Source organism: Pogoniulus pusillus, chromosome 7, assembly GCF_015220805.1.
Source record: "Pogoniulus pusillus isolate bPogPus1 chromosome 7, bPogPus1.pri, whole genome shotgun sequence".
NCBI lineage: Eukaryota > Metazoa > Chordata > Aves > Piciformes > Lybiidae > Pogoniulus > Pogoniulus pusillus.
Window position 1 is genome coordinate 32,421 of NC_087270.1, and position 72,089 is coordinate 104,509.

A 72,089-nucleotide genomic window follows, 5' to 3' on the forward strand; every position below is an offset into this window, starting at 1 on the left:
TTACAGTATATACAACTATATACAGAAATATACAAGGTAAAATGTGATACAGAAGCACAACTCTCCTCCCAGAAACCTGAGTCCCCAGGAGGGACTCTCAACCACCGCCGCACCTTCTCCCTGCCCCTCTCAACCTTACCCCAGTCCTGAAGAAGAATAGAGGTTCAGCCAAGAGGTTATGAAGCAAAGGTGGGTTAGTCCAAATGGAAGGTGAGGTTAGGGAGATGCAGTTCAGTCAGAAGCCCAAGGCAGAGAGTGTTATCTAATATTTTCGTTTCTTCTTCAGCAAGACTCTGAGGGGCGTAGACATCACCATTGTTTCCCTTTCACAGCCTATGGTCTAGTTCTTCTCACCAAGACATTCTAGCTTGCTTCAAACTAGCACAGAAGGTTTTTGATTTACTAGATGTGGAGACTGAATCTCTATCGGTCGCATCTGCCCTATGGCCTCAGCACCCTGGGAGAAGGCACAGAGAGAGAGAGCAGTCTGCAGAATCACAGACTGCATCGGGTTGGAAGGAACCCTCCAAGTTCATCTTGTCCAACACCCCTGCAGAGAGCAGCTGGGAGCAAGGGTTCTGCAAAGGGTGGGTGATGTTGGGGAGCACGTGCATGTTAAGTGTGCACTCAAACACGTGTGGTGGGGACACATGTCATTAAGGAAATGCGAGTGCAAGGTGCAGGATGTGGAGGCTGTGAGTGGCAGAACCGCCACAGCCTCATTAAACTCTCATGTCCAAATTCAATGTCAGATGTGCATTTCAGGTCTGTGTTTTCAGGCCCATTATGCAGCAGTCAGGAAGAAGTAGGTGGGTGGGGGTGCTGAGGGAACGCAGCAGACAAAAAAAGCCCCAATGCCTGCTGAGTGACAAAAAGCCCAGTGGGCTGAGGAGGAGCTGGTGACAGAAGTGTATGCAAGGCAGTGATGGGCTGGCAGTTTTGCTCTGGAGGGTGAGCAGCCTTTGCTCTTTTCTGGAGCATAGCACAGCAGTTTGCCCTTTCATGACTCATTTTCTAGTCAGGGAAACTGAGACATGGGGAAAGAACGTGAACAATTCACCTAGCAAATCCCTTCTGGGGATAAGGCATAAGGCATAGCACAGGGCTGCCAAACCTGCTGCTAGGTTCAAACTGCAAGGTGCGCAGCACTGCTGCACAGCTGTCCTGCTGCTGAAGGTCATCTCAGTCCAAGAGTCCCCTCTTTGTAAGCTCTGAAGCACAGCAAGCCACCCCTCCCTTCCTCCAGAGAGGGATGCAGCCTGCCCACCCCTCTGTAGTAGGGACAGCAATGCTGAGAGGCAGCTGGGCAAGCTGAAACTTCATTTTCAAGTTTAATGAGCATTATTTCCCACTCCTGCTGGCAAGCACTTTCCAAACACCCAAGACACACAAAGGAAAATCCACTGGTTTCAATTTACATATACACAAGTTATATTTCATAATTCTACCTAGGAGTTGGTTTTATTTTCTAGAAGCCTTTACATATCATAGAGGAGATGGGAGGGCATTTCCAAGTCTCTTTTACACACCAATACCACTCTTGTATCCCTAGATTAAAAAGGAGAGCTTTTGATCTGTTGGAACACCACAGGCTAACACTTACAGGGTTTAATGTTTTTAATGCCTGCCAAGGATTCTCAAGCATTGCAAACATCTGAGGCTGCAAGCAGCCTTTTCAGGAGGCTGCCCCATGCCTCATTCTCCTGCTCCTCTGCTGCATCATCACTCCCCTGACATGTGAAAGACAGTAGAGTTTCTGTGTCCAGGCAGATGAGAATCCCAATTCCTTTCACACCTCCTACAGAGACATTCTACAAAGCCAGCATCTGTTCTTAGAGGGATTGCAGAATGCAGCTGGATAGCAGAGAGGATCAGTCAGGGCTGAAAGGGACCACAAAGATCATCCAGTTCCAACCCTTTGCCATGGGCAGGGACACCCTACCCTAGAGCAGGCTGGCCAGAGCCTCATCCAGCCTGGCCTTAAACACCTCCAGAGATGGGGCCTCAACCATCTCCCTGGACAACCCATTACAGGCTCTCTCCACTCTCATGCTCAACAACTTCCTCCACACGTCCAGTCTGAATCTCCCCACCTCCAGCTTTGCTCCATTCCCCCTAGTCCTGTCACTACCTGATAGCCTATGAAGTCCCTCCCCAGCTTTTTTGTAGGCCACAGGGGGCTTCAGATACTGGAAGGCCACAAGAAGGCCACCTTGGAGCCTCCACTTCTCCAGCTTGCACAGCCCCAGCTCTTTCAGTCTGTCCTCATAGCAGAGCTGCTCCCACCCTCTGATCATCCTCGTGGCCCTCAGCACAAACCATCCAGTACTGCTCTCTCTGCTTTTACTAGCACCAAGTTTTCAGGAATGCTGCAGATATTTACACACATTGCCCTAAGATGTGTATCAGATCCCTTTATCCTCACAGGCATCCAGGGTATCTCCCAACTCTTCCAGATGTTGAGTCTCAGGCTCAGGCAGCCACAGCTTCCTTCTGCTACAACAGACCATTGGAACGGAAACAAAATACAGTTACCTGTCCTCTGAGAGAGTGCTGCAAGTGAGAAGCAACAGCTCTGCAGTTGGAAAGTAGAAAGGAAGGCACATTAAATACATCTCAGAAGTAAAACGATGTTAAAAACCACACAAACACACACCAAAAGCCTTTTACAGAGAGCACAGCCTCGACCTTTAACCCAACACATGCTAAACTCCCCTGACACTGTCAGGTTTTTTGTCTCCACTGCCATCATTTCATAATCAAGAACTAAAGGCTTCACTGCACAAACACCAACTACACTGTGGCAGAGTCTGCTCACACAGTCCTTAAGAACAAAGGGGTCCAGGATGGTTGGACCTACTTTAAACAGGAGCTCTTGAAGGCACAGGAGCTGGCAGTTCCCATGTGCCGAAAGATGAGCCGGCAGGGAAGGCGAGCAGCCTGGATGAGCAAACAGTTCCTGAAAGAATTGGGGGAGAAAAATAGGGTGTATCACCTTTGGAAGGAGGGGAAGGCTTCTCCTGATGTGTTTAAGGAGGTAGCCAGATTATGCAGGAGAAAAATTAGAGAGGCTAAGGCCCAGCTAGAACTTAGGCTGCCACTTCCGTGAAAGATAACAAAAAGCACTTTTATAAATGTATCAATTCTAAAAAGAAGGGCAAGAAGAGCCTCCACTGCTTACTGGACCAGGAGGGGAATACTATAACTGATGATGTAGAAAAGGCTGAGGTCCTGAATGCCTTCTTTGCCTCAGTTTTCAACAGCAACGAGGGAGGAGTTCAGGGCAAGTGGCCTCTTGAACTGAGAGATGGGGTCGGGGAGCAGTGTGTTGCCCTGGAAATTCATGAGGAATTAGTTCAGGACCTGCTGAGCCACCTGGACACCCACAAGTCCATGGGACCAGATGGGATCTTTCCCAGGGTGCTGAGAGAGCTGGCAGCTGAGCTGGCCAAGCTGCTCTCCATCATTTTTCAGTAGTCCTGGCTCACCGGAGAGGTCCCAGGAGACTGGAAACTGCCAACGTGGTCCCCATCCACAAGAATGGTCGGATGGAGGAACCCAGGAACTACAGACCCATCAGCCTGACCTCAGTGCCAGGGAAACTGATGGAGCAGGTTATCATGGGGGCGATAACTGCGCACCTGAGGGATGGCAAAGGGCTCAGGTCCAGCCAGCATGGGTTTAGGAAGGGCAGATCCTGCCTCTCCAACCTGATCTCCTTCTATGAGTGGGTGACCCGCTTGGTGGATGTGGGGAGGCCTGTGGATGTGGTCTATCTGGACTTCAGCAAGGCCTCTGAAACTGTTCCCCCACAGCAAACTGCTGGCTAAGCTGTCAGCCCACGGCTTCGATGGCAACACTCTGTGCTGGGTGAGGAACTGGCTGGAGGGACAAGCCCAGAGAGTGGTGGTGAATGGTGCCACATCCAGCTGGCGGCCAGTCACTAGTGGTGTCCCTCAGGGATCTGTGCCGGGCCCCATCCTCTTCAACATCTTCATAGATGATCTGGATGAGGGCATGGAGTCAGTCATCAGCAAGTTTGCAGATGACACCAAGCTGGGGGCAGATGTGACTGGGTTGGAGGGCAGAAGGGCTCTGCAGTGGGACCTTGACCACCTGGACAGATGGGCAGAGTCCAAGGGGATGGGGTTCAATAGCTCCAAGTGCAGGGTGCTGCACTTTGGACACAACAACCCCATGCAGAGATACAGGCTGGGGTCAGAGTGGCTGGAGAGCAGCCAGAGAGGGATGTGGGGGTGCTGATTGATACCCACCTGAACACGAGCCAGCAGTGTGCCCAGGTGGCCAAGAGAGCCAGTGGCATCCTGGCCTGCATCAGGAATGGTGTGTTCAGCAGGAGCAGGGAGGTCATTCTGCCCCTATACTCTGCACTGGTTAGAACACACCTTGAGTACTGTGCTCAGTTCTGGGCCTCCCGGTTTAGAAGGGATGTTGAGATGCTTGAGTGTGTCCAGAGAAGGGCAACGAGGCTGGGGAGAGGCCTTGAGCACAGCCCTACGAGGAGATGCTGAGGGAGCTGGGATTGTTTAGCCTGGAGAAGAGGAGGCTCAGAGGTGACCTTATTGCTGTCTACAACTACCTGAGGGGTGGTTGTGGCCAGGAGGAGGTTGCTCTCTTCTCTCAGGTCGCCAGCACCAGAATGAGAGGACACAGCCTCAGGCTGCGCCAGGGGAGATTTAGGCTTGAGGTGAGGAGAAAGTTCTTCACTGAGAGAGTCATTGGACACTGGAATGGGCTGCCCAGGGAGGTGGTGGAGTCACTGTCCCTGGAGCTGTTCAAGGCAGGATTGGATGTGGCACTTGGGGCCACGGCCTGGCCTTGAGCTCTGTGGTAAAGGGTTGGACTTGATGATCTATGAGGTCTCTTCCAACCTTGGTGATACTGTGATACAACTATTTCTCTTCCAAAGGACAGCCCTGACCAGAAGGTGGCACATCCAAATGAAGAAGTGAACTGCTTTGGCCACCACAGAAATGAGACCCAGGCAGCTTTGATCTCTTGCTACCCAGCTGGAAACAAAGCAGAGTAAAATTGGATGGTAATGTTCATTTAAAGAATGGAAGAAGCTTTTAAACAGAACTGGGGATAGATGGAGGCATACCTGCGTTAGGAGGGTTGGGCTAATTCTCCAGAGGTCTCTTCTAACCCTTACCATTCTATGAGTATGAGAGTGGCAGCCATTGGCCATTTTTCAAACCTTAATAGTAGGAGAAATGGTGACTGAATAGCTTCTGCAGCTGCAAGGTTCTAGGGCTGTTTTGGAGGGCAGTGCCTGCAGTAACAAATGTTAACACTATGAGAGTGAATGTGGTTAGGAACAAGGAGCTGATATATTTTTGAATGAGTAAAGGCAGCACTTAGTCTTCCACCCTAATGCTTCCTCTTGAAAATACTCTACAACCAAACTCACTGGCTTGAGTTTAATATACTATTGCTTCCCTCAGCATCTTTATTTGATTATTACAAATACAGGATCACATTGTTTAGGTCATGTCCCTTCATTAATAGTGAAATGGAATGTTTTCCTCTGGTGAAATCAGTAAAGTTAGCACTGGGATTTTCCATATTCCTGCCGAGTTCTGTCCTTAAAATTCAGCAGGTAAATGCTGAGAGGAAGCAGAACTCCACATCTAGGTCTGCAGGCTGGTTGTTCTGTTGGTGTTTTCAACATCAATACTTGTTTCCCTAATCTACATCAAGGCTTTCTCTAACTGCTAAACCACCACTGTTGGGAATCACGTTCGGTGGAGCGCCATGGGAAGATGACTCTTTGTTCACCAATATGGTTAGATGGTCAAATCCACTTTATTTCCGTGATACAGTGACTTATATGCATTCTAACAAGAGGCGTGCTCAGCTTAAGATTGGTTACAGGTGATAATTGAAAGGTTACATGTAATGTGCACATAGGTTAACTTATCACAACATTCCAAGGGTCAACCCTCCAGACCACCCACTCCAGCCCCCTTGGTTATCTAGTCTCTGCCCACTGCAGCTGTGTGTGGGGTGCTCAGTTGTTTACATCTCGATTTCCTAGCCTCGCTGGGAACCAAGGACGTTCTCAGCGCCAGTTACCCATGTTTATGACTTTATGTCCTCGACTGGCGAGAAATTCTTCCACAATTCCCTCTTTTTCTTTTTGAGCAACCCACACCTGGCTAACTACCTTAGTTAAGCTCTTCTTAACGCAAGCAAAGACAATACAAGCGCATAGCAAAACTATTATGAAAATAACAAATAGCTGTAAGCCTTCTCCTAATAAGCTGCTTAACCACTTCGGGATTGTCCCAAACAGGTTCTGCAACCAGTCATCAAAAGTCGATGTTTCCTTCTTGATCTTATCAATATGGCCTTTCAACCAGGTTATAATCTTGTGAATGGACTCACCATGATCTGATAAATTCAAACAACACATCCCTTCGAAGTCCTGGCAGCCGTGTCCTTGGGCTAGCAAAAGAAAATCAACGGTTGCTCGATTTTGCAATAGGGCATGACGAAGGCTATTTTGATCAACCAATAGTTGTCCTAAAACCTTTGTGGTGACATTGGCTTGTTTTGCTGACCAACATGCGAGTCTCTCTAGCTGTACTAATGCTTTTCCAGCTGCTCCTCCTGGTAGAAACACAGCTAAGGCAACACGAGCAGCTGTAGATAACAATTGAACGTTGTCATTGCAATTAGGACTCAATTTTAAAGATCGCTTAGACCGGTGTCTGGCTAGGTCCCTGAGCTGACTAAGATGAGGGGCAAACATTGTCAGTTTACCCAGATAACATGGACCTCCATAAACGTTCTTTGGTATACCTTGCCAGGCTCTATCACCACAAATAAGGAACACACCAGTGGGAAGTGCCTTAGCGGTTCTGTTGTTCCACAACAGATGACCTCGGCCCCTTCTTGATGCTTTAACACCATAACGCCAATTGTTTGCTCCAAAAGCACCTAAGGGTCTAACATGGGCCTTGTCACTGTCGTTTGAACCGCAGTGTCCGCCCTCATTGCTAAGGAAGTTATCATAGGCTGTTTAACACAGGGGTGAATGGTGCAGCTACAAATCAACAGTGCTACAATCAAAAGGAATAAACCTGTTAGAGCTTTCATCAGTAGCATTAGTCTGGTAAGCTAACAACCCAAGCTTAGCTAACAATCCCAAAAGCTATTTCTGCAAGCGACAGTAAGTCATTCGTTCAGAAACCCAAAAGTCCAGACGAACATCACAGTCACAGGAGAGTGCAGGTGTGCCACGTCTGCGCTGGCTCTGTGTGGCAGTCGACGCTGCAGACTCGCAGATCACTCAGCTGTCGAGTATTCTTCTCAGACTCCCATAGTTCTGGATTCACTTGATGTTCTCATTACACTCCTTAGCTATGAGCTGTGTCTGACTATTGTGCTTAAGAACTACTAACCTCTAAATACAATACAAAGATATGCCCTAGATGTTACTATCAGGCTATTCTACTTAGGCCTTTTCCCACAGTTCTTCATCTGCTTTTAGAATTTAGGGCAGTGTTTTTTTATCTCTTGCAGGGCCCTTGCAAGAGAGAAAAAGGTCACATTGCCATCTTATGCCAATTTGAGTGGGCCTTGGCCTTTACAAAGCTGTTAAACTGAACCTATTCCATTAAACCACAATCACTGAAAACTCATAAAATACCCAAATTCGTTAGCCATGGTCCAAACCTTAAAGATCCATACAAATACAATTATCATGTCCGTGCTTCTTTCAAGTCCTTTCACAGTTCTGCCATCTGAGCAAGACTTCTGCTCACTTTAGGAAAAAACAAGTTGGTCATAATCAGGTTGGTCTTCATCAAGGCCTGTGAAGATAAATGGTCAAACACAAGCAGATACAAGAACAAATGCAGACACATCCATTGCCTAGGCTAGCAGATCCACTGGCCTAGTCTGTATGCTGTGATTGGAAAAATCCCGAAAAGGAAAAGATTTCTTCTGCTATCCTACTGTCCTCTAACCCATATTCCCCTTTTCAATAATGCCTAAATGTACCCAAGAAAAACATCCCATAACATCCTTATGTCCTAAGTTCCCAAAACTACAACCCTTAGTCTTAACTTATCTTACTCTAAGAATCTATCAGCTATAGGAACTTCAAGAAAAGCCAAGAAAATCCAAGAAGATAACAATACCATGGTATTCTCAGAAAAGGGAAAAGTCAGAATTGTCACAAGGCTCACTTCATTGCAATTAGCAGCTGTTCCAGTAAACTTCTATGCTAGTCCTGTCTTTATCTGTTATTGGGGGAAGGAGCTGACTGGCATTAGCCTACAAGCTCTATCATTCCCTGCTTCTAGTCCAGAATCTGGTTAGTGACTTGCAATGTGGATCTCAGTGTCTACACCCTCGCTGTGAGAGGCAATGCATCTGAGTTCTAGTCTGTCCTGCTTGGTGCTTTCCGTGTCTGTATAAGTTTCCACCCATGGTCAGTGGCATTGGCATCTCTGCTATGTCCTAGCAATCTTCCTCTTTTTCTTTTTGCCACTGAGCAGGGGGTGCAAAAGTCATTGCTGCCTAATCAGTAGAAAGAAATAACCAGCAAGGTGATGGTGAATACCCCAGTCAGGAACTATTAGCTATCATTTCGAATGCAAACTGTTATCATCAGGTGACTAAAAAATACACCTGTGCGTGTCCATGCCTGTAACAGGGGCAAAAATGGTCCTAAGTCATCCTTGTCATTCTTGCTATCATTTCCATAAACCTTCTGACATCTGTCTTCAGTAGCATAGTATCACAGTACCATCAGGGTTGGAAGAGACCTCATAGGTCATCAAGTCCAACCCTTCACCACGGGGCTCAAGGTCAGACCATGGCACCAAGCGCCACGTCCAACCTTGCCTTGAACAGCTCCAGGGCACCAGGGACGGCGACTTTACCACCTCCCCGGGGAGCCCATTCCAGTATCCAATCAGTCCCTCAGTGAAGAGCTCTCTTCTCACATCTGGTGTTGTCAAAACAGCTTCGAGGCTTCGCTGCCCCCTAGCAGGGAAGAAAAAAAAAATCCGTAAGAGGAGATAACTCCGGCAGAAAAAAAATCAGTAAAAGAAACAACGGGCGGGGGGGAACGGGGCCCCGTGGGCCCCCCACAGGTGGCTAGAGGGGGGGGGGAGGAGGGGGAGGAGGCCAGCAGCCGCAGCGCCGCTTTTGTCCTTGGCCCTCCATCTCGCCCAACCCCCAGCTGTTTCAGGTCAGCCACCACTTGCTGTTTCCGTCCGTCTCCCATCCCACTATCGATCCCTGGTACACAACATGAAATCTACTCTGAAAACTCCCAAACCGCCGTCCTCCCTCTCAGGCTCTTCCAGAAAAAAAAAGGCAGAGGCTAAGCTGTGAGCTATCGAACAGCTAATCTCCCTGTAGCTATACAAACGCAAATTGACTAAACTCTGAAACGACTCAAGGAAACCCACAAATCCTTCCCACCCCACCGACCCATCAGCATCTCCCTCAGTCCCCCAGCTGTTGAAGACTCGCGGGAGACCCCTCGGCTTTGGGATACGGTCCGTCGGAGATGGGCGGGCGTGCGGCGGTGAAGGGGGCAGATCTAAAGACTGTTCCGCCGAGCTGCGGGAAAGGGAGGGTCCCGAGCCGTCCAGTGCGGTCGCGTCTGCCGTCGGTCCATTCTCTCCTTACCGTCCGTTCCTCTGTACCTTCAGTAACGTCTTTTACCGGCTGAAAACTAAAAGTCCGTGTCCCGTATCGCATGCAGTCATCCGCGGGGACGCACGGGCTACAGCGGCAGATTCGACACAGTACACACAGCGGCAGGCAGCCGCCCTCCGTGTGGCAGGTCTGAAAACTTTTCCAAGCTGAGAAGCGATTGTAACTGGCTGCCGGCGGGTCGCTATGGGCAGCCGCCATTATGGGTGTGTCAGTGAATCGCTACGGGCAGCCGCCATTATGGGTGTGTCAGTGAGTCGCTATGGGCAGCCGCCATCATGGGTGTGTCAGCCGCAACTCAGCCCAAGCGCATCTCTCCCAGCGCTCCAGTTAGACCGATCAAAAAGTCCTTAGCTTTCTACGTGCAGCCCACAGAGCTGAAGCAAGACGAGATGTCTCTCGGAGACTAAGACTCGTCAGCGGGGACAGAAAACAAAGTCATTCACATAGTGATAAACAATTGCACACGCCCAGTTCTTCTCGGGGGCTTGCAAATGCTTTGCAACGAACAATCAGCAGAGAGTTGGTGTGGTCTGCATGCCTCGCGGCAAAGTTGTGTACTCAGAGCGGCTCGCAGGCTCTGCTTCAGTCACAGATGGTACTATAAAGGCAAATCGCCGGCAACCTTGTTGCGAACCGCGTATTGCTGCTGCGGTCAATGTGGCTACAATCGGGTTACCGGGCGCGGCTCCAGGAGGGAAGGAGGGCGGAGGCGGGGCGGGCGGCGGGCGACACGGGTGCCCGCCGGGATCGTACGGCATGCTCATGTTCAACTCCGCCACAGAACTGACAACCTTCCCAGACACGCCTTTAACAGAAGCAGCTCTGCCGAGACCGAAAAACCGAACCACGGAGCCTTCTTTCGGGACGCTCGGGGCAGGAGTGGAGGAGAAACCTGGCGCCGCGCACGCGTCAGAGGTTTTCGGAACGGCCGGCAGGGCAAGGAGTAACAGAACCACCGCCACCGTGTTTCTTTCGTTTTCCATCTTTAGTAACGCGCGGAGCACCTCCCGCTGGGCGGGACTTAGCTGTCGGGTCGACTCAGAGTCTGTTCCGTTGCTAAGAACCGCGTCCCACAGTGCGTCTCCGACCTCCCGCTGCACTTTCCATCTTAAAATCACAGGAGGCTCTTTACTCGCATGACCCTGCGCACACGCCCGGGCCAGCAGCTCTCAGAGCTCAATGTCCGGCGAACTTCTCTCACGAGACAAATATGCCAGCAAACGCAGTGCCCCAGCAAATCCACTGTGGGCCTTACCTGCCTTACACACGGGCTGTTCACTCCGGAAATGAACGTCCAGACTACTGCCACCTCGGGGCAGCGCTACCCGGCCCAGCGGCACCGAATGACGCTTACTCTCTACGATACGGAGAACGTCCCACAAGTTGATCGGACCCCTCTGTCTTCGGGCCAACCCTCCGGCCCCCAACGCAGTCTCACCTGCGGCCGGCTTGTGTCCTGACTCCTCTGTTCGAGCGCCAGATGTTGGGAATCACGTTCGGTGGAGCGCCATGGGAAGATGACTCTTTGTTCACCAATATGGTTAGATGGTCAAATCCACTTTATTTCCGTGATACAGTGACTTATATGCATTCTAACAAGAGGCGTGCTCAGCTTAAGATTGGTTACAGGTGATAATTGAAAGGTTACATGTAATGTGCACATAGGTTAACTTATCACAACATTCCAAGGGTCAACCCTCCAGACCACCCACTCCAGCCCCCTTGGTTATCTAGTCTCTGCCCACTGCAGCTGTGTGTGGGGTGCTCAGTTGTTTACATCTCGATTTCCTAGCCTCGCTGGGAACCAAGGACGTTCTCAGCGCCAGTTACCCATGTTTATGACTTTATGTCCTCGACTGGCGAGAAATTCTTCCACACACCACCACCTTGGCAATTAGTTTCCTGCTTCTCTTTATGGCCTGGAATAAAAATGTTTCACTCACTTGTAATGCTTTCACTTATTACTTAATAGCTATGGAAATCAGTATTCCCTCAAAGGACACTCCACTAGAAAAAAACACACAGAATTGGGAAGATCCTCAAAGTATTCTTTGATAACAATAAACCTTTACATCAGGCCCACTTTCCTGTATATACAAAACACACCCCACACACAAGATGGGGTAACTCAATTTATCAGCTCATTCCAACTCATCATCCCTTCTCTCCCCTCACTTTCTGAGAGTCATCACATTAAGAAATCCTGTTTAAACTATGTCTTTCCTGTAAGTATTGTGGAGAGGAACTTGAAAGTTAGTCATTAAACACCTCAGGAAACTAAATTTAAAAGCTTCTTGTTTTAACTGGCACAATCTTAACCGTTGAGTTCCCTTTGAAAGACTATTTTCTAGTGCTGGCAAATGAGGCTCTCTCAGTTTCAAATCCCTTACAGTTATTTTACTTAAGCTTTGGGAAAAAAGCTCATGAGGAAAACTGAAGCGGGGAGTGCCCAATTTCCCAGTTATCAACTAGTGTGCTCCTCTTGGTTACTCAGTACACAGGCATTCAGTAAGGTTCTGAAATTAAGCCCTTCTTAAGAAAACAAGAACTAAATTTGCCATCAGTGTATAGCATTCTAAGTGGTGATCATCTCACAAGAGCTTAAAGAGAAGCACCAACAGCAGATGCAGTGCTGAAGAGGAAACTTCAAGCTGCATGAGGGAAAGCAGGTATCAAGCAAGAGACCTGCAGCACCAGGCTCAAGAGATCCTGCTCCTAGGTGATTACTGATGGAGTCTAATGAGGAATAGATTGAAGGACTGGAGGATGAGCGAAGGAAATCCCTCTCTGCCCAGGCAATCAAAACAGACACAAAAAGGGTGATGTAAGATGAATTATTAGTGTAATAAGGCAGCTAGATGTTGGACTGAAGCCTCCTAAATTTTACACTATGTACTTTAGGAGTCACAGGTACACTGAAGGAAAAAGCCACTGTATAGCACCAGATGCTGGCATGTAAGTGCAACAGAAGTCATGGAAAAGAGAACAGGGTTTACATGCAAACACATCTTAAACACTGCAAGTCAGCAGTGTAAGCATAAAAATAAATGGTACCACACTGGAAACCACAACAGCATTCAGAAGGCTGTTGGGAAACAAACTAGAGACAAGGGCTGCAAATAGTTTCACCACAAATGTAGAGCAACATTCCATCACAACGGGATGAAGCAGGTGCTCTAAGTTAATTCAGGCACTGCCTAGGTGTACTGGGTCTGGCTGGAAGGTCATTAACCCAGGTAATTATTGCTGTAAAAAAGGGAAAAACATAATTATCCTCACAGGGAATAAAAGTAGTACAGAGGAATCAGAATGAAACAAGAGTCTGACATTGAAATCAGTCTGCTCTAGGGAAGAGTCTTAGAGAACACAGGATTGTTACTTGTGTGGAATGTGACTGAGTTTTCCAATCTATGGAGTAAACTGCAGATTTAGATCATTGATGAAGATCTGTAAGTCAACCTTTCCCTCCCTCCCAAGATTTCTAAATGTGGATAAGAAAGCAGAGAAGCCAAAAGAGCAATAAAGGAAACCAAAATCAGTACAGTCAAATAATGAGGGAATAGGTTGGAGCTTGTGGTGTATAAACTGATGGCAAAATCCTGGTGTATCCTGCAGCACACCTGCGAGACAGGACTGGATGAAAACACGATAGAAGTAAGGTATGAGTGTGTTTAATTAGATGGCATACCAAAAGCAGAGGAAAAAATGCTTAGAAATGCAAATTCTGCACAAAAACACATTCTGAAAATGATCTGGGAATTAGCAACTGTATGATGAGTTACAGTAGAGTCCAGTTACTCCAGATTTATAGTAGCATAGACACATTCAGCTTTATTTATCAAAGTAGAGCTCACACAGTTACCAGGTTTGAACCATCTGTGTTCAGAAGTAGTTGATATGTTCAGAAGTAGTTGATGTATTTCTTGTCATCTGCCCAAGTGATTTTATAACCTGTGTACACTTTCTTCGGTACCTCCAGAATCACAGAGAGATCTGCTTTTCCACAGCCCTGCAGGAAAGCACAAGTGCTCATTAGACATGTACAGAAAGTCAGGCTCACAAGTAAGCCAGACAAGTTTTCCAGTGTTTCAAGTGCACTGTGGTTCAAATTGCCAAGAACCACCATACTACAGGGGGGAAAAACAGAACAGAGACAGAAGAATTTGAAGGAATATTGGAGATGCACATACTGTAGAGAGCCCAATTACCCTAATTTTCTTGTCTTGGCTATTATGATCAATTTTCCTTCCTCCGAGGCTCTTGCACTCATACCCCAGCTTTTCCATTTCAAGATTTAGTTTCTCAAATACGTGACCTGCAGAAGAAAAGTGATTAGAGCCATTAGAATACACACTGGGCACCAAGCGCGCTTCAAGCTGTTGTCCATTCATTTTCCCCCTCCTTTCACCTGCAAGGTAGGGAGGTTTGTCTTGACAGACATAGCAAAGCTGTAATTAAGCTCTTCTGTTTCTTCACCAAGAATCATAGAACGGTTTGGGTCGGAAGGGACCTTAAAAATCATCTAGTTCCAAATCCCCCCCACCATGGGCACCTACACCTTCCACTAGATGAGGCTGTTAAAAGCCTCACCCACCCTGGCCTTGAACAGCTCCAAGGACAGGGCATTCACAGCTTCTCTAGGTAAGCTGCCCGCCCAATTCGCTCGGTTAACACTCACTCTCCCAGACGAGCTCTATCGAGTTTGGAAAGAACACCTGACAGACACTGGACCACTCCGCACATTCGCATGGGGCACCTATAAAGGGGGCACAAAACTTCTAAGCTTCTAAGCACCAGTCCCCGCAGGCTGGGGGCCCCCCTCCGCCTCAGCTTCCCCGGGGAATCGGCCGCCCCGTCCCACCCTAATGGAGAAGCCAGCAAAGGGGGGCCCACCGACAGCTGCTTCCCCAGCCCCGCTCCCACCGCCCGTCGCGCACTGTGGAACTCGGCTGCCTTGGTGCTGCGGACTATGCGCCGCTCCTCCAGGCACACCAGGAGCTACCTGAAGCTTCCCTCGGGGTCCACATCGACGTCCCGCACCGCAGCCACGGCGCCGCCACCGCCATCCTCCGCGGTGAGCGGGAAGACGCCGCACGGTCCCGGCGTGGGTCTGTCGCTGCCGCTCGGCGGCTCCCCGTGAGGGGAGCGGGGCTGTCATGGAAGGGATCAGAGCCCTTTTGCCTTATTGCAGAATTTTCATTTGTACACAAAATTGTGACTCAGAGGCCTTCCATCGAAAAAGTCAAAACAATATTTCCTATCTGCTTGCACTGACGCAGCTGCTGTACCAGCAGGCGTACAGGCCTTGAGAGAATCTCTCTCTCAGGGAAGCAAAGACATAAACATGGCTATGTTTTGGAAAAAGGGTTCGAATTCTCAGACACGGTGACCACTCGACAAACATCTGCTGGGGGCTGACCCCTGGGTGGTTCCATAAGTTGTTTTTGGTAAGAATTAGCCAATTGTATAGGTTGATTACAACTTTGTACCAATCTGTAAAGTTAACGTGAGTCTGACTGAGTTGGTTGAACACACCTCTTCTGAAATACTATAAAAAATGTACCCACTTGTACCTCTTGCTCCTTACCTCTTGCTCCTTACCTTAACTTAACTGGCCCCTTGCTCTCTACCCTGCACCTTTTTTGCTCGATACCCTGATCGCTGATCACACACGCACACACCCGCGGCATTCGCATCGCAAGCAACCAGCTCAAGACTGCACCGTTCCGGACAAGGGCCCGATCCTTACGAGCCCCGGGAGTCAGCATTCAGCTCGACCGGACCCGTGGAGCCTCGGACAACGTGCCTTAAAATCCATAAAGACTTTGAAACTTCTCTGAACTGCATTTGGGACAGTGAGTAATTGATAAACTTCTATTTGAAACTGAATAACTTCTCAAGACTTCAATGAACTCTCTCATATCATAGACTCTCTTCATTTTAGTCATTCTGTATATTAAATCTCAACTACGAACCAAGAATCTACGCGGGATAATTACAAATAAGTTTGGGGAAGGGGATTTCTAGTCTAGTGTATGATATTAAATTACTTATACCTTTTTACAAAACATCGGCCTCGCATATCATTACTTCAAAACCTCCCCCCCCCCAAACAAACTTTCCCGTCCGAGACAGGGGCGTGGGCTGCCGGAGGCGGTGGTCTCTGCTCAGGGCCTCTGTGTGAAGGCACAAGGGAAAAGCGAAGCGTTACTGCTTCAGTTTGCCCGTGGAGGCCTCGGGGTGCTCGGCTCCACGAGCCCTTTCCCAGAGCAGGCCCCTACCGGTGCCCACTGTCACACATCGACTGCAAAGGCCTCATGCTAGGGTGGGGGCCAGGGACAGCTTCACGCCCTCACAATCTATGTTACTTGTTCCATATATGAAACAGGGGCAGATTTCTGCACTAAATTTTAAAGAAACGCTAAATAAGAGAAATTCATCTCCCATTTGCTGTATTTTACAAGTCCCATGCAAGGAGCAAGGCAAGCTTCACAGATCCATCACAAGGACAAAGGGCTACAAGAAGCAAGACAACGCCAGCAGGAGCAAACACGCCGTGTCTGGAGAAGGAAGACACAGCAGCCTCTGGCAGCTCCGGGGAGGAAAAAGCAACTACTCCTTTGTAGCACTGCAGTAGGAGCATGGTCTTGTATCAAGTGCTTACTCCAAAAGTGGGGAGATTTGCAGCTGAAAGAGTGAAGTTTTCCCAGTTCCAGAGTACCTCTACAGCTGAGGTTCAACACAGCTGCTTCTTTGAAGTGCTCCACTGTGGGACACTTTCAAATGAGCAATTCCATTCATCCATACCAGCAGAAAGCAGTTGCTGACACGAATTTTGCCACCTATATGATACAAACCCAGTGCCTGACTACACAGGCAGGTGTGTGCTATATACATTAAGATGCTTGAAAATGATGAATAAATTAGAGAAACAGCAGATTATCATCTAAACAAAACATTTAGAGGTGCTTTATTGACATCTGCTTTGTGATACACTACTGCATACAGTTGCTTACTAAAAATCTTTGTCAGCAGTCCCACACCTTAACAAACACTTTGATATTTTAGGTACTGTTGTTGATCATCTTCCTGGGCACAGAACAGCACTGTCACTACACAGCAAACAAGCAGAGGCCAAATAAAGTACAAAATTGAACAGGTGAGAAAGGCTTTAAATAGCAAGCAAGCCTACCACCCAAAGTGCTCTGATCTGCCAAGGCAGGCAGGGAAGGTAATAAAATCGGTGTCTGGGTGAGTTGCCCTTTAAGATCACAGCACCCCTTTCATCCAAAAGTAAGTTTCCTGTACCATTACATAGCTACAAATAACAGTCAGAAAGCAAAACTATCACAAAAAATTAATAGAAGTTTTAGGACTTTGTTTTTTAGTGTCATCCATCCTGGAACAGCAGCCTGCTGAAAATGGTCAGTCCCGTAGTTAACTTGAAGGTACTTCAGACACCAGGTAACTATTCAGTGACTACTGTCTGCTCCTTGTTATTTTTACAAAAAAAAAAAAAAAGGTATTAAAAAAAAAAAAAAAAACAGGAAAAACTTCCCAAGTTCCCCAACAGTGTTACACAAGTGAACTGCAGGAAAATGGTGAATGGAAAATAGGTGTTTCAGGCCTGGCCCTAAACTATCTACAGTCACCTGAGGTCTGGGACAGAATCATAGAATCAACCAGGTTGGAAGAGACCTCCAAGATCATCCAGTCCAACTTGGCACCCAGCCCTATCCAATCAACTAGACCATGGCACTAAGTGCCTGTCTTGATTCTAATTTAACTTTCCAGAGACTCAAATAAATTTGATAGAACCAATAACAATTTTTATAGAGTGCCCTTCTCTCTGCCCCCTCCTTTCCCAAAAGAAAGGGATTAGAAGTAGAGAGAGAGGAAATGTAAGCACAGCCAAATAAATGAATCTCACTCCATTTGGAAGTTAAAAAGAGAAGTTTAACAATAACTGAAAAAGGTATCTGAGGTAAGGAAGTTACAAAGGTACAGGGAAGGGAAAGCAAATACAAAAGGTATAAATACAACCCCATTGTGATGGTGATGGCCACGTGGTGAAACAAAAGAGAAACCAGGAACCGGATGGTGATGGTGGCAAGCAGGGAGGCAGGGAGCACAGAGAGAGTGAACCAGGAAGTCCCCCTGCTTTTATGGCTCTTTAGGCAGGAAGGGGGAGTGAGCTAACCATCACCTGGTAGTGTTCAGACCCACCCCTGGGGAGAGGTCAAGACCACCTAGGGTCAGGTTCAGGGTTACTCCCCCTGGAGAGTTAACCTTATACAGTGCCCCATCCAGTCTTGTCTTGAACACATCCAGGGACAGTAACTCCACCACTTCCCTGGGCAGCCCATTCCAATGCCAATCACTCTGTGAAGAACTTCCTCCTAACATCCAGCCTAGACCTCCCCTGGCACAACTTCAGGCTGTGTCCTCTTGTTCTGTTGCTGCTTGCCTGGCAGAAGAGACCAACCCCACCTGGCTACAACCTCCCTTCAGGTAGCTGCAGACAGCAATGAGGTCAGCCCTGAGCCTCCTCTTCTGCAGGCTGCACACCCCCAGCTCCCTCAGCCTCTCCTCACAGGGCTGTGCTCCAGGCCCCTCACCACCTTTGTTGCCCTTCTCTGGACACCTTCCAGCACCTCAACATCTCTCTTGAATTGAGGAGCCCAGAACTGGACACAGCACTCAAGATGTGGCCTATGTTGTGGAAGGTAGTTTGGGAGATTATGGGAAAATACACGGGGCTCACTCGTATAGTTCAAGTGATTTATTGCTCGGACACGGAGATCCCCCTCCCGAACTAAATTCCCCACATGAATTCTTTTGATCTGAAGTTGTAGAGTAACATTTCAGAAAATAACAAATAAAAGAGAGTCTGTGATTTCCTTAGAGTTCTTTTGAGTCTTTGAAGTTATTTAGTCTTTAGGTAGAAGAGTCTTTTCCTTGAGTTACTCACTGTTTAAGCAGTTACTTCAGCCAAGTTCGAAGCTTTGGGCGTTGTCCCTTTCTTCATCAGGATCAGGCCGAAGCGGGCCTCTGGCCTCCACGGCCCCTGTGCGGGCAGGGCCGATCAGGAGTGAGAGGTCACTGGGGCAGGAGTGAGGCAGGCAGGCAGGCTAATGAGCAGGGACCCCGATCCAGGCCAACACGCCATTTTATAATGTTCAAAAGAGGTGTAACCCACCAGTTCAGGCTAATTTTATGTTATTCTTACAGATTGGCACAAATTATAATTAACCCATATAATTGGACAATTTTTACCAAAACAATTTCTGAGACCACCCCAAGTTCGGCCCACACCAGGTATTGGGCATGCATGAGAACTGCCGTTCCCCCTAACCAAAACAGTGGCCATTGTTTACCTTTTATCTCGATTAGGGAGAGATTCTCTCATGGGACTGAAGGATTGTTTTGGGTTTTACGATGCTTTGGCCTTCAATGTGAGACACTAGTATGCACAACATTGGGACCTGCTAGGGAGTTTTGCTACCCTCCATGACAGCCTAACCCATGCTGAGTACAGGGAAAGAATAACCTCCCTTGTTCTGCTGGCCACACTGTTCATGATCCAGGCCAGGATGCCATTGGCACTGGATGTCCTGGCCTTTCCCAGTTCTTGATGAGGTACTCCTCTATTTTGGAACCCAATCTGCCCTCTAGCTAACACACTGTGGCTCAAGACAACAGCAATGTGAACTCTCAAATGTCACTTAAGACACTAGAAAACAAAACATGGGAGACCTCTACAGGGATAGAGTGGACACCAGTAGCCATTTTGTTGTGCTTGAGAAAAATAACCCTACCAAGTTGCTGAAGGACTCTGCTGTGTGAGAGCTGCTCTTCCTTCTTTTCAGGATTGCTGCTTCCACTGGGCTGGGCTCCAGCATAAATGGACCATTAGCCTTTTAAGTTCTATCCTCCTGGCTTGTCAAGGTCCGGAGGAGCAGAGATTAACAGTATCTCTGTCCAGAGGAGCTAGACCAGTTCTTATGGATTCCATGTTGTGAAATTAAGGTGCAAACGAGACCAGATATCACCATGAAACTGTTTATTAAAGGATAAGGTTGGGCAAAACAGAGGGAGAGAGGGGAGAAGGGGGAGAGAGAAAGATCAGAACAGAGGGAGAGAGGGGAGAAGGGGGAGAGAGAAAGATAAAGAGATCGATGGAGAAGAGAAGAAGGAGCAGGGAAGGGAAAAAGGCTGTGATCATATTACCCTCAGCCGCCGATGAAGGGGAGAGAGAGAAATGGGTGCGTGGCCCAGGAATGATCTTCTGCAGAGTTTTTCTGAGTTTCTTCAGGTGGTGTGCAGCTGTGGTGGTCTGGTGATGGTCTGCCCTCGGTGGTCCGGTGGAGATGTCACTCTTGGTCTGGTGGGAATTGTGGTCCGCTGGGAAGGCCACACTCTGTCTGCTGGTGATGCCACTGGTGGTGCGGTGGGAATGCCACTGGTGGGGATGCCACACTTTGGCAGGCATTTCTCCTGCCTTTTTATACAGTTTTCTGCTCAGTGTCCAGCTGCAGCCCCTCCAGGGCATCTTCCTGTGCATTCTCACACATTCACAGGGGTCTGGCGTTGCCGGGGGGAGGGCCTCCGCCCTCTCTCGGCTACACCTGTCCACACCCTGCATACACAGCCTTTGGGGGCAGCTGAGATAAGATGGAGGCTTCCTGGGCAGTCCAGCCAGGGTGAGGTCTAGGAGTTTCAAAGGTATTGTCTGTTGATTTGCATCTCTGAGCTTTTGGGCCAAGCACCGAGTCTGAGTCCCAGAAGTAACAAGATTAAGGAGAGATGATGCAATCTTTGTAGATTAAGGAGGGACTATGCAATCTTTATCTTTGTTGATTAACAAGAGAGAGGATCAGACTCTCACATCACCCCGTCAACAAAGATAAAAGAGGGAAAAAGGATAGGGGGGGAGAGAGATAGAAAGGGAAAGGAAAGGTTTAGGGGGAAAATGGGGAAGTTTTATACAATTTTCACAATAGACATGGGTTTTGATCGGGTAATGGCCCGAACGTGTCTCACACCATCAGTGGATACAAATTGCATATTGGATACTACATGTTGAATCAGTTGTATAAAACAGGGAATGATACATGGCAAGAAAAGTAACAATGCCAAAACACATAACAAATAAAACAACATCCGTTTAACCCAAGGTCCCCCTGGAAGCCAGGAGAGCCAGTCCATATTCCATCCTTCCCAGGTCTGGACAGGTACATGAGCTAATTTTCGAATCCCAGAAGATATTTGTCTCACTGCTTTCCCATTGTCATCAATCTGTAGACAACGGTTGGAATCATTTAATTTTCCACAACCCCTCCTTCTTCTGCTAACAGATAATCAAGAACCATTCACAGAGTTTCCAGGTAGCAGGACCATAGTATTTAAAAGTCTGTTGGGGAGGTCCAGTCACCTTTTTCCCCACTTTTGACCACTACCTTGTGCCCAATGAGTGGAGATGGACCTTCTCTTTCTTCCCAAATTATCATATACTTTGATTCCCAGACCCTTTCCTTCTCCACCTGGGAGTAAGGAAAACAGTGGGTGAATCAGTCCAATATAGCATACGCCAGTCCAATTAGGTGGTAACCTTTTTATAGAATTTGTCCCTGCCAATGTGTTAGGGAAAAGGACATTGTTCCATCTCCCCTCAGGATGTGCACGACCCTTCATACTACAATACCAGGCACCCAAATGATTTCTCACTAAGACAATACACCAAAGACATATTTTAGACAAAACAATGCTGAATTGCTTAACAAACCAAGACAGAATACATTAATTCCATATCCCCCCACCCCGTCAAACCTTCAGGTGGGAGTCTATTGAAGCTTATGTAAACCTTCCCCGTGTATCAGGCAAAAGAATAATGCTGTGTCATTTAACAAAAGAGAATAGAATACCTTAATTCCATATCCCCCCCACCCCATCAGTCCTTCAGGTGGGAGTCCATTGAAGCTTAGGTAAAGCTTCCCTGTGGGTCTGATGAAACTGCCAGGCTGTGAGGAAAGGGCAGTCGGCAGTCCTCTGTTGTAGTGATGCTGTGGGGAGAACTTGTAGCCTGCAAAACTTGAGAAGTCATTAGTATGGCAACAAAACAAATCCTTCTGACAATATCTCAAGGAATCTTTAGTCAACTCCCTCAGATACTGATAAGGTATCAGGGCAAAGCACCCCCACCCAGAGAGAGGCTCCCTGAGCCTGCCCAGGTGAAGCTAATTGCTTTGAAATGGGCTGGTAAGTGCCTTTGAGCGTTTCAGCTTGAAGCCAAATCCACCTCCCAAACCCTGTACAATTTGCAATTGATTGGTGAGCTCACAGATCTCTAGGCTTCACCTCCCCCACTCACCACAGAGGGGTGAAGCTCTCAGCTCCTCTGAGGCTGAGAAGGGGGCACACCTTTCCCCACATCAGATAAGTCTATCAAGGGGGGTGCAGTGGGTTCGAGTTTCTGGCTAGACTCTGGCCAGTTTTTTACAACGATTTCCAACTGCACTGAAGATAACCCATCAATCACTTCTTTTGGGATACCTTTCTTTCGGCCCATTCCTCACCAATACTGTCTAGTGTTCAGGTGCTCTCTTCCCCCAGTCGAGTGTCGTTTGGGGATTCGAAGCATCTGGCTCCGGGGGTCTGCACTTGGCAGTGGGTGATTAATTTTCACATGCCTCAAGCCTCTAGGCTCAGGCTTATGAACTTCCTCAGGCACCCCATACTGCCTGGCATAATCTAATAGCTCTCTAGCCACCTCCTCCCACGTCCATTGTCTGCAATCCGGCTGGTTCCTCCCAGGTGTTAAGTTCTCCCTCAGAGCAGCTTGTATAAGGGAGGTAAGTGGGAGGTCAGCTATCTCCTTTTGAAGCTGGATGCCTTTCATCTTAAGAGAGTCAGGAAGCCCCCTGACCAAAGGAGTCGTTCTCTTTGGGTCCACCAAGAGAGAAAGGGGTGATTCAAAATGATGTTTCAGTTCTCGATCATAGACCATTTGCAAACAAGCTGCCTTCTACACATTTTCCATCATCTGATTCATGCCTCCCCTCAGAACTAGAGGCTCTCCTCTCTCCTTTGAATCAAAGCCCCCAGCCCAGAAAGCTGCTCGCTGAGTAAGGCTCCAGGGACCACTCCTATTTCCCATAGTTAGGAACACGTTAGCACCCCAATAGCCCGTAGCTTCAGCTTCTGTCAATCTAATTTGATCACCTCCAGTTTTAGAAACACGCCATACATATTCCACCTCAGACTCTCCAGCCGAACGTGTGAACTCTTTACGCAGTTTGGCCAGCTCAGTGGAAGAAAAGGGTATCTCTTTGGTTGTGATGGCAGGGGTGTCATCCTCATCCTCATACAGCATCTCAGTTTTAATGAGAGGACGCATGTGAGCAGCAGCTTCCTCTGCTGCTGCCAGTTCTGCCTGGGGGTATATGGAGGCGAGCTCTGTCTGCTTTAACTCCTCCTCCTTCAAAAACCACTTTTGCCACTTCTGTCCTGTTTTTAATCTATCCTTAAGATCTGCCACTTTGTCTTTTAAAGTTAAAATATACCCTTGCAGGGAATCTACCAGATCCTGCAAGGAGGAAATGATTTTATTCTCTCGTCCGTTTTGGCTTTGCTTTTCATCTATTGAAGCGGCCAAACACGCACCCAAAACTGCACAGATGAAGGCTTTGCCCTTTCCCGACTTGGCCCGTGCCTCTTTCTGCAGGTCCACAATCCGGTCTGCCACACTCTGACAGTTACTCCAGTTCTCACGGGCCCAGCCCAGCCCTTCCACGGATGGGCGGGCACCATGAGCTTCCAACAAACAGAAAAGCCTCTCCACCGTGGCCATTGCCTTTAAGGTAAGAGCTCCATGGGGGGGTCACAACAACACAAAGACCTTATACCTCAAAAATCTTCCCTACAAAAAAACTGCTCAAAGAAAGCTCACACACACAAAGCTCCTTCAGGGACATCACACCAAGATCTAGCTTCTCAGAGAGGACAGCCACAGTCACCCCGAGAGGACACACTTTACCAACAGAGAAACTGTTCCCTTTGGGTTCACTAGACTTCTCGAGGGAAATTCTTTCCCCCAGGACACACTATACACAATCCTATTTACCGCAGGGTATTAAGAATTCTCGGGAAGGCCACACTATAAAATCAACACTTGTATCCTAAAATATTCTTTCCCGGGAACGCAGAGATCTAGCTTCTCGGAGAGGACAGCCACAGTCACCCCGAGAGGACACACTTTACCAACAGAGAGACTTCTCGGGGGAAATTCTTTCCTCCAGGACACACTTTACACAATATTCACAAGTTTCCTAGACTTCTTGTGAACCTTTTCCCAAGGGGACACACTTTACCAATATTCTCAATTTTACTAGACTTCTTGTGGAGGTACCTCTCCCCAAGAGGACACACTTTACACAATATTTCCTATTTACCGCAGGGTACTAAGAATTCTCGGGAAGGTCACACTATAAAATCAACACTTGTACCCCAAAATATTCTTTCCCGGGAACGCAGACACATTTAGGCATTGGAAGAATCCCCACACTCTGCTCCACAAGCGTTCATTTTGCTCTCAGAGTACATCTCAGACACACTCGTGCACACTTTGGGGTTCTCAGAAATGAAACAGTTTCCTGATGATACTTTCACTACACAGAATCCTGTCCATGACGCCAAAAAATGTCAAGGTCCGGAGGAGCAGAGATTAACAGTATCTCTGTCCAGAGGAGCTAGACCAGTTCTTATGGATTCCGTGTTGTGAAATTAAGGTGCAAACGAGACCAGATATCACCATGAAACTGTTTATTAAAGGATAAGGTTGGGCAAAACAGAGGGAGAGAGGGGAGAAGGGGGAGAGAGAAAGATAAAGAGATCGATGGAGAAGAGAAGAAGGAGCAGGGAAGGGAATAAGGCTGTGAGCATATTACCCTCAGCCGCCGATGAAGGGGAGAGAGAGAAATGGGTGCGTGGCCCAGGAATGATCTTCTGCGGAGTTTGTCAGAGATTCTTCAGGTGGTGTGCAGCTGTGGTGGTCTGGTGATGGTCTGCCCTCGGTGGTCCGGTGGAGATGTCACTCTTGGTCCGGTGGAGATGTCACTCTTGGTCCGGTGGGAATGGTGGTCCGCTGGGAAGGCCACACTCTGTCTGCTGGTGATGCCACTGGTGGTGCGGTGGGAATACCACTGGTGGGGATGCCACACTTGGTCTGGGAAGCCACACTTTGGCAGGCATTTCTCCTGCCTTTTTATACAGTTTTCTGCTCAGTGTCCAGCTGCAGCCCCTCCAGGGCATCTTCCTGTGCATTCTCACACATTCACAGGGGTCTGGCGTCGCCGGGGGGAGGGCCTCCGCCCTCTCTCGGCTACACCTGTCCACACCCTGCATACACAGCTTTGGGGGCAGCTGAGATAAGATGGAGGCTTCCTGGGCAGTCCAGCCAGGGTGAGGTCTAGGAGTTTCAAAGGTATTGTCTGTTGATTTGCATCTCTGAGCTTTTGGGCCAAGCACCGAGTCTGAGTCCCAGAAGTAACAAGATTAAGGAGAGATGATGCAATCTTTGTAGATTAAGGAGGGACGATGCAATCTTTATCTTTGTTGATTAACAAGAGAGAGGATCAGACTCTCACACAGCTGCATGATGGAGAACTATGACCTCCCTGCTACGGACCTGAAACCTGACTGATCACAAAGGAACGTGAGCAGGCTGTGAGATGAGAGGGTAAGAAAAATACCCATCTCTCTGGAATGATAATTGGGGTCAGAAAGGAGTTTTTGCTTGCTGTCCTGTTTAAGGCTGTAGGTTCAGAGGCTGACCAAGGGAAGCATAGCCCCCTTACCTATATTAACAGCTGACTCACTTCTCAAATACAGATCTTAGGGCAAGACATTGCTTGGCTGGCAAAAAGAATTAAGACATTGCCCTCAGTGCCTCAGCACCTGCTTGGAAAGTGAGGTTGAAATCAGCCATAATTGCACAAAAATGCCAATCACCCTAAAGACAAAGCTGTACACATCACTAGATGCTGTCCCTGACCATTGTGAGACATCACAGAGAACATTGCGTGACGTCTCAAAGACCATTGTGTGATGTCACAGAGAGCAGTGTGTGAAGTCACAGTGAGCATTGTATGACATCACAGAGCATTGTGTGATGCCACGAAGACCATTGTGTGACATCACAGAGACCATTGTGTGATGTCACAAAGTCCATTGCATCACGTCACAGAGAGCATTGTTTGACGTCGCAAAGATCATTGTGTGACGTCACAAAGAGCATTGTGTGACGTCACAGAAAGCATTGTGTGACGTCACAGTGAGCATTGTATAACATCACTGAAACCATTGTGTGATGACACAAAGACCATTGTGTGACATCACAGAGAGAACTGTGTGATGTCACAGAGGGCATCGTATGATGTCACAAAGACCATTGTGTAATGTCAGAGAAAGCATTTTGTGATGTCACAGAGAGCGTTGTGTGATGTCACAAAGACCATTCTGTGACATCACAGAAAGCATTGTGTGACATCACAGAGATAATTGTGTGATGTCACAGAGTGCATCATTTGATGACACAATGACCATTGTGTGACATCATAGAGAACATTGTGTGACGTCACAAAGACCATTGTGTGATGTCACAGAGAGCATCATGTGATGCCACAGTGAGCATTGTGTGACGTCACGGAAAGCATTGTGTGACATCACAGAGAGCATTGTGTGGCATCACAAAGACCATTGTGTGACATAACAGAGACCATTGTGTGACGTCAAAAAGACCATTGTGCGATATCACACAGAGCATTGTCTGGTGTCACAGAGTGCATCGTATGATGCCACAATGACTGTTAAGTGACATCACAGAGAACATTGTGAGTCGTCACAAAAACCATTGTGTTACGTCACAAAGAGCATTGTGTGACGTCAGAGAAAGCATTGTATGACGTCACAAAGACAACTGTGTGATTTCTCAGAAAGCATTGTGTGACGTCAGAGAAAGCATTGTGTGACATCAATAAGACCATTGTGCGACATCTCACAGAGCATTGTGTGATGCCACCGAGTGCATCGTATGGTGTCACAGAGACCATTGTGTGACATCACAAAGACCATTGAGTGACATCAGAGAGAACATTGTGTGACGTCTACAAAAACAATTGTGTGATGTCACAGAGAGCATTGTGCGACATCACAGAGAGCATTGCGTGACGCCGCACTGAGCATTGTGTGACATCAAAAAAAGCATTGTGTGACATCACAGAGAACATTGTGTGACGTCACAAAGGCCATCTTGTGACATCACAGAGAATATTGTGTGACGTCACAAAGACCATTGTGTGACGCCACAGTGAGCATTGTGTGACGTCACAGATAGCATTGTGTGACATCACAGACTGCATCATATGATGCCATAGAGACCATTGCGTGACGTCACAAAGAACATTGTGTGACATCACAGAGAGCATTGTGTGATGTCACAGTGAGCATTGTGTGACATCACAGAGACCATTGTTTGACGTCATAAAGACCATCGTGGGACATCACACAGAACATTGTGTGACGTCAGAAAGACCATTGTGTGATGGCACAGAGACCATTGTGTGAAGTCACAGTGAGCATTGTGTGACATCATGGAGCATTTTGTGATGCCACAAAGACCATTGTGTGACATCACAGAGACCATTGTGTGACATCACAAAGTCTATTGCATGATGTCACAGTGAGTATTGTGTGATGTCACAAAGACCATTGTGTGACGTCACAGAAAGTATTGTGTGAAGTCACAGTGAGCATTGTGTGACATCACTGAAACCATTGTGTGATGTCACAAAGACCATTGTGTGACATCACAGAGGTCATTATGTGATGTCAAAAAGACCATTGTGTGAGGACACAGTAAGCATTGTATGACATCACAGAAAGCATTGTGTGACATCACAAAGACCATTGTGTGACATCACACAGAGTATTGTGTGGCATCAGAGTGCATCGTATGTTGTTGTTGGGAGAAGGAAAGAAATGGACACCGCAGCCAATCCAATATGGATTATAAGCAGGTGACAACTTTATTGGAGCAGTAGCGTTCTTTTATAGCAAGCAGCTAATGTATTCCACTGTCAGCAATTGCTTATCTGTAGCTCTATGGGATGCTCTTGTGTGGTTCTTCCTTCAAAACAAGAATGTGTTCCTTCTTTACAACAGGAAACATATCCTTTTTCCCCTTGTTTACCACTTTGCCCAAGGACAGTGTCCTTGGTCACTTTGTCACACCAGCATGTTGCAAGCTCTTCATTCTGCTGACCCACCAATTTCATATATTCTCCATGCCCATTCTCTCTTAGACATTCCTCAACAATTCCCCTGTTTTGTTTTTGGGCCAGAAGAATGGGTGCCCGAGTTGCTTTCTCCACACCACGCAAGATGCATGAGTAGGCTATCCTAATAATCAAGAGTACAAGGAGAACTATTCCTAGCAAGCGAAGCCCTTCCTCCATTAATAAGGCTCAGGAGCCATGGTGAAAGTCCACCAACAAGAGACTGGAGCCATTCATCAAAGGGGCTCGTCTCCTGCTTTATCTTCTGCGTATGTTCCTTCAACCATGTCAGTTTTTTGTGAATTGACTCACTATGATCTGACAGATTAAAGCAACACATACCTTCAAAATCTTCACACCCATGGCCCTGAGCAAGCAATAGGAAGTCTATAGCGGCGCGGTTTTGAAGCAAAGCGTGTCTAAGGCTATTCTGATCTACTAGTAGCTGCTGTAAAATGTCGGTCGTTATATTGGCTTGTTTAACTGACCAACAGGCCAATTTATCTATTTGTCGCAACACCTGGGCAGCAGCAACCCCAGGTGTGAAAAAGGAGGAAAACACCCTAGCAGTGAAAGACCAAAGCTCTACATCATCCATACAGTCCAGACTTCGCGTGGATATTGAACGCTTCTCCCGCCTCACCAGGCCTGACAATTTGGTTATGTTCAGCCAATCCCGATGGTGAGGGGCAAAGAGACTAAGCCTCCCTAAATAGCGGGGCCCACCATAGGCATTCCTCGGTATCCCCTGCCATGCTCTGTCACCACATATTAGAAACACATTGGGCGGTAAGGCCTTGGCTGTCTTGTTGTTCCATAGCAGGGGAATGTTACTTTTCCTAATGTCCTCAGTTATTACTGAAGAGAACACTGGTGGCCCCATAAGCTCCTGTACTACAATTATAGGCATGAAATCCACTGTGTGCATTACAAATACTAGTGCCACAGTACCCGCCAAGAGATAAGAAGTCATCATAAGGTGGCCCAGGTGACACGTCTGTCCATTGGAAATTTTTCTCAGGGCCTTTAGACAGTACACCCAGCATTTGGGCTACACGTACAAATACATTCATACCCCTAAACTTGTCCCCAAATACAAAGCAAGTCTTACTCCACCCCTCTTTTTGATGTCCTATCCTTTGGGAGCCCAATAGTTGCAGCTCTTGAGGGTCCCAAAGCATTAAGACATTCAGCCCCTGCAAGAGGGTGGCTGTGCACTCAGCAGGGGTTTTGGAGTTGATACAGCTGCCAGTGGTCTAGTAGTCTCCCCCTTTTTGTTTTTTTGCTTGGGTGACAGCACCAAGCAACATGTGCTCGGCGGGCAGGATGTTCCAGGGGCTTGTCAATGGCCACAAGTGGCCAGCAGCAAGTTGTTCTTGTACCAATAGATGGGCTTGTTGCAGTCTCTCCTTCTTAAGAGGCCACTGTTCCACCCATACCAGGTTGTTGGTTAGCCAGGTCAAAGGTATGGGGAAAGACCGCTCGACAGTGGCCACTGCTAAAAAGGGGTCTCATTAGTTAGTCGAACCCCTAGTTGAGAAAGAGAATCTTAGCCCAAGAGGCCATTGACGCCATGTGGCAGGTGCATGATGGTGATATGTAAGCGGGCACTTCGGCTATCTAGCGTCAAGGTGAGCTGTTCAACTGATTGTTGCACACTGGCTGTGCCCCCAACACCTTCAACCCCTTTTACACCTGCAGTGGAAGGCCAGTGTTTGGGCCAGTTTCTGCTTGCCACTATGGTGATGTCTGCACCAGTGTCCATCAGCATGGTAAGCTGCAATCCAACCCTTCCATTAGAAAGGGTTACTGTGACTTCTGGTCGGTGCCTCATGTTCATTGTCAGCATAGCAGCTGTTCCTGTAGAGCCAAATCCTTGAGCCGCCCATTCTGTCTGTGTCAGGGGTTGGAGGTGACCGGTAAGATGAGGGTACGGTAATAACTGAGCGATGCGGCTTCCAGCTGGTATGTGGATAGGTGGGAACAAGGTATACAGCATGATTTGAATAGTGCCGGTGTAGTCTGCATCGATGACGCCAGGAACAATGCTCAGTCCTTTAATTGCAGAACTAGATCATCCCAATAACAATGCGCCGACTTGACATCCGTTAATGACCAGGGGTCCGTTTATCCTGGTGGCAATCCTGGTCGGGCGTGTGTCTACTAGGGTACACTCTACTGCCGTTGCCAGGTCCAAGCCAATGCTTCCCCTGGTTGCTGGCTGTAGGTTACCGGGGCCGCTACTTGTGTCGGTGCGTGGGGGCTGTTCACGCTCTGCCTCCCGTTTCCCGGCAATCAGTATGCTAGCGTAGCATGGTTTGAAGTTCAGCAGTGGTCACAGAAGACGCTCTGAGCTCGGCAGCAGTCCTCGTAATGTCCCGGCTGTCCGCACCGAAAGCAGCATTCTTGTCGCCGTGGCGACCTCCTCGGTGCTTGCACCAGGGGCACGAGTGTGGCCAGGACCCTCTCAACCTGCATCTCTACCACCCGCTCCAGGGCATTCCCTGCCCCTACTGTAGCTGGGTCCTGGGCCTGCACTTGGTATGCTCCCGGACTGGACTGACCCCCCACGCTCTCCAGCCATTGGATGCACTCTAACATGTCCTGTACCGAGGCATCTTGCGGCAGAGTAACCAGGACCTCCCAAACCCGTGGCAGGGTGTTCTCAAATGCTAACTTCCTACCAAGGGTATCTGTTACGTGTTCAAGGTGACCCGATAGTGCAAGGGCTTCATGCAGCCTGTCCAGGAAACTGCTATAGGGCTCACCTGGCTTCTGTTTGACGGATAGGTAAGAGGGAGAATAGGTCCCTACCTTCACATCCCCCAATGCTACTTGTGCCAGTCTCATAGCTTCCTGCAGCACAGCTGGGGGTAGGACTAGCTGAGCTTGTACCCCTACATAGCGGCCCTTGCCCAGTAATTGTTCTGCCGTCATTCCTGCCAGGGGGTCCCCTGTGCCCGAGGGATCGTGGCTGCCATCTGACAGTACCTCTCCCACTGAGTGGTGAACTGCATCTGCTGAGAAGGGGTTAGAATCATTTGCACTACTTGCTTAATGTCCTCCTGCACTAATGTCCCACTTGCTGAGAACACATACTGCAACATTTGTCGAGCGGGCTCACCGTGCAGCCCCGATTGCCTAACCGTCTCCCGGAGCTGCATTAGCAGCTTCCAGTCAAAGGCTTCATGCTCCCCCCGTAACTGACCCCACGCCCGTGGCTGATACAATACTGGCCACGCCTTGAGCAGCTCATTAGCAGCCTCCATATCGCCTGTGGCTGCAGCCTGTCTCGCTATCAGATGCCACGGCTGGCATTTCGGCGGGGGCAGCTGATTGTGCACAGAAGTCCCTGAGTCTTTCTCCTCTCCTGTCCTTTCCTCTTCCCAAGCCTCCTCCTTTCCTGCACGCACTGCCCACGCTCTGTCTTTACGCCACCACTTTTTAAACAGTTTTTTGAACACTTCTTCCATTGCCCCCTCGTTCTCACTAGTATCACTACTGCTCCCATCAGATGCGGTGCTGTCCGAATCGCCGCAGCGGGATGGGGCAGTGGAGCCGCTGACTGACCCCTGCAGCGAGGTCTGAGTGGTCGCTTCAGTAAGGAAGGGATTATTGTGGGGCGGGGCAGTGGGGAAGGTGGAGAGCTCCTCACTCTGTGCTGGCAATTCTGATGAATACGGCGGTGGTGAGGTGGCGGCTGAAGACAGAGCTCCGGCTTCAGCTGCAGTTTGGGCAACCGTTACCGGTAGTCCCAAGGAGGGGGGGCCAGGAGCAAGCAGCTGAAAAACTCCCCCTGGCTGGCCCTCCGGGCACTGAGGCTTATCAAGTTTCAGAGTTACGGCAGCGGCAAGATCCTTCTCTGCCTTGTATCTCTTGATTGCATTTATCGTCTCTTGCCAGGGCACTTGGAGCTTCTTAGCCTCCCTCTTATCACTGATAACGTCATCCCATAAATCACTCCTGAATGCTCGCCACTCGGCTTCATCAAAGTAAGCGTCCCCGATTTAAAATAGCCCTTCGTGCAACCATAGGCACACAATCCGGGCAATAACCTTAGGTTATAGTCCACTTTTCGCTTTTCTAAAAAGCTTCTGAGCAAAGAAAGTGCTACCTCTTTATCCATGCTGGCCAGCCTTAATCGTGCCTCCTGCTCTGCGACAGAGTGAGCTGTCTCTCACCCCCGGGCTGCTCTGGGTCCCCGACCGCCCTCTCGGCCGCGGTGTCGCCACACTGGTGCCCGTTCACCGGTCCTGTCTTCTCCCGATTCTCGGTTAACCCCTCCGACTGAGGAGTCCCTGTTCGGGCGCCACTGTTGGGAGAAGGAAAGAAATGGACACCGCAGCCAATCCAATATGGATTATAAGCAGGTGACAACTTTATTGGAGCAGTAGCGTTCTTTTATAGCAAGCAGCTAATATATTCCACTGTCAGCAATTGCTTATCTGTAGCTCTACGGGATGCACTTGTGTGGTTCTTCCTTCAAAACAAGAATGTGTTCCTTCTTCACAACAGGAAACATATCCTTTTTCCCCTATTTTACCACTTTGCCCAAGGACAGTGTCCTTGGTCACTTTGTCACACCAGCATGTTGCAAGCTCTTCATTCTGCTGACTCACCAATTTCATATATTCTCCGTGCCCATTCTCTCTTAGACATTCCTCAACATGTTGTCACAAAGACCATTGTGTGACATCACAGAGACCATTGTGTGACGTCACAAAGACCATTGTGTGACATCACAGAGAGCATTGTGTGAAGCCACAAAAACCATTGTGTGATGTCAGTGAGCATAGTGTGACATCGCAGAGACCATTGTGTGCCGTCACAGAGTGCATTGTATGATGTCACAGAGACCATTGTGTGACGTCATAAAGAACATTGTGTGACATCACAGAGAATATTGTGAGATGTCACAGTGAGCATTGCGTGACGTCAGAGAAAGCATTGTGTGACGTCACAGAGAGCATTGTGAGACATCACAGAGAACATTGTGTGATGCCATAGTGAGCATTGTGTGACGTCACAGAGAGCATTGAGTGACGTAACAAAGACTATTGTGTGACATCACACAGAGCATTGTGTGGCATCACAGACTGCATCGTATGATGTCACAAAGATCATTGTGTGGCATCACAGAGACCATTGTGTGACATCACAAAGACCATAGTGTGAGGACACAGTAAGCATTATATGACGTCACAGAGACCATTGTTTGACGTCACAGAGAGCATTGGGTGATGTCACATTAAGCTTTGTGTGACATCAAAGAGACCATTGTTTGACGTCACAGAGAGCATTGTGTGATGCCACAGTGAGTATTGTGTGACGTCACAGAAAGCATTGTGTGACGTCACAGAGAGCACTGTGTGGCGTCACAAAGACCACTGTGTGACGTCACAAAGACCATAGTGTGACATCACACAGAGCATTGTGTGGCATCAGAGAGTGCATTGTATGATGTCACAAAGACCATTGTGTGATGTCACAGCGAGCATTGTGTGACGTCAGAGAAAGCATTATTTGACGTCACAGAGAGCATTGTGTGGCGTCACAAGGACGATTATATGACATCACAGATAGAATTGTGTGACATGACAAAGACCATTGTGTGATGTGACAGTGAGCATAGTGTGACATCACAGAGCATTGTGTGATGCCACAAGGATCATTGTGTGACATCACAGAGACCATTGTGAGATGTCACAACGTCCATGGCGTGATGTCACAGAGAGCATTGTGTGACGTCACAAAGACCATTGTTTGACATCACAGAGAGCATTGTGTGATGTCACAGTAAGCATTGTGTGACATCAAAGAGTCCATTGTTTGACGTCATAAAGACCATTGTGAGACATCACAGAGAACATTGTGTGATGCCACAGTGAGCATTGTGTGACGTCACAGAAATCATTGTGTTACATCACAAAGAGCATTGTTTGACGTCACAGAGAGCATTGTGTGGCGTCAGAGAGTGCATTGTATGATGTCACAAAGACCATTGTGTGATGTCACAGTGAGCATAGTGTGACATCACAGAGCATTATGTGATGCCACAAGGACCATTGTGTGACATCACAGAGACCATTGTGAGATGTCACAAAGTCCATGGCATGATGTCATAGAGAGCATTGTGTGACGTCACAAAGACCATTGTTTGACGTCACAGAGAGCATTGTGTGATGTCACAGTAAGCTTTGTGTGACATCAAAGAGACCATTGTTTGACGTCATAAAGACCATTGTGTGACATCACAGAGAACATTTTGTGATGCCACAGTGAGCATTGTGTGACGTCACAGAAATCATTGTGTGACGTCACATAGAGCATTGTGTGGCGTCACAAAGACCGTTATTTGACGTCACAGAGAGCATTGTGTGGCGTCAGAGAGTGCATTGTATGATGTCACAAAGACCATTGTGTGATGTCACAGTGAGCACAGTGTGCCATTGCAGTGAGCATTGTGTGACATCACAGTGAGCATTGTGTGACGTCACAGAGAAGATTGTGTGGCGTCACAAAGACGATTATGTGACATCACAGATGGAATTGTGTGACATCACAAAGACCATTGTGTGATGTCACAGAAAGCATTGTGTGTCGTCACAGTGAGCATTGTGTGACATCACTGAGACCATTGTGTGACATCACGGAGAGCAATGTGTGCTGTCACAAAGACCATTGTGTGACATCACAGAGAACATTGTGTGATGTCACTGAGACGGTTGTGTGACATCACGGAAAGCATTGTGTGATGTCAGAAAGACCATAGTATGACATCACAGTGAGCATTGTGTGACATCACGGAGAGCATTGTGTGATGTCACAAAGACCATTGTATGACATCACACACAGCATTGTGTGGCATCACAGACTGCATCGTATGATGTCACAAAGACCATTGTGTGACATCACAGAGAACATTGTGTGATGTCACAATGAGCATTGTGTGACGTCATAAAGACCATTGCGTGACGTCACAGTGAGCACTGTGTGACTTCACAGATAGCATTTTGTGACAACACAGAATACATCGTATGATGTCACAGAGACCATTGTGTGTCATCACAAAGAACATTGTGTGACATCACAGAGAACATTATGTGACATCACGGAGTGCATCGTATGATGCCAGAAAGACCATTATGTGACATCATAGAGAACATTGTGTGACATCAGAGAAAGCATGTTGTGACGTCACAAAGACAATTGTGTGATGCCACAGTGAGCATTGTATGATGTCACAGAGACCATTGTGTAACGTCACAAGGAACATTGTGTGACATCACAGAGAACATTGTCTAATGTCACAGTGAGCATTATGTGACATCAGAGAAACCATTGTGTGACATCAGAGAAAGCATTGTGTGACGTCACAGACAGCATTGTGTGATGTCTCAAAGACCATTATGTGACGTCCCAGAGAGCATTGTGTGAAGTCACAGTGAGCATTGTGTGACATCACAGAGCATTGTGTGATGCCACAAGGACCATTGTGTGACATCACAGAGACCATTGTGAGATGTCACAAAGTCCATGGCGTGATGTCACAGAAAGAATTGTGTGACATCAAAGAGACCATTGTTTGACGTCATAAAGACCATTGTGAGACATCACAGAGAACATTGTGTGATGCCACAGTGAGCATTGTGTGACTTCACAGAAAGCATTGTGTGGCATCACAGAGTGCATCGTTTAATGTAAACAAAGACCGTTGTGTGACATCACAGAGATCATTGTGTGATGTCACAAAGACTGCAGTCTGACATCAGAGAGAACATTGAGTGACGTCACAAAAACCATTGTGTGATGTCACAGTGAGCATAGTGTGACATCGCAGTGGGCATTGTGTGACATTACAGAAACCATTGTGTGAAATCACAGCGACTATTGTGTGACATCACAGTGAACATTGTGTGATGTCACGAAGACCATTGCGTGAAATCACAGCGACTATAGTGTGATGTCACAAAGACCATTTTATGACATCACAGATAGAATTGTGTGACATCACAAAGACCATTGTGTGATGTCACAGAAAGCATTGTGTGTCGTCACATTGAGCATTGTGTGACATCACTGAGACCATTGTGTGACATTACAGCATTTTGTGACGTCACAAAGACCATGGTGTGACGTCACAGAAAGTATTGTGTGACGTCACAGAGAAAATTGTGTGACGCCAGAGAGAGCATTGTATAACATCGCAGAGAGCATTGTGTGCTGTCACAAAGACCATTGTGTGACATCACAGAGAACATTGTGTGATGTCACTGAGACGGTTGTGTGACATCACGGAAAGCATTGTGTGACGTCAGAAAGACCATAGTATGACATCACAGTGAGCATTGTGTGACATCACGGAGAGCATTGTGTGATGTCACAAAGACCATAGTGTGACATCAGAGAGAACATGGTGTGACATCACAAAGACCATTGTGTGAGGACACAGTGAGCATTTTATGATGTCACATAGTGCATCGTATGATGTCACAAAGACCATTGTTTGATATCACAAAGACCATTGTGTGACGTCACAGGGAGCATTGTGTAATGTCTCAAAGACCATTGTGTGATGTCACAGAGAGCATAGTGTGACGTCACAGAAAGCATTGTGTGATGTCATAAAGACCATTGCGTGATGTCAGAGAAACCATTTTGTGATGTCACAAAGACCATTGTATGATGTCACAGAAAGTATTGTGTAATGTCTCAGTGAGCATTGTGTGATGTTGGAAAACACGTTCGGTGGAGCGCTATGGGAAGATGACTCTTTGTTCACCAATATGGTTAGATGGTCAAATCCACTTTATTTCCGTAATACAGTGGCTTATATGCGTTCTAGCAAGAGGCGTGCTCAGCTTAAGATTGGTTACAGGTGATAATTGAAAGGTTACATGTAATGTGCACATAGGTTAACTTATCACAACATTCTAAGGGTCAGCCTCCCAGACCACCCACTCCAGCCCCCTTGGTTATCTAGTCTCTGCCCACTGCAGCTGTGTGTGGGATGCCCAGTTGTTTACAACTCGATTTCCTAGCCTTGCTGGGAACCAAGGGCGTTCTCAGTGCCAGTTACAAATGTTTATGACTTTATGTCCTCGACTGGTGAGAAATTCTTTCACAATTCCCTCTTTTCCTTTTTGAGCAACCCACACCTGGCTAACTACCTTAGTTAAGCCCTTCTTAATGCAAGCAAAGACAATACAAGCGCATAGTAAAATTATTATGAAAATAACAAATAGCCGTAAGCCTTCTCCTAATAAGCTGCTTAATCACCCCGGGATTGTCCCAAACAGGTTCTGCAACCAGTCATCAAAAGTCGATGTTTCCTTTTTGATCTTATCAATATGACCTTTCAACCAGGTTATACTCTTGTGAATGGACTCACCACGATCTGATAAATTCAAACAACACATCCCTTCGAAGTCCTGGCAGCCATGTCCTTGGGCTAGCAAAAGAAAATCAACGGCTGCTCGATTTTGCAATAGGGCATGACGAAGGCTATTTTGATCAACCAATAGTTGTCCTAAAACCTTTGTGGTGACATTGGCTTGTTTTGCTGACCAACACGCGGGTCTCTCTAGCTGTACTAATGCTTTTCCAGCTGCTCCTCCTGGTAGAAACACAGCTAAGGCAACACGAGCAGCTGTGGATAACAATTGAACGTTGTCATTGCAACTAGGACTCAATTTTAAAGATCACTTAGATCGGTGTCAGGCTAGGTCCCTAAGCTGACTAAGATGAGGGGCAAACATTGTCAATTTACCCAGATAACATGGTCCTCCATAAACGTTCTTTGGTATGCCTTGCCAGGCTCTATCACCACAAATAAGGAACACACCAGTGGGAAGTGCCTTAGCGGTTCTGTTGTTCCACAACAGATGACCTCGGCCCCTTCTTGATGCTTTACCACCATAGCACCAATTGTTTGCTCCAAAAGCACCTAAGGGTCTAACATGGGCCTTGTCACTGTCGTTTGAACCGCAGTGTCTGCCCTCATTGTTAAGGAAGTTATCATAGGCTGTTTAACACAGGGGTGAATGGTGCAGCTACAAATCAACAGTGCTACAATCAAAAGGAATAAACCTGTTAGAGCTTTCATCAGTAGTATTAGTCTGGTAAGCTAACAACCCAAGCTTAGCTAACAATCCCAAAAGCTATTTCTGCAAGCGACAGTAAGTCATTCGTTCAGAAACCCAAAAGTCCAGACGAACATCACAGTCACAGGAGAGTGCAGGTGTGCCACGTCTGCGCTGGCTCTGTGTGGCAGTCAACGCTGCAGATTCGCAGATCACTCAGCTGTCGAGTATTCTTCTCAGACTCCCATAGTTCTGGATTCACTTGATGTTCTCATTACACTCCTTAGCTATGAGCTGTGTCTGACTATTGTGCTTAAGAACTACAAACCTCTAAATACAATACAAAGATATGCCCTAGATGTTACTATCAGTCTATTCTACTTAGGCCTTTTCCCACAGTTCTTCATCTGCTTTTAGAATTTAGGGCAGTGTTTTTTTATCTCTTGCAGGGCCCTTGCAAGAGAGAAAAAGGTCACATTGCCATCTTATGCCAATTTGAGTGGGCCTTGGCCTTTACAAAGCTGTTAAACTGAACCTATTCCATTAAACCACAATCACTGAAAACTCATAAAAATACACAAATTCGTTAGCCATAGTCCAAACCTTAAAGATCCATACAAATACAATCATCATGTCAGTGCTTCTTTCAAGTCCTTTCACAGTTCTGCCATCTGAGCAAGACTTCTGCTCACTTTAGGACAAACAGGTTGGTCATAATCAGGTTGGTCTTCATCAAGGCCTGTGAAGATAAATGGTCAAACACAAGCAGACACAAGAACAACTGCAAACATATCCATTGCCTAGGCTAGCAGATCCACTGGCCTAGTCTGTATGCTGTGATTGGAAAAATCCCGAAAAGGAAAAGATTTCTTCTGCTATCCTACTGTCCTCTAACCCATATTCCCCTTTTCAATAATGCCTAAATGTACCCAAGAAAAACATCCCATAACATCCTTATGTCCTAAGTTCCCAAAACTACAACCCTTAGTCTTAACTTATCTTACTCTAAGAATCTATCAGCTATAGGAACTTCAAGAAAAGCCAAGAAAATCCAAGAAGATAACAATACCATGGTATTCTCAGAAAAGGGAAAAGTCAGAATTGTCACAAGGCTCACTTCATTGCAATTAGCAGCTGTTCCAGTAAACTTCTATACTAGTCCTGTCTTTATCTGTTATTGGGGGAAGGAGCTGACTGGCATTAGCCTACAAGCTCTATCATTCCCTGCTCCTAGTCCAGAATCTGGTTAGTGACTTGCAATGTAGATCTCAGTGCCTATACCCTTCACTGTGAGAGGCAATGCATCTGAGTTCTAGACTGTCCTGATTGTTGCCTTCCATGTCTGTATAATTTTCCACCCATGGTCAGTGGCACTGGCATCTCTGCTATGTCCTAGCAATCTCCCTCTTTTTCTTTTTGCCACTGAGCAGGGGGTGCAAAAGTAATTGCTGCGTAATCTATAGAAGGAATTAACCAGCTATCATCTCGAATGCAAACTGTTATCATCAGGTGACTAAAAAAATACACCTGTGCGTGTCCATGCCTGTAACAGGGGCAAAAATGGTCCTAAGTCATCCTCGTCATTCTTGCTACCATTTCCATAAAGTTTCTGACATCTGTCTTCAGTAGCATAGTATCACAGTACCATCAGGGTTGGAAGAGACCTCATAGGTCATCAAGTCCAACCCTTCACCACGGGGCTCAAGGTCAGACCATGGCACCAAGCGCCACGTCCAACCTTGCCTTGAACAGCTCCAGGGCACCAGGGATGGCGACTCTACCACCTCCCCGTTCAGCCCATTCCAGTATCCAATCAGTCTCCCAGTGAAGAGCTCTCTCCTCACATCTGGCAGTGTCTAAACAGCTTCGAGGCTTCGCTGCCTCCCAGCAGGGAAAAAAAAATCTGTAAGAGGAGATAACTCCAGCAGAAAGAAAATCAGTAAAAGAAACAACGGGCGGGGGGGAACGGGGCCCCGCGGGCCCCCCACAGGTGGCTAGAGGAGGGGGAGGAGGAGGGGGAGGAGGCCAGCAGCCGCAGCGCCGCTCTTGTCCTCGGCCCTCCATCTCGCCCAACCCCCAGCTGTTTCAGGTCAGCCACCACTTGCTATTTCCGTCCGTCTCCCATCCCACTACCAATCCTTAGTACATAATACAAAATCTACTCTGAAAACTTCCCAACTGCCGTCTGTCCTTTCAGACTCTTCAAGACAGAGAGAGGAAAAAAAAAAAGGCAGAGGCTAAGCTGTGAGTTATTGAATTGCTAATCCCCCTGTAGCTATACAAACACAAATTGACTAAACTCTGAAATGACCCAAGGAAACCCACAAACTCTGCCCACCCCACCGATCCCCTCAGCATCTCCCTCAGTCCCCCAGCTGTTGAAGACTCGCGGGAGACCCCTCAGCTTTGGGATGCGGTCCGTCAGAGATGGGGCGGATGGGCGGGCGGCGGCGAAGGGGGGCGGATCTGAAGACTGTTCCGCTGAGCCGCGGGAAAGGGAGGGTCCCGAGCCATCCAGTGTGGTCGCGTATGCCGTCGGTCCATTCTCTCTTTACCGTCCGTTCCTCTGTACCTTCAGTAACGTCTCTTACCAGCTGAAAACTAAAAGTCTGTATCCCGTATCGCATGCAGTCATCCGCGGGGACGCGCAGGCTACAGCGGCAGATCCGACACAGTACACACAGCGGCAGGCAGCCGCCCTCCGTGTGGCAGGTCCGAAAACTTTTCCAAGCTGAGAAGCAATTGTAACTGGCTGTCGGCGGGTCGCTACGGGCAGCCGCCATTATGGGTGCCGGTCGGGGGTGGATTCAAGAGAATTTTAACTCAGTCCCAAGCGTGTCTCTCCTAGCGCTCCGGCTAGACCGATCAAAAAGTCCTTAGCTTCCTATGCGCAGCCCACAGAGCTGAAGCAAGACGAGACTTCTCTCGGAGACTAAGACTCGTCAGCGAGGACAGAAAACAAAGTCACTCACATAGTGATAAACAATTGCACATGCCCAGTTCTTTTCGGGGGGCTTGCAATGCTTTGCAACGAACAATCAGCAGCAGAGAGTTGGTGTGGTCTGCATGCCTCGCAGCAAAGCTGTGTACTCAGAGCGGCTCGCAGGCTCAGCTTCAGTCACAGATGGTACTATAACGGCAAATCGCCAGCAACCTTGTTGCGAACCAAGTATCTCTCCCTGCCGTGGATACGTTCTAACATGTCTCTTGCCGATGCCCCTGTGGTCAACGTGGCTACAATCGGGTTACCGGGTGCGGCTCCAGCAGGGAAGGAGGGTGGAGGCGGGCATGCGGCAGGCGATACGGGTGCCCGCTGGGATCATGCTGCACGCTCATGTTCAACTCCGCCACAGAGCTGGCAACCTTCCCAGCCACGCCTTTAACGGAAGCAGCTCTGCCAAGACCGAAACACGGAACCACAGAGCTTTCTCTCTTCGGGACACTCAGGGCGGGGGCAGAGGAGAAACCTGGCACCGCGCACATGTCAGAACTGTTTTCAACGGCAGGCAGGGCAAGAAGTAACAGGAAAACCACCGCTGCCGCGTTTCTCTCAGCTTCCATCTTTAGTAACACGCGGAGCACCTCCCGCCGGGTGGGACTTAGCTATCGGATCGACTCAGAGTCTGTTCCATTGCTAAGAACCGCATCCCACAGCGCGTCTCTGACCTCCCACTGCACTTTTGATCTTAAAATCATTGGGAGACTCATTACTCGCATGACCCTGCGCATACGCCCGGGCCAGCAGCTCTCAGAGCTTAATGTCTGCCGAACTTCTCTCATGAGATAAAAACGCCAGCAGACACAGTGCCCCAGCAAATCCACTGTGGGCATTACCTGCCTTACACACGGGCTGTTCACTCCGGAAATGAACGTCCACACTACTGCCACCTCCAGGCAGCGCTACCCTGCCCAGCGGCACCGAATGACACTTACTCTCTCCGATACGGAGAATGTCCCACAAGATGATCGGACCCCTCTTTCTTCGGGCCAACCCTCCGGCCCCCAACGCAGTCTCACCTGCAGCCGGCTTGTGTCCTGACCCCTCTGTTCGAGCTCCAAATGTTGGAAAACATGTTCGGTGGAGTGCTATGGGAAGATGACTCTTTGTTCACCAATATGGTTAGATGGTCAAATCCACTTTATTTCCGTAATACAGTGGCTTACATGCATTCTAGCAAGAGGCGTGCTCAGCTTAAGATTGGTTACAGGTGATAATTGAAAGGTTACATGTAATGTGCACATAGGTTAACTTATCACAACATTCTAAGGGTCAGCCTCCCAGACCACCCACTCCAGCCCCCTTGGTTATCTAGTCTCTGCCCACTGCAGCTGTGTGTGGGGTGCTCAGTTGTTTAAAACTCGATTTCCTAGCCTTGCTGGGAGAAATTCTTCCACAGTGTGACATCACAAAGACCATTGTGTGATGTCACAGAGAGCATTGTTTGATGCCACAGTGACCATTGTGTGACATCACAGAAATCATTGTGTGACATCACAAAGACCATTGTGTGACATCATAGAGACCATTGTGAGTCATCACAAAAACCATTGTGTGATGTCACAAAGACCATTGTGTGATGTCACAGGGACCATAGTTTGATGTCACAGAAAGCACTGTGTGACGTCATAGAAAGCATTGCGTGACGTCACAAAGAACATTGTGTGACATCACAGAAAGTATTGTGTGACGTCACAGTGAGCATTGTGTGACATCACTGAGACCATTGTGTGACATCACAAAGACCACTGTGTGATGTCTCAAAAGCATTGTGTGATGTCACAGAAAGCAATGTGTGATGTCACAAAAAACATTGTGTGATGTCACAAAGTCCATTGCGTGACGTCACAGAGAGCATTGTGTGATGTCACAAAGACCACTGTGTGACATCACAGAGAGCATTGTGTGGCATCACAGAATGCATCATTTAATGTAAACAAAGACCGTTGTGTGACATCACAGAGACCACTGTGTGATGTCACAAAGACTACAGTGTGACATCAGAGAGAACATTGTGTGTCATCACAAAAACCATTGTGTGATGTCACAGAAAACATTGTGAGACATCATAAAGAACATTGTGTTACACCACAGAGAACATCGTGTGATGTCACAGTGAGCATTGTGTGACATCACAGAGAGCATTGTCTGATGCCACAACGACCTTCGTGTGACGTCACAAAAACCACTGTGTGATGTCACAGTGAGCGTAGTATGACATTGCAGTGAGAATTGTGTGATGTCACGAAGATTATTCCGTGAAATCGCAGTGACTATTGTGTGATGACACAAAGACCATTGTGTGACATCACAGATAAAATTGTGTGACATCACAAAGACCATTATGTGATGTCGCAGAAAGCTTTGTGTGTCGTCACAGTGAGCATTGTGTGATATCACAGAGTGCATTGTGTGACGTCACAGAGCATTGTGTGATGCCACAAGGACCATTGTGTGATATCACAGAGCATTGTGTGATGCCACAAGGACCATTGTGTGACATCACAGAGACAATTCTGTGATGTCACAGTGAGCATTGTGTGACATCACAGAGACCATTGTGTGATGTCACGGAGAGCATTGTGTGATGCCACAGAAAGTATTGTGTGACGTCACAGTGAGCATTGTGTGACATCACTGAAATCATTGTGTGATGTCACAAAGACCATTGTGTGATATCACAAAGAAGTTTTTGTGCCATCACCAAGAGCATTGTGTGACGTCACAAAGACCATTCTGTGACGTTACAGAAAGAATTGTGTGATGTCACAGAGTGCATCGTTTAATGTAAACAAAGACCGTTGTGTGACATCACAGAGATCATTGTGTGATGTCACAAAGACTGCAGTGTGACATCAGAGAGAACATTGAGTGACGTCACAAAAACCATTGTGTGATGTCACAGTGAGCATAGTGTGACATCGCAGTGAGCATTGTGTGACATTACAGAAACCATTGTGTGAAATCACAGCGACTATTGTGTGACATCACAGTGAACATTGTGTGATGTCACGAAGACCATTGTGTGAAATCACAGCGACTATAGTGAAATGTCACAAAGACCATTGTGTGACATCACAGATAGAATTGTGTGACATCACAAAGACCATTGTGTGATGTCACAGTGAGCATTGTGTGTCGTCACAGCATTGTGTGACATCACTGAGACCATTGTGTGACATCACAAAGACCATAGTGTGGCGTCACAGAAACAATTGCATGATGTCGCAGAGAAAATTGTGTGACGTCATAGTGAGCATTGTGTGACGTCACATAGTGCATCGTATGATGTCACAAAGACCATTATGTGACATCACAGAGAACATTGTGTGATTTCACAAAGACCATTGTGTGCCATCACAGAAAGCATTGTGTGACGTCACAAAGACGATAGTGTGAGACATCACAGAGAACATGGTGTGACGTCACAAAAACCATTGTGTAACGTCAGAGAGAGCATTGTGTGACATCACACAGAGCATTGTGTGGTGTCAGAGACTTCATCGTATGATGTCACAAAGAGCATTGTGTGACATCACAGAGACCATTTTGTGACATCACAGAGACCACAGAGTGACATCAGAGAGAACATTGTGTGACGTCACAAAAACCATTGCACGATGTCACAGTGAGCAATGTGTGACATCACAAAGAGCATTGTGTGATGCCACAAAGATCACTGTGTGAAATCACAAAGACCATTGTGTGACGTCACAGAAATCATTGTGTGATGTCACAAAGCCCATTGTGTGACATCTCGGAAAGCATTGTGTGACGTCACAATGACCATAGTGTGACCTCTCCAAAAGCATTTTGTGACGTCACAATGACCATTGTGGGACGCCACAGAAAGCATATTGTGATGCTACAAAGGCCATTTTGTGATGTCACAGAGAGCGTTGTGTGACTTCACAGAGAGCCTTGTATGAAGTCACAGACAGCGTTGTGTGATGTCACAGTAAGTATTGCTTGACATCACAGAAAGAATTGTGTGACGTCAAAAAGACCATTGTGTGACATCAAAGGGAGCATTCTGTGATGCCATAGAGGGCATCCTAAGATGTCACAAAGACCATTGTGTGACATCACAGAGAATATTGTGTGACATCTCAAAGACCATTGTGTGATATCAGAGAAAGCATTGTGTGACGTCACAAAGACCATTGTGTGACATCAAAGGGAGCATTCTGTGATGCCATAGAGGGCATCCTAAGATGTCACAAAGACCATTGTGTGACATCACAGAGAATATTGTGTGACATCTCAAAGACCATTGTGTGACATCAGAGAAAGCATTGTGTGACGTCACAAAGACCATTGTGTGACATCACAGAGAGCATTGTGAGACTTCACAGAGAGCTTCGTATGATGTCACAAAGACCATTTTGTGACATCATAGAAAATATTGTGTGACATCACAAAGACCATTGTGTGACGTCACAGAGAGCATTGTGTGATGCCACAGAGTGCATCGTATGATATCACAAAGACCATTGTGAGACATCACAGAGATCATTGTGGGACGTCAGGAAGACCATTGTGTGGCATCACAGATACCATTGTGTGATGTCACAAAGACCATAGTGTGAGACATCGCAGAGAACATTGTGTGACGTCACAAAAACCATTGTGTAACGTCACAGAGAGCATTGCATGACATCACACAGAGCATTAAGTGGCATCAGAGACTGCATCGTATGACGTCACAAAGAGCATTGTGTGACATAACAGAGACCATTGTGTGACGTCCAAAAGACAATAGTGTGACATCAGAGAGAACATTGTGTGATGTCACAAAAACCATTGTGCGATGTCACAGTGAGCATAGTGTGACATCGCAGTGGGCATTGTGTGACATCGCAGAGTGTATTGTGTGATGTCACAAAGAATATTGTGTGACGTCACAGTGAGTATTGTGTTACGTCACATAGTGCATCGTATGATGTCACAAAGACCATTGTATGACATTACAGAGAACACTGTATGATGTCACAAAGATCATTTTGTGACATCAGAGAAAGCATTGTGTGATGTCACAGAAAGCATTGGATGACATCACAGAAAGCATTGTGTGATGTCACAAAGACCATAGTGTGACTTCACAGAGTGCATCATACGATATCACAAAGACAATTGTGAGACATCACAGAGAACATTGTGAGATGTGACAAAGACCATTGAGTGATGTCACAGAGAGCATTGTGTGATGTCACAAAAACCATTGTGTGATGTCATTGTGAGTATTGTGGGGCATCACATGGAGCATTGTGTGACATCACATGGAGCATTGTGTGATACCACAAAGACCATTGTGTGACGTCCCAGAGAACATTTTGTGACGTCACAAATACCATTGTGATGTCTCAGAAAGCATTGTGTGATGTCACAGAGAGTATTGTGTGATGCCACAAAGACCATTGTGTGAAATCACAGAGAATATTGTGTGATGTCACGAAGACTATAGTGTGACATCAGAGAGAACATTGTGTGATGTCACAAAGACAATTGTGTGATGTCTCAGAAAGCATTGTGTGACGTCACAAAAACCATTGTGTAACATCACAGAGAGCATTGTGTGACATCACGGAGAGCATTGTGTGACGTCGCAGTGAACATTGTGTGACGTCACATAGTGCATCGTATGATGTCACAAAGACCATTATGTGACTTCACAGAGAACATTGTGTGACGTGGCAAAGACCATTATGTGATGTCACAGAAAGCATTGTGTGTCGTCACAAAGACCATTGTGTGGCGTCAGAGAAAGCATTGTGTGACGTCACAAAGACCATTGAGTGATGTTACAGAGAGAACTGTGCGATGTCACAGTTCATCGTATGACGTCACAAAGACCATTGTGTGACTTTTTAGGGACCATTGTGCGACGTCACAAAGACCAATATGCGATGTCACAGAGAGCATTGTGTGATGCCGCATTTAGCATTGTGTGACATCATAGAGATCGTTGTGTGACATCACATAGGCCATTGTGAGACGCCTCAAAGACCATTGTGTGACATCACACAGAGTATTGTGTGGCGTCCGAGACTGCACCGTATGATGTCACAAAGAGTATTTTGTGACATCACAGAGACCATTGTGTGACGTCACAAAGACAATAGTGTGACATCAGAGAGAGCATTGTGGGATGGCACAAAAACCATTGTGCGATATCACAGTGAGCATAGCGTGACATCGCAGTGGGCATTGTGTGACATCACAGAGAGCATTGTGTGATGCCACAGAGACCATTGTGTGAAATCACAGAGACCATTGTGTGACGTAACAGAACGCATAGTGTGACATCACAAAGACCATTGTGTGACATCTCAGAAAGCATATGTGTGAAGTCACAAAGACCATAGTGTGATGTCACAGAAAGCATTTTGTGACGTCACAACGACCGTTGTGTGACACCACAGAGAGCAATGTGTGAAGACAAAAAGACCATTGCGTGACGTCACAGAGAGCATTGTGTGACGTCACAGAGAGCATTGTGTGACGTCACAAAGGCCATTGTGTGACGTCACAGAGAGCATCGTATGATGTCACAAAGACCATTGTGTTACATCATAGAGACGATTGTGTGACATCACGGAGAGCATAGTGTGATGTCGCAAAGGCCATTGTGTTAAATCACAGAGAACATTGTGCGATGTCACAAAAAGCATTGTGTGACGTGACATAGTACATCGTATGATGTCACACAGACCATTGTGTGACATCACAGAGAACATTGTGTGACGTCACAAAGACCATTGCATGACGTCGCAGAGAGCATTGTGTGATGTCACAAAAACCATTGTGTGATCTCACAGGGAGCATTGTGTGATGTCACATAGTGACCATTCTGTGACATCACTCAGACCATTGTGTGACATCACAGAAACCATTGTGTGATGTCACAGTAAGCATTGTGTGATGTCACATAGTGAATCATATGATGTCACAAAGACCATTGTGTGCCATCACAAGGCCATTGTGTGACATCACAGAGAGCATTGTGTGATGTCACAGAAACCATTGTATGATCTCACAGGGAGCATTGTGTGATGTCACAATGGCTATAGTGTGACGCAACAGAGATCATTGTGTGATATCACAGAGTGCATCGTCTGATGTCACAAAGACCATTGTTTCACATCACAGAGGGCATCGCATGATGTCACAAAGACCATAGTGTGCCATCACAAGGCCATTGTGTGACGTCACAAAGACCACAGTGTGACTTCACAGAGTGCATCATACGATATCACAAAGACTATTGTGAGACATCGCACAGAACATTGTGAGACGTCACAAAGACCATTGTGTGATGTCACAGTGTGCATTGTGTGACATCGCAGTGAGCATTGTGTGACATCACAGTATCACAGTATCACAGTATCACCAAGGTTGGAAGAGACCTCACAGATCATCAAGTCCAACCCTTTACCACAGTGCCCAAGGCTAGACCATGGCACCAAGTGCCACATCCAACCTTGCCTTGAACTGCCCCAGGGACGACGACTCCACCACCCCCCCAGGCAGCCCATTCCAGTGCCCAATGACTCTCTCAGGGAAGAACTTTCTCCTCACCTCCAGCCTAAATTTCCCCTGGCGCAGCCTGAGGCTGTGTCCTCTTGTTCTGGAGCTGGCCACCTGAGAGAAGAGAGCAACCTCCTCCTGGCCACAACCACCCCTCAGGTAGTTGTAGACAGCAATAAGGTCACCTCTGAGCCTCCTCTTCTCCAGGCTAAACAACCCCAGCTCCCTCAGCCTCTCCTCGTAGGGCTTGTGCTCAAGGCCTCTCACCAGCCTCGTCGCCCTTCTCTGGACACGCTCGAGTATCTCAGTGTCCTTCCTAAACTGGGGGGGCCCAGAACTGAATGCAGTACTCGAGGTGTGGTCTAAGCAGTGCAGAGTACAGGGGCAGAATGACCTCCCTGCTCCTGCTGACCACACCATTCCTGATGCAGGCCAGGATGCCACTGGCTCTCTTGGCCACCTGGGCACACTGCTGGCTCATGTTCAGGTGGATATCAATCAGTACCCCCTGATCCCTCTCTGTCTGGCTGCTCTCCAGCCACTCCGACCCCAGCCTGTATCTCTGCATGGGGTTGCTGTGTCCAAAGTGCAGCACCCTGCACTTCGAGCTATTGAATGCCATCCCATTGGCCTCTGCCCATCTGTGCAGGCGGTCAAGGTCCCGCTTGGTGTGAAATCACAGAGAACATTGTGTGATGTCACAAAGACCATACTATGACATCAGCGAGAATATCGTGTGACGTCACTGAGAGCATTGTGTGACTTCACAGAGTGCATCGTATGATATCACAAAGACCATTGTGAGACATCACAGGGAGCATTGAGTGACATCACAAAGACCATTGTGTGATGTCTCAGAAAGCATTGTGTGATGTCACAAAGATCATAATGTGAGACCTCACAGAGAACATTGGTGACGTCACAAAAACCATTGTGCAACGTCACACAGAGCATTGTGTGACATCACACAGAGCATTGTGTGGTGTCACAGACTGCAACGTGTGATGCAACAAAGAACATTGTGTGACATCACAAAGACCATAGTGTGACATCAGAGAGAACATTGTGCAACGTCACAAAAAACATTGTGCGATGTCACAGTGAGCATAGTGTGACATCGCAGGGAGCATTGTGTGACATTCCAGATACCATTGTGTGAAGTCACAAAGACCATAGTGTGAGACATCACAGAGAACATTGTGAGACGTCACAAAGACCATTGAGTGATGTCACTGCGACCATTGTGTGACATCGCAGTGATCATTGTGTGACATCACATAGAGCATTGTGTGACGTCACAGAGACCATTGTGTGAAATCACAGAGAACATTGAGTGACGTCATGAAGACCAAAGTGTGACATCAGAGAGAACATTCTGTGACGTCACTAAGCGCATTGTGAGACGTCGCAAAGGCCATTGTGTTAAATCACAGACAACATTGTGCGACGTCACAGAAAGCATTGTGTGACGTCACATAGTGCATCGTATAATTTCACAAAGACCATTGTGTGACATCACAGAGAGCATTGCGTGACGTCACAAAGACCATTGTGTGACGTCTCGGAAAGCATTGTGTGACGTCACAATGACCATAGTGTGACGTCTCCAAAAGCATTTTGTGACATCACAATGACCATTGTGGGACGCCACAGAAAGCATTGTGTGATGCTACAAAGACCATCTTGTGATATCACAGAGAGCGTTGTGTGACTTCACAGAGAGCCTTGTATGAAGTCACAGAGAGCATTGTGTGATGTCAGAGTAAGTATTGCGTGATGTCACAGAAAGAATTGTGTGACGTCAAAAAGACCATTGTGTGACATCAAAGGGAGAATTGTGTGATGCCACAAAGACCATTGTGTGACATCACAGAGAACATTCTGTGACATCAAAATGACCATTGTGTGACGCCACAGAAAGCATTCTGTGATGCCACAGAGGGCATCATAAGATGTCACAAAGACCATTGTGTGACATCACAGAGAATATTGTGTGATGTCTCAAAGAGCATTGTGTGACGTCAGAGAAAGCATTGTGTAACGTCACTGAGAGCATTCTGTGACTTCACAGAGTGCATCGTATCATATCACAAAGACCATTGTGAAACATCACAGAGAGCATTGTGTGACATCATAAAGACCATTGTGTGACATCACAGAGACCATTGTGTGATGTCACAGTGAGAATTGTGTAACATCACAGACAGCATTGTGTGACGTCACAAAGACCATTGCGTGACGTCACAGAGACCATTGTGTGACGTCACAAAGACCATTGCGTGACGTCACAGAGACCATTGTGCGACGTCACAAGGCCACTGTGTGACGTCAGAGAAAGCATTGTGTGACATCGCAAAGACAATTGTGTGACGTCACAGAGAGAACTGTGTGATGTCACAGAATGCATTGTATAATGTCAGAAAGAGAATTGTGTGACATCACAGAAAATATTGTGTGACACCAGAATAACCATTGTGTGATGTCACAGAGGCCATTGTGTTACATCACAAAGACCATTGTGTGACTTCACAGTGAGCATTGTTTGTCATCACAGTGAACATTGTGTGACATCACATTGAGCTTTGTTTATCATCACAGAGAGTACTGTGTGACGTCACAAAGATCATAGTGTGATGTCACAGAAAGTATTGTGTGATGTCACAGAAAGCATTGTGTGTTGTCACAAAGACCACTGTGTGACATCACAGAGAGCATTGAATGAAATCACAGAGACCATTGCATGAGGTCACAGAGATTATTGTATGACGTCACAAAGACCATTGTGTGACATCTCAGAGAGCAATGTGTGACGTCACAACGACCATAGTATGACGTCACAGAAAGCATTTTGTGACGTCACAATGACCATTGTGTGACGCCACAGAGAGCATTGTATGATGTCACAAAAACCATTGTGTGACGTCACAGAGAGCATTGTGTGACTTCACAGAGAGCTTCGTATGATGTCACAAAGACCATATTGTGACATCACAAAGACAATTGCGTGACGTCACAGAAAGAATTGTGTGACGTCAAAAAGACCACTGTGTGACATCACAGGGAGCATTGTGTGATGCCACTAAGTCCATTGCGTGACATCACAGAGAGCATTGTATGACGTCACAAAGACCATTGTGTGACATCACAGAGAGCATTGTGAGACTTCACAGAGAGCTTCGTATGATGTCACAAAGACCATCGTGTGATGTCACAAAGACAATTGCATGCCGTCACAGAAAGAATTGTGTGATGTCTAAAAGATCATTGTGTGACATCAGAGGGAGCATTCTGTGATGTCACAATGACCATTGTGTGACGCAACAGAGAGCATTGTGTGATGCCACAGAATGCATCGTATGATGTCACAAAGACCATTTTGTGACATTTCAGAGGGCATCGTAAGATATCACAAAGACCATTGTATGAAATTGTAGAGAATATTGTGTGACGTCACAAAGACCATTGTGTGACATCACAGAGAATATTGTGTGACGTCTCAAAGACCATTGTGTGATGTCAGAGAAAGCATTGTTTGACGTCACTGAGAGCATTCTGTGACTTCACAGAGTGCATCGTATGATATCAATAAGACCATTGTGAGACATCACAGAGAGCATTGTGTGACGTCAGGAAGACCATTGTGTGGCATCACAGATACCATTGTGTGATGTCACAAAGACCATAGTGTGAGACATCGCAGAGAATATTGTGTGACATCACAAAAACCATTGTGTAACATCACAGAGAGCATTGCATGACATCACACAGAGCATTGAGTGGCATCAGAGACTGCATCGTATGACATCACAAAGAGCATTGTGTGACATCACAGAGACCATTGTGTGACGTCCAAAAGACAATAGTGTGACATCAGAGAGAACATTGTGTGATGTCACAAAAACCATTGTGCGATGTCACAGTGAGCATAGTGTGACATCGCAGTGGGCATTGTGTGACATCACAGAGAGTCTTGTGTGACGTCACAGAAAGCATTGTGTGACGTCACAAAGACCATAGAGTGACGTCACAGAGAGCATTGTGTGATGCCACAGAGTGCATCGTATGATGTGACAAAGACTATTATGTGACATCACAGAGGGCATCGTATGATGTCAAAATGACCATTGTGTGACATCATAGAGAACATTGTGTGACGTCACAGGGAATATTATGCGACATCACAAAAAGCACTATGTAACATCAGAGAGAGCATTGTGTGACTTCACAGATACCATTGTGTGATGTCACAGAGTGCATCGTATGATGTCACAAAGACCATAGTGTGACTTCACAGAGTGCATCATATGATATCACAAAGACAATTGTGAGACATCACAGAGAACATTGTGAGACGTCACAGAGACCATTGAGTGATGTCACAGAGAGCATTGTGTGACGTCACAAAAACCATTGTGTGATGTCACAGTGAGCAATGTGTGACATCACAGTGAGCATTGTGTGACATCACATAGAGCATTGTGTGATGTCACAAAGACCATTTTGTGACGTCACAGAGAGCATTGTGTGACATCAAAAAGACCATTGTGTGATGTCACAGAAAGCATTGTGTGACGTCAAGAAGAACATTATGTGATCTCACAGGGAGCATTGTGTGATGCCAGAGTGACCATTGTGTGACATCACTCAGACCATTGTATGACATCACAGAAACCATTGTGTGATGTCACAGTGAGCATTGTGTGATGTCACATAGTGAATCGTATGATGTCACAAAGGCCATTGTGTGCCATCACAAGGCCATTGTGTGACGTCACAGAGAGCATTCTGTGATACCACAGAGTGTATCATATGATGTCACAAAGACCATTGTTTCACATCACAGACGGCATCGCATGATGTCACAAAGACCGTAGTGTGTCTTCACAAGGCCATTGTGTGATGTCACAAAGACCATAGTGTGACTTCACAGAGTACATCATACGATATCACAAAGACCATGGTGTGAAATCACAGAGAACATTGTGTGATGTCACAAAGGCCATACTATGATATCAGCGAGAATATCGTGTGACGTCACTGAGAGCATTGTGTGACTTCACAGAATGCATCGTATGATATCACAAAGACCATTGTGAGACATCACAAATAGCATTGTGTGACATCACAGAAAGCATTGTGTGACGTCAGAAAGACCATTGTGTGACATCACAGATAACATTGTGTGACGTCACAAAGATCATAATGTGAGACCTCACAGAGAACATTGGTGACGTCACAAAAACCATTGTGCAACGTCACAGAGAGCATTGTGTGGTGTCAGAGACTGCATCGTATGATGCAACAAAGAACATTGTGTGACATCACAAAAACCATAGTGTGACATGAGAGAGAACATTTTGCGACGTCACAAAAACCATTGTGCGATGTGACAGTGAGCATAGTGTGACATCGCAGTGCGCATTGTGTGACATCACAGAGAGCATTGTGTGATGTCACAAAGACCATTGTTTGACATCACAGAGAGCATTGTGTGACGTCAGAAAGACCATTGTGTGACGTCACAAGGCCACTGTGTGATGTCAGAGAAAGCATTGTGTGACATCGCAAAGACAATTGTGTGACGTCACAGAGAGAACTGTGTTATGTCACAGAATGCATTGTATGATGTCAGAAAGAGCATTGTGTGACATCACAGAAAATATTGTGTGATGTCACAGAGGCCACTGTGTTACGTCACAAAGACCATTGTGTGACTTCACAGTGAGCATTGTTTGTCATCACAGTGAACATTGTGTGACATCACAGTGAGCTTTGTTTGTCGTCACAGAGAGTAATGTGTGACGTCACAAAGACCATAGTGTGACGTCACAGAAAGCATTGTGTGTTGTCACAAAGACCATTGTGTGACATCACAGAGACCATTGCGTGAGGTCACAGAGATTATGGTATGACGTCACAAAGACCATTGTGTGACGTCTCAGAGAGCAATGTGTGACGTCACAACGACCATAGTGTGAGGTCACAGAAAGCATTTTGTCACGTCACAATGACCATTGTGTGACGCCACAGAGAACAATGTGTGATGCCACAAAGACCATTGTGTGACATCACAGAGAGCATTGTGTGACGTCACAAAGACCATTGTGTGACGTCACAGAGAGCATTGTGTGACTTCACAGAGAGCTTCGTATGATGTCACAAAAACCATATTGTGACGTCACAAAGACCATATTTTGCCATCACAAAGACAATTGCGTGACGTCACAGTGTCAAGGTCTGGAGGAGCAGAGATTAACAGTATCTCTGTCCAGAGGAGCTAGACCAGTTCTTACGGATTACGTGTTGTGAAATTAAGGTGCAAACGAGACCATATATCACCATGAAACTGTTTATTAAAGGATAAGTTTGGGCAAAACGGAGGGAGAGAGGGGAAAAGGGGGAGTGAGAGAGATAAAGAGGTCGATGGAGAAGAAAAGAAGGAGCAGGGAAGGGAAAAAGGCTGTGAGCATATTACCCTCAGCTGCAGATGAAGAGAAGAGAGTGAGACGGGTGCGTGGCCCAGGAATGATCTTCTGTGGAGTTTTTCTGAGTTTCTTCAGGTGGTGTGCAGTTCTGGTGGTCTGGTGGGGATGGTCTGCCCTCGGTGATCCGGTGGAGATGTCACTGGTGGTCCGATGGAGGTGCCACTCTTGGTCTGGTGGGAATGGTGGTCCGCTGGGAATGCCACACTTTGTCTGGTGGGGATGCCACCGGTGGTCTGATGGGAATACCACACTTTGGCAGGCATTTCTCCTGCCTTTTTATACAGTTTTCTGCTCAGTGTCCAGCTGCACACACACCCCCCCCCCCCGGGCAACTTCCTGTGCATTCTCACACATTCACAGGGGTCTGGCGTCGCCAGGGGGAGGGCCTCCGCCCTCTTTCAGCTACACCTGTCCACACCCTGCATACACAGCCCTTGGGGGCAGCTGAGATAAGATGGAGGCTTCCTGGGCAATCCAGCCAGGGTGAGGTCTAGGAGTTTCAAAGGTATTGTCTGTTGATTTGCATCTCTGAGCTTTTGGGCCAAGCACCAAGTCTGAGTCCCAGAAGTAACAAGATTAAGGAGACATGATGCAATCTTTGTAGATTAAGAAGGGACGATGCAATCTTTATCTTTGTTGATTAACAAGAGAGAGGATCAGACTCTCACATCACCCCGTCAACAAAGATAAAAGAGGGAAAAAGGATAGGGGCGGGGGAGAGAGAGAAAGGGAAAGGAAAGGTTTAGGGGAAAAATGGGGAAGTTTTATACAATTTTCACAATAGACATGGGTTTTGATCGGGTAATGGCCCGAACGTGTCTCACACCATCGGTGGATACAAATTGCATATTGGATACTACATGTTGAATCAGTTGTATAAAACAGGGAATGATACATGGCAAGAAAAGTAACAATGCCAAAACACATAACAAATAAAACAACATCCGTTTAACCCAAGGTCCCCCTGGAAGCCAGGAGAGCCAGTCCATATTCCATCCTTCCCAGGTCTGGACAGGTACATGAGCTAATTTTCGAATCCCAGAAGATATTTGTCTCACTGCTTTCCCATTGTCATCAATCTGTAGACAACGGTTGGAATCATTTAATTTTCCACAACCCCTCCTTCTTCTGCTAACAGATAATCAAGAACCATTCACAGAGTTTCCAGGTAGCAGGACCATAGTATTTAAAAGTCTGTTGGGGAGGTCCAGTCACCTTTTTCCCCACTTTTGACCACTACCGTGTGCCCAATGAGTGGAGATGGACCTTTTCTTTCTTCCCAAATTATCATATACTTTGATTCCCAGACCCTTTCCTTCTCCACCTGGGAGTAAGAAAAAACGTGGGTGAATCAGTCCAATATAGCATACCCCAGTCCAATTAGGTGGTAACCTTTTTATAGAATTTGTCCCTGCCAATGTGTTAGGGAAAAGGACATTGTTCCATCTCCCCTCAGGATGTGCATGATCCCTCATACTGCAATACCTGGCACCCAAATGATTTCTCACTAAGACAATACACTAAAGACATATTTTAGACAAAACAATGCTGAATTGCTTAACAAACCAAGACAGAATACATTAATTCTATATTCCCCCACCCCATCAATCCTTCAGGTGGGAGTCCATTGAAGCTTATGTAAAGCTTCCCTGTGCATCAGGCAAAAGAACAATGCTGAATCCTTTAACAAAACAGAACAGAATACATTAATTCCATATCCCCCCACTCCGTCAGTCCTTCAGGTGGGAGTCCATTGAAGCTTAGGTAAAGCTTCCCTGTGGGTCTGATGAAACTGCCAGGCTGTGAGGAAAGTGCAGTCCTCTGGCGTAGTGATGCTGCTGGGAGACTTGTAGCCTGCAAAACTTGAGAAGTCTTTAGTATGGTAACAAAACAAATCCTTCTGACAATATCTCAAGGAATATCTCAAGGTATCAGTGCATGGCACCCCCACCTAAAGAGAGGCTCCCTGAGCCTGCCCAGGTGAAGCTAATTGCTTTGAATGGGCCGGTAAGTGCCTTTGAGTGTTTCAGCTCAAAGCCAAGCTAAGCCAAACCAAATCCACCTCCCAAACCCTGTACAATTTGCAATTGATTGGTGAGCTCACAGATCTCTAGGCTTCACCTCCCCCACTCACCACAGAGGGGTGAAGCTCTCAGCTTCTCTGAGGCTGAGAAGGGGGCACACCTTTCCCCACATCAGATAAGTCTATCAAGGGGGGTGCAGTGGGTTCGAGTTTCTGGCTAGACTCTGGCCAGTTTTTTACAACGATTTCCAACTGCACTGAAGATAACCCATCAATCACTTCTTTTGGGATACCTTTCTTTCGGCCCATTCCTCACCAATACTGTCTAGTGTTCAGGTGCTCTCTTCCCCCAGTCGAGTGTCGTTTGGGGATTCGAAGCATCTGGCTCCGGGGGTCTGCACTTGGCAGTGGGTGATTAATTTTCACATGCCTCAAGCCTCTAGGCTCAGGCTTATGAACTTCCTCAGGCACCCCATACTGCCTGGCATAATCTAATAGCTCTCTAGCCACCTCCTCCCACGTCCATTGTCTGCAATCCGGCTGGTTCCTCCCAGGTGTTAAGTTCTCCCTCAGAGCAGCTTGTATAAGGGAGGTAAGTGGGAGGTCAGCTATCTCCTTTTGAAGCTGGATGCCTTTCATCTTAAGAGAGTCAGGAAGCCCCCTGACCAAAGGAGTCGTTCTCTTTGGGTCCACCAAGAGAGAAAGGGGTGATTCAAAATGATGTTTCAGTTCTCGATCATAGACCATTTGCAAACAAGCTGCCTTCTACACATTTTCCATCATCTGATTCATGCCTCCCCTCAGAACTAGAGGCTCTCCTCTCTCCTTTGAATCAAAGCCCCCAGCCCAGAAAGCTGCTCGCTGAGTAAGGCTCCAGGGACCACTCCTATTTCCCATAGTTAGGAACACGTTAGCACCCCAATAGCCCGTAGCTTCAGCTTCTGTCAATCTAATTTGATCACCTCCAGTTTTAGAAACACGCCATACATATTCCACCTCAGACTCTCCAGCCGAACGTGTGAACTCTTTACGCAGTTTGGCCAGCTCAGTGGAAGAAAAGGGTATCTCTTTGGTTGTGATGGCAGGGGTGTCATCCTCATCCTCATACAGCATCTCAGTTTTAATGAGAGGACGCATGTGAGCAGCAGCTTCCTCTGCTGCTGCCAGTTCTGCCTGGGGGTATATGGAGGCGAGCTCTGTCTGCTTTAACTCCTCCTCCTTCAAAAACCACTTTTGCCACTTCTGTCCTGTTTTTAATCTATCCTTAAGATCTGCCACTTTGTCTTTTAAAGTTAAAATATACCCTTGCAGGGAATCTACCAGATCCTGCAAGGAGGAAATGATTTTATTCTCTCGTCCGTTTTGGCTTTGCTTTTCATCTATTGAAGCGGCCAAACACGCACCCAAAACTGCACAGATGAAGGCTTTGCCCTTTCCCGACTTGGCCCGTGCCTCTTTCTGCAGGTCCACAATCCGGTCTGCCACACTCTGACAGTTACTCCAGTTCTCACGGGCCCAGCCCAGCCCTTCCACGGACGGGCGGGCACCATGAGCTTCCAACAAACAGAAAAGCCTCTCCACCGTGGCCATTGCCTTTAAGGTAAGAGCTCCATGGGGGGGTCACAACAACACAAAGACCTTATACCTCAAAAATCTTCCCTACAAAAAAACTGCTCAAAGAAAGCTCACACACACAAAGCTCCTTCAGGGACATCACACCAAGATCTAGCTTCTCAGAGAGGACAGCCACAGTCACCCCGAGAGGACACACTTTACCAACAGAGAAACTGTTCCGTTTGGATTCACTAGACTTCTCGAGGGAAATTCTTTCCCCCAGGACACACTATACACAATCCTATTTACCGCAGGGTACTAAGAATTCTCGGGAAGGCCACACTATAAAATCAACACTTGTATCCTAAAATATTCTTTCCCGGGAACGCAGAGATCTAGCTTCTCGGAGAGGACAGCCACAGTCACCCCGAGAGGACACACTTTACCAACAGAGAGACTTCTCAGGGGAAATTCTTTCCTCCAGGACACACTTTACACAATATTCACAAGTTTCCTAGACTTCTTGTGAACCTTTTCCCAAGGGGACACACTTTACCAATATTCTCAATTTTACTAGACTTCTTGTGGAGGTACCTCTCCCCAAGAGGACACACTTTACACAATATTTCCTATTTACCACAGGGTACTAAGAATTCTCGGGAAGGTCACACTATAAAATCAACACTTGTACCCCAAAATATTCTTTCCCGGGAACGCAGACACATTTTAGATGTTTGAAGAATCCCCACACTCTGCTCCACAAGCATTCATTTTGCTCTCAGAGTACATCTCAGACACACTCATGCACACTTTGGGGTTCTCAGAAATGCAAGTTTCCTGATGATACTTTCACTACACAGAATCCTGTCCATGACGCCAAAAAATGTCAAGGTCTGGAGGAGCAGAGATTAACAGTATCTCTGTCCAGAGGAGCTAGACCAGTTCTTCTGGATTCCATGTTGTGAAATTAAGGTGCAAACGAGACCAGATATCACCATGAAACTGTTTATTAAAGGATAAGGTTGGGCAAAACAGAGGGAGAGAGGGGAGAAGGGGGAGAGAGAAAGATCAGAACAGAGGGAGAGAGGGGAGAAGGGGGAGAGAGAAAGATAAAGAGATCGATGGAGAAGAAAAGAAGGAGCAGGGAAGGGAAAAAGGCTGTGAGCATATTACCCTCAGTCGCAGATGAAGGAGTGAGAGAGAGAGACGGGTGCGTGGCCCAGGAATGATATTCTGTGGAGTTTGTCAGAGGTTCTTCAGGCGGTGTGCAGTTCTGGTGGTCTGGTGATGGTCTGCCCTTGGTGGTCCGATGGAGGTGCCACTCTTGGTCTGGTGGGAATGGTGGTCCGCTGGGAATGCCACACGGGTGGTGTGGTGGGAATACCACGCTTTGTCTGGTGGGGATGCCACCGGTGGTCCGGTGGGAATACCACACGTTGGCAGGCATTTCTCCTGCCTTTTTATACAGTTTTCTGCTCAGTGTCCAGCTGCAGCCCCCCCCAGGGCATCTTCCTGTGCATTCTCACACATTCACAGGGGTCCGGCGTCGCCAGGGGGAGGGCCTCCGCCCTCTCTCAGCTACACCTGTCCACACCCTGCATACACAGCCTTTGGGGGCAGCTGAGATAAGATGGAGGCTTCCTGGGCAGTCCAGCCAGGGTGAGGTCTAGGAGTTTCAAAGGTATTGTCTGTTGATTTGCATCTCTGAGCTTTTGGGCCAAGCACTGAATCTGAGTCCCAGAAGTAACAAGATTAAGGAGAGATGATGCAATCTTTGTAGATTAAGAAGGGACGATGCAATCTTTATTTTTGTTGATTAACAAGAGAGAGGATCAGACTCTCACACACAGAAAGAATTGTGTGACGTCAAAAAGACCATTGTGTGACATCACAGGGAGAATTGTGTGATGCCACAAAGACCATTGTGTGACGTCAGAGAAAGAATTGTGTGACGTCAGAGAAAGCGTTGAGTGACGTCACAAAGACCATTGTTTCACGTCACAAAGACCATTATATGACGTCACACAGAGCATTCTGTGACGTCATAAAGACCATTGTGTGACATCACAGAAAGCATTGTCTGACGCCTCAAAGACCATTGTGTGACATCACTGGGAACAATGTGTGACACCACAGAAAGCATTGTGTGGCGTTAAGAAGAACATTGTGTGACGTCACAGAGATCATTGTGTGATGTCACATAGGGCATTATACGATGTCACAAAGGCCATTGTGTGCCATCACAAGGCCATTGTGTGACGTCACAGAGAGCATTGTGTGACATCACAAAGACCATTGTGTGACGTCTCAGTGAGCATTGTGTGATGTCACATAGTGCATCGTATGATGTCACAAAGGCCATTGTGTGCCATCACAAGGCCACTGTGTGACGTCATAAAGAACATTGTGTGACGTCACAAAGACCATTGTGTGACATCACAGAGGGCATTGTGTGAAATCAGAGACCATTGTGTGACGTCACAGAAATCATTGTGTGACGTCACAAAGAACATTGTGTGACGTCACAGAGAACATTGTGTGACGTCACAGAAAGCATTATGTGACATCAAAAAGAACATTGTGTGACGTCACAGTGTTCATTGTGTGATGTCACATAGTGCATCGTATGATGTCACAAAGGCCATTGTGTGCCATCACAAGGCCACTGTGTGACATCATAAAGAACATTGTGTGACGTCACAAAGACCATTGTGTGACATCACAGAAAGCATTTTGTGATGTCACAACGCTCATAGTGTGAGGCCACAGAGAGCATTGTGTGATGCCACAGAGGACATCTTATGATGTCAGAAAGACCACTGTGTGACATCACAGAGGGCATCGTATGATGTCACAAAGACCATTGTATGACATCATAGAGAACATTGTGTGACGTCACAGGGAATATTTTGCGACATCACAAAAAGCACTATGTGATGTCAGAGAGAGCATTGTGTGACTTCACAGATACCATTGTGTGATGTCACAGAGTGCATCATATGATGTCACAAAGACCATAGTGTGACTTCACAGAGTGCATCATACGATATCACAAAGAAAATTGTGAGACATCACAGAGAACATTGTGAGACGTGACAAAGACCATTGAGTGATGTCACAGTGCGCATTGTGTGACATCGCAGTGAGCATTGTGTGACATCACATAAAGCATTGTGTGATGCCACAATGACCATGGTGTGAAATCACAGAAAACATTGTGTGATGTCACAAAGACCATACCATGACATCAGCGAGAACATCGTCATGGAGAGTAGCAAAAGCTCTCTATGCTTTTGCTATATTGTGTAGTTTCTAGTGCCTCACATTCAAGCAGAAGCATCGAAAAACCAAAACAATCTTTCAGTCCCATGGGAAGATTTCTCCCTAGGGTAAGTGAAAGGTAAACACTGGCCATGTTTCCTTTTCACTTGGCCTTGCTTTCCAGACAACAGGGTATTGTTTTGGTTAAGTAGAAACGACTTTCTTAGGCCTGCCCAGCACCTGCAGGTGGGCTGGCCTGAGGAGTGGTCTTTATATTGTTTGAGTAATGTTATCCAATTATATAAGTTGCTTACTGTCTTTTACCAATGTATGTGAACAACGTAAAAGTGGTCTGAATTGTGGGCTAGTCCTATTTTGGAACATTATAAAAATGGTGGACAGGCCAGGATCGAGGCCCTTGCTCCCTTGCCCTTGCCCTTGCGCTCTTCCCTTGCCTTGCCTAGCCTTCTGGGTTTTTCCAGCCTTTCTGGTTTTTTCCCGGACTTCTAACAACAACAAACTGCTCGCTGATACAGCCTCGCCTCGGGCGAACCCCGAGTCGCAGAGGCAGAAAGCCTGCATGCCTGGACCCTCATCGGGAGAAAGGGACTCCCTACCAAGCTACAGACTACAGACTGTGAGTAGCTGACGAACTGTTAACTCAAACCTCAGAGACTCAAAAGAACTCTCTTTAAACATCATAGACTCTTTAATTTGCCATTTTCGGAAATGTTACTTTCATCTCAATCAAAAGAATTCACAGTGGTGGTGTAGTTTCGGGAAGAGGGAATTCGCATTCTTTGCAATAAATCACTGATAAAATAGTCAACGCCTCGCGTATTTCCCCTATAAATTCTGCCGCAAAACTGCGTTCCACGACAGAATTGGTGTCAGAAGTGGGATTGAGGAACTGAAGTAACAGCCGAGTTTAAAAATGGCTCAGTTCGGAAGGAGTTCTCCCGCAGCAGGAGATGCCAGATCGCCAGATATCGCAGACGCTCTGTATGCCAGATTGGCTTCAGTGTTTGAATTGGCAAATTTAAGGAAAGCTATGAAGGCAACGGCGAATGAGCCTATAGAGCAAATAAATGTTAGGTCAGCTAATATAATCGTGTCTCTCTACGAAGCTTTTCGAGATGTCGAGGGAGTTGACAAAGAAAGTTTTTTTGATCTGGGTGTTGGCGTGTTCAGGTCTCAAGTTGATATAGAGGCTTGTAAACATGAGGTTGATGTTTGGAAGTTAGAGGTCAAAAAGCTGAATGCAGAGAATGCCCGGAAAGAATTGCATTTGAAGAAGGCGCAGCAAGAAATTAAGTCATTGCAGAGAGAGAGAGAGGCGATGTTGAAAGACGCGGTCAGGCAAAATTTGGGTTTTCGCGCAGAGCCTGCTGTGGCTGAAGACAGGATAAAAATTGTGGAGGAAAAGTTAGACAGAGTGCTTAGCCGAATATCGCGGGCAAATACTCCGCGAATGCAATCGATCGTTAGTTCCCGCGGACACACCGCAGCCGCGATCGCGTATCGGGTCTCGGACAGAAACTCCTCAGCTCTCGACCCGAACTCGGGAGTCAACTGGTTATCTAGGCTTGCCAACTTTTACTCCGATATGTCCTGAGAAGTCACAGCAGCCCGTGGTTCACCGGAAAGAGCCGGTAACTACCCCCTCTCAGACCCAGGAGTCGCAACTCTTGCGCTCTCCGCCTAAGGTCTCTCGCGCCGGTACGCCTTCCCATGAGCCCGACTTCTTTAAAATGTCGCCGGCAAGGCATCTTCCTTTGCCACTGAATCCCCAACCAGTGGCACAACCACCCCTATTGCCATCACAAGCCCCATTACTGCCTCAGCCGCAAGTCAAGGCAGAGACGACTTTACAGTATGGGTTGGCAACGTGCCCGCGGGAGGTGCCCAGACAGCCTACCTTGTTGCTGCTCCAGCCAGCCGCCGCTTTGCCTCAGCCGCAGCCGGCTCAAGTCCCGGTGATTCCGCCGATGCCGGCACCCCAGCCACCGGCAGCGCCATTACTAATAGTAACGGAGCCGATAGCCCAGACACAGCCGCAATCGTCGCAGCCACAAGTCCCGCAGCAGCTGCTTGCAATGCTGCAGGCAGCAACTACAGTGCCGCTTTTTCCGGCACAACCGTCTCCTCAATCTCAGTTCGTTCCAGTTTTCCAGGCGGTCCCGATGCCGTCTCAAACTCAACCATCGGCAGCACCGCCACAGCCGCCATCTTCCCAGCCATCTTCACAACAACCGCCATCTTCTCAACCGCCACGCCCCGAGCAGCCAGCGCTGAGCGGCACGCCTGTGCAGCGCCACGCCGCGTCGCAGCCTGCAGTTACGTCTATTGATAGCGACACGGAAGTGGAGGAGGTGCACCACAAAATGAAGACCTACTCCGTGAATCCTCTCTTTGCATCTGAAACTTCGCAAGGACCGAAAGGAGGCAAAACAACAACCACAAAAATCAAATCGTACACAGAAACGCAGATAGATGATCTTAGGGAAACTTATTCCCGCATGCCTAATGAATCTATAATTGAGTATGTGTATCGCGTGGTGCAAAGGGGGGCGGAAAGGATTATCTTATCTCGTGAAGAGGTGGGGAGAACTAACTGGGGACCTGAGGTATTTCTTGGGGATGGTCCTGAGGGAAACCTTGCATTGAGTGCTAGGATCTTTCACTGGGCTAGTGCTTATGAGGCTTTGGACAGGGGTGATCCTACAGAGTTTTGGATCAGATCCCCTGTCGAGTTAAATGAAGCATTTACTGTGGTTGCTTGTATCCAAGCTGTGAATCATAAGGGGTTATATGCACATGCCATGGATGCTCCAGTAGAGCCACAGAGGCTTGGACCCCTGATAAGGGGTATGCCTGGCTTCATAAAGGCTGAAGGTATTAGGATAAGGAGACAAATCGAGGATGCAATACAACAGAATGAAGGGCAAAGTTCACAAAGTGTAGTACATCATCCTACGTGGAGGGAAGTGCTTACAGAACTAGCCACTCTAGGAAGACAAATGGGTTATCATGATCCTTTATCTGTGCCAGAATCTGTCTTTCAGAAGGAAAAGCAGTCTGGAGGCAGGAGCAGCTCTGCATCATGAGGAAAACACCACATGGTACGACATGCCTGGACATTTGGTAACCCTAATGAGAGTCCAAGATCAAGCCCACAATCAAGTCCCAGGGGGAGCCCTGAGCTTAATCGTCGCTCTGAATCTGAAGTAATCTGGGTACCGAATTCTCAAGGTAGGGGTGTAATCCCACTGCAGGAGCAGAAATATGCAGTGAAACCTCATGATGTGTTTCAGAGGAAACAGGCAGAGCGTGATCCTGCGAAGAATGAGCTCAGTACTGTAAGTAAAACCATGTTTGAGATGAAAAAACTGTTAGAACAGATACTGAAAGGAAATGGTGATGGAAAGGTGAAGCAGAACCGTAAGAAAGGCTCTGCAAACACGTCTCCTACCAAGGCAGGTTCTCCTGATCGGGGAGGGGATAAAGACAAATCAAAAAACTAGGTGTGGCGGTGAATGATTCAGGCCACACTCATCACTCTGTTTCTGAATGTCGATGGTCTGAAAAACCTGAACCCTATATCATGATTCCTACTGGACCAACTAGAGCTGCTGTCAAATACCTAATAGATACAGGTGCACAAATTACAGTACTAAATGCACAACTAGCAAAGCATCTGAGAATATTGCCATCCCGGAGAAAGGTAAACATAACAGGTGTTACAGGACAACCTGAAACATGCTATTTAGCCAAAGCACAGCTGTGGCTACCTGGGGAGAAAAGAAGTACCCTGGTAGAGTTAGCATTGGGCTCGTGTAAACATAATATCCTTGGATTTGATGTTCTAGCAGGTAGAAGATGGCATCTTCCTGACGGAACATTATGGAGCTTTGGTGCTTATGAGGTGAGGAATAAGAGGCAAAGGTTAGTCCGTACTTGTGTTCGCTTGTTGCAAACAGCTCCTCCATTGCCCAAGTCACACATTACTTGTGTTGCACAGTATCCATTGCCAGCTGCAGCTAAGCAAGGTATCACTGAAGTGATAGCTGATCTTGAGAAGAGACAGATTATCACTAGAACTCATTCTCCTTACAATTCACCTGTTTGGCCAGTCCGAAAATCGAATGGCCGATGGAGATTGACGGTAGATTTCCGGAAGCTAAATAGTAACACTCCTCCTCTTACTGCAGCAGTTCCTAGTCTTTCATCCACAGTGACAGCAATCCAAGAGGCTTCTCACACCTGGATGGCGACTCTAGACGTGAAGGACATGTTCTTCATGGTGCCGTTGAGAGAAGAGGACAAACCGCAGTTTGCTTTTACCTGGCAAGGTATTCAGTACACATTCAACCGTCTTCCACAAGGGTACAAACACAGCGCAACCATTGCACACAATGCACTTGCAGCTTTGCTTGACACTGTTCAGCTTCCTAAGGATGTTAAGATGTACCATTACATTGATGATATCTTGGTGGGAGGGAATGACAAGGAGCAAGTTGGTGCAGTGGCTGAGAATATCCGAGAACTGTTGACTAACCAGGGTTTGACCATTCCAAAGGAAAAGTGTCAAGGTCCGAGTCAAGAGGTAAAATTCCTGGGATCATGGTGGATAGCAGGTGCAGTGTCTGTACCAGATGACACTCTTCAGAGCATTGAAAAGGGCCAAATACCCCAAAATAGAAAAGAGTTACAACAGTTGTTGGGTACTCTGGGTTACTGGAGGAAACATATTCCAGGTTTCTCAGTAATTGCCCGTCCTCTGTATGATTTGCTTAAGAAGAACAAGCATTGGGATTGGACTCCAGAACATTCTGATAGCCTGAGGTTTCTCAAGGACGAACTAAAGGCATATCAGAAGTTGGGGCCATTACACCCAAAAGATGCCCTGAGGGCTGAATGGGGTTTCTCCGCGAATGCCTCATACTGTGGAATTTTCCAGAGAGGACCCAATGGTCCTAGTAGAGCTCTCATGTTTTCCTCAACAGCATTCAAAGAGGCCGAAATTCGGTACTCGGATTGGGAAAAGGGACTTCTTTCCCTAACTCGAGCTGTTAAGGAAGCAGAAAAGCTTCGTACTACACAAGATGTTGTAGTGCAAGGCCCATTTCCTCTGCTAAAAGCGATCCTTAAAGGATCTCCTCCACCAGAAGGAATTGCCCAAAAGACTACTGTTAGAAAGTGGTATGCCTACTTAGAAGGAATTTCACAGCTGATGCCGCTGAAAGAGGGACCTACAAAGGTATCCAAACTTCAGCAACCCATAAATCCTGATAAAGCTCTGCTTAGTCAGCCATATAAGCCTTCTCCTATTCAGGTAGCCCCTGAAATGACCGCAGACTCCGACAAATCGGGAGTGTGGTTCACAGATGCATCCTCTCGGAGGGTAGGGGCGAAGTGGCACTAAAAAGCCGCTGCCTTGGAGATTGCTACAGGCCAGACCATCACTGAAGAAGGTGATGGCAGTGCACAGGTAGGGGAGTTGCGTGCTCTCATGATAGCAGCCGAGAATGGAGCAACAACTATTTACACTGATTCTTATTCCACGTTTAAAGGCGCCACTGAGTGGATTTGCCAGTGGGAAGCGAATCAGTGGAAGGTGTCAGGTGCGGAAGTCTGGAGAGTTGAAGACTGGAAAAGGCTATTAGAGATTGGCCGATCCAGACCCCTCAAAGTTGGTTGGGTAGAAGGGCATTCCAAAAAGCAAACACCAGCTACCACCTGGAATAATCAAGCTGATTTCCTGGCAAAGATCAACATAGTGGATGAGGACAAAGGAGAATGGTGGAGATTAGCTGAGTGGCTTCATATTAAAAGAGGTCATTCAGGAAAAGCAGACCTTTACTTCGAGTGTAGGTCTAGAGGGTGGCCAGTTTCTATGAGTACCTGTAAGGAACTCATTTCATCTTGTCCACAGTGCAGAATCAGGCTTAAAACAAATCATCCCAATCTAGCTCCAGCACAGCATATCAGAGAGGACAAAAGGTTGTGGAGCACATGGCAAGTTGACTATGTGGGTCCTTTAAAGCCCTCACACGGGAAGAAATACATACTGGTGGGGGTGGAGGTGGTTTCAGGATTAGTCATGGCTACAGCAACTAGTGCTGCCACAGGAGCTCAAACTATTGAGGTCTTAAAGCAGTGGTTTAGTGTCTTACCAATGCCAGAGTACATCCAAAGTGATAATGGATCTCACTTTACAGCATCTTCTGTACAAGACTGGGCTAAGGGTGAAGGGATTACATGGGTGTTCCATACTCCCTATTATCCTCAAGCTAATGGTATTGTAGAGAGAACAAATGCTCTGGTTAAGAAACATGCCATGGTATCCAAAGGTAACTGGGATAAATGCTTGCCATACGCAGTTTTCATTGTGAACAACAGATGGGGTAATTATGGTAGTCCTAAAATAAGGGCATTTTGTCCTGACAATCCAGTGGAGAATGTTAGACATCCACCAGATAAATCTCAGCACTCTCAACAGTCATTACACAAATTACAGGTGGGACAACCAGTAATGGTAAACTTACCTTCAGTTGGAGTTGTGCCTATGACCCTGACAAAACCAAATGGGTTGTATGCTTGGGAAGCTACTGATGTAAGTGGGAAGACTCATCGTATCAGTGCACGATGGATTCTCCCAGACTTCTGAACTGCTTTTGCATATACCAGGTTTTCTGCTTTGTAAATATTCAATAAAGCTTTGTTTATTCAGGGGGGTGGGCATAAGTATTAAGTTAGTTTAAATTAGAGTTATGCTTATGTATTAGTTATGTTAAGGGTTAAATGTAAGTTGTATTTCATTTTTGCTTTTTCGATTCTTGGCTTAATGTAAGCCAGGGGGTGGAGTATGTCATGGAGAGTAGCAAAAGCTCTCTAAGCTTTTGCTATATTGTGTAGTTTCTAGTGCCTCACATTCAAGCAGAAGCATCGAAAAACCAAAACAATCTTTCAGTCCCATGGGAAGATTTCTCCCTAGGGTAAGTGAAAGGTAAACACTGGCCATGTTTCCTTTTCACTTGGCCTTGCTTTCCAGACAACAGGGTATTGTTTTGGTTAAGTAGAAACGACTTTCTTAGGCCTGCCCAGCACCTGCAGGTGGGCTGGCCTGAGGAGTGGTCTTTATATTGTTTGAGTAATGTTATCCAATTATATAAGTTGCTTACTGTCTTTTACCAATGTATGTGAACAACGTAAAAGTGGTCTGAATTGTGGGCTAGTCCTATTTTGGAACATTATAAAAATGGTGGTGTATAGGGTTAACACTCCTGGGGGAGTGACCCTGAACCTGACCCTAGGGGTCTCGGCCCCTCCCCAGGGGTGGGCCACACTCCAGGTGATGGTTAGCCCACTCCCCCCACTTCCTGCAGTATAAAAGAGGAGCACTTCCTGCTCCTCGCTCTCTTGCTCTTGCTCGTTTCTCCTTTACCTGCGTTCATGATCACACACACACACACACACTGATACTGCATACCAGCCACGAGGCAGAGACACCATCACACTACTCGGGTTGTATCCATCCCTGTTTTGTATTTTGCTGTTTTCCCTTCCTTATCCTTTGTAAACTCCCCTACCTCCAATCCCTTTTTCTAAGTTATTGTTAAACTTTTCCTTTTTAACTTCCAAATCGAGTGAGATTGATTTATTGGGGTGTCCCTACCTTTTATCTCTCTCCCTGTCTTTTGGGGAAAGGAGGGGGAGGAGGGGAGGGCACTCTATAAACTCTATAAATTCTATAAATTGTCATTGGGTCTACCAAATTTATAAGAGTCTCTGGGAACGTGCATTTGAACCCAAGACAGGTGGACAGGCCAGGATCGAGGCCCTTGCTCCCTTGCCCTTGCCCTTGCGCTCTTCCCTTGCCTTGCCTAGCCTTCTGGGTTTTTCCAGCCTTTCTGGTTTTTTCCCAGACTTCTAACAACAACAAACTGCTCGCTGATACAGCCTCGCCTCGGGCGAACCCCGAGTCGCAGAGGCAGAAAGCCTGCATGCCTGGACCCTCATCGGGAGAAAGGGACTCCCTACCAAGCTACAGACTACAGACTGTGAGTAGCTGACGAACTGTTAACTCAAACCTCAGAGACTCAAAAGAACTCTCTTTAAACATCATAGACTCTTTAATTTGCCATTTTCGGAAATGTTACTTTCATCTCAATCAAAAGAATTCACAGTGGTGGTGTAGTTTCGGGAAGAGGGAATTCGCATTCTTTGCAATAAATCACTGATAAAATAGTCAACGCCTCGCTTATTTCCCCTATAAATTCTGCCGCGAAACTGCGTTCCACGACAATCGTGTGATGTCACAGAGAGCATTGTGTGACTTCACAGAATGCATCATATGATATCACAAAGACCATTGTGAGACATCACAAATAGCATTGTGTGACATCACAAAGACCATTGTGTGATGTCTCAGAAAGTATTGTGTGACGTCACAGAAAGCATTGTGTGACGTCAGAAAGACCATTGTGTGACATCACAGATAACATTGTGTGACGTCAGAAAGATCATAATGTGAGACCTCACAGAGAACATTGGTGACGTCACAAAAACCATTGTGTAACGTCACAGAGACCATTGTGTGACATCACACAGAGCATTGTGTGGCGTCAGAGACTGCATCGTATGATGTCACAAAGAGAATTGTGTGACATCACAGAGACCATTTTGTGACTTCACAAAGACCATAGTGTAAGATCAGAGAGAACATTGTGTGACGTCACAAAAACCATTGTGCGATGTCACAGTGAGCAATGTGTGACATCACAGAGAGCATTGTGTGATGCCACAAAGACCACTGTGTGAAATCACACAGATCATTATTTGACGTCACAGAAAGCATTGTGTGACGTCACAAAGACCATTGTGTGACGTCTCAGAAAGCATTGTGTGACGTCACAATGACCATAGTGTGACGTCTCAGAAAGCATTTTGTGATGTCACAATGATCATTGTGGGACACCACAGAAAGCATTGTGTGATGCTACAAAGACCATTTTATGATGTCACAGAAAGTGTTGTGTGACTTCACAGAGAGCCTTGTATGAAGTCACAGAGAGCGTTGTGTGACGTCACAGTAAGTATTGCGTGACGTCACAGAAAGAATTGTGTGACATCAAAAAGACCATTGTGTGACATCAAAGGGAGCATTGTGTGATGCCACAAAGACCATTGTGTGACATTACAGAGAATATTCTGTGACATCAAAATGACTGTTGTGTGATGCCACAGAAAGCATTCTGTGATGCCTCAGAGGGCATCGTAAGATGTCACAAAGACCATTGTCTGACATCATAGAGAATATTGTGTGACATCACAAAGACCATTGCGTGACGTCAGAGAAAGCATTGTGCAACGTCACTGAGAGCATTGTGTGACGTCAGAAAGACCATTGTGAGACATCACATAGAGCATTGTGTGATGTCACAAAGACCATTGTGTGATGTCTCAGAAAGCATTGTGTGATGTCACAGAAAGCATTGTGTGACGTCAGAAAGACCATTGTGTGACATCACAGAGACCATTGTGTGACGTCACAAAAACCATTGTGTGATGTCACAGAGACCATTGTGTGACTTCACAGAGAGCATTGTGTGACTTGCCAGAGAGCATTGTATGACGTCACAAAAACCATTTTGTTACATCACAGGAAGCATTGTGTGACATCACACAGAGCATTGTGTGGCATCAGAGACTGCATCGTATGATGTCACACAGAGCATTGTGTGACATCACAGAGACCATTGTGTGATGTCACAAATACCATAGTGTGGCATCAGAGAGAACATTGTGTGACGTAACAAAGACCATTCTGTGACATCCCGGAGAGCATTGTGTGATGTGCCAGAGAGCATCGTATGATGTCACAAAGACCATTGTGTTACATCTCAGAAAGCATTGTGTGACATCACAAAGACTATAGTGTGACTTCACAGGAAGCATTTTGTGACGTCACAATGACCATTGTGTGACGCCACAGAGAGCATTGTGTGATGCCACTAAGTCCATTGCGTGACATCACAGAGAGCATTGTGTGACGTCACAAAGACCATTGTGTGACGTCACAGAGAGCACTGTGTGACGTCACAGAGAGCTTCGTATGATGTC

General features: G+C 46.9%; 1 protein-coding gene and 2 pseudogenes across 1 annotated transcript; all 3 read right to left on the minus strand.

Moving 5' to 3' along the window:
- Positions 1 to 13,357: 13,357 nt before the first annotated feature.
- On the minus strand, positions 13,358 to 15,398 carry LOC135177068 (14 kDa phosphohistidine phosphatase-like). The gene is given in 4 exon segments (XM_064146735.1): positions 13,358 to 13,711; positions 13,893 to 14,017; positions 14,640 to 14,853; positions 15,333 to 15,398. Coding segments are annotated over 4 exon segments (513 nt in total). The 3' UTR covers positions 13,358 to 13,603.
- A 6,692-nt stretch (positions 15,399 to 22,090) lies between these two features.
- On the minus strand, positions 22,091 to 23,551 carry LOC135177069 (uncharacterized; annotated as a pseudogene).
- Positions 23,552 to 57,278: 33,727 nt separating this feature from the next.
- LOC135177070 (uncharacterized) lies at positions 57,279 to 58,739 on the minus strand (annotated as a pseudogene).
- Positions 58,740 to 72,089: the final 13,350 nt, after the last annotated feature.